This window comes from Sander lucioperca, chromosome 16 (assembly GCF_008315115.2).
Source record: "Sander lucioperca isolate FBNREF2018 chromosome 16, SLUC_FBN_1.2, whole genome shotgun sequence".
Lineage (NCBI taxonomy): Eukaryota > Metazoa > Chordata > Actinopteri > Perciformes > Percidae > Sander > Sander lucioperca.
Genome location: NC_050188.1, coordinates 20,771,907 through 20,843,995, shown reverse-complemented (window position 1 = coordinate 20,843,995; position 72,089 = coordinate 20,771,907). Strand labels below are relative to the sequence as shown.

The 72,089-nt window shown below is 42.1% G+C and overlaps 2 protein-coding genes, 1 long non-coding RNA gene and 1 pseudogene across 3 annotated transcripts; 1 reads left to right on the top strand and 3 right to left on the bottom strand.

Moving 5' to 3' along the window:
• Window positions 1-49: 49 nt before the first annotated feature.
• Window positions 50-1,747, bottom strand: LOC116067050 (annotated as a pseudogene).
• A 29,260-nt stretch (window positions 1,748-31,007) lies between these two features.
• On the bottom strand, window positions 31,008-42,102 carry LOC118493486. The gene is made up of 3 exons (XR_004895446.1): window positions 42,091-42,102; window positions 35,094-35,102; window positions 31,008-31,196 (listed from the first exon to the last, which is right to left on the bottom strand). It is a non-coding gene; the product is annotated as an uncharacterized LOC118493486 (long non-coding RNA).
• Window positions 42,103-43,448: 1,346 nt separating this feature from the next.
• Window positions 43,449-59,998, top strand: itgb8 (integrin, beta 8). The gene is made up of 16 exons (XM_031323225.2): window positions 43,449-44,075; window positions 45,156-45,241; window positions 47,269-47,440; window positions 47,581-47,687; window positions 48,165-48,304; window positions 48,662-48,827; window positions 49,653-49,811; window positions 50,302-50,397; window positions 50,512-50,604; window positions 51,553-51,693; window positions 54,054-54,474; window positions 55,501-55,723; window positions 55,823-55,926; window positions 56,703-56,819; window positions 57,544-57,707; window positions 58,166-59,998. The coding sequence occupies exons 1-16, from the start codon at window positions 43,991-43,993 to the stop codon at window positions 58,292-58,294; spliced, it is 2,403 nt and encodes an 800-aa protein (XP_031179085.1). The 5' UTR covers window positions 43,449-43,990; the 3' UTR covers window positions 58,295-59,998.
• A 237-nt stretch (window positions 59,999-60,235) lies between these two features.
• Window positions 60,236-63,490, bottom strand: sp8a (sp8 transcription factor a). Its single transcript, XM_031323330.2, has 2 exons — window positions 63,174-63,490; window positions 60,236-62,415 (listed from the first exon to the last, which is right to left on the bottom strand). The coding sequence occupies exons 1-2, from the start codon at window positions 63,192-63,194 to the stop codon at window positions 61,183-61,185; spliced, it is 1,254 nt and encodes a 417-aa protein (XP_031179190.1). The 5' UTR covers window positions 63,195-63,490; the 3' UTR covers window positions 60,236-61,182.
• Window positions 63,491-72,089: the final 8,599 nt, after the last annotated feature.

The following is a 72,089-nucleotide window of genomic DNA, read 5'->3' as shown; positions in this document are numbered from 1 at the left end:
TACAACTCTGTACTTGTTGTTCATGCCTACGTAATAACAGGCCTGGCAGATAGCGTATGCAAACTCATGATTCTCCTCAGTAAGATGACGTCTGGCAGTATAGAATGGCCGCCAATTAAAGTATCTCATATAAGCCGTATTGTTTTGATCCAGCTTCAAGAGGAATTCAGCGAGTGTTGCGGCATCAGGAAAGTCATTTACATGTATAAAGGAAGTACCTGGGGCGAAATCCTCATAGTTAATTCTTGGTGGGCCCAAAACTATTGGCACAGTGCCTGCCGCTAGAGGTCCATTGAACGTTTCTGTGATGTAATCTCTGTGAATTGAATTCTCAAAGGAAAGGTAGAATTTGCAGCCGCTGATAGTCAGGAAATAGTTCTCACCCTTCGAGAACTCGGCAGAGGAGCTGTCATAAACATCCACCTTAATGTGTCTTACAAGCTTTCTGTAGTAGTTGTATCCCTCACCTGATTTTGTGCGGAGGTCATTGCTATCCACAATCCAACAAAGCAATCGTTCCTTCTTAGGTAGCACAAAATCTTCATCTGTGTTCTTCCTGAGAGTCAGTCCCCAGCGAACATGGATATCTGCATCCTTCCTGTAGCTCAAGGTTAAATTAAAAAGGCCTTGAATGCCTGCTATCCTGCGTGTGTTGGTAGGTGAGTCTGTGTTAAACCAGATCCACCTCTGAAATCTCACCCTAGGTGAAGTGGGAAGGTTGGAGAGGTCATCCTGGATAGCTCTGTGAAATACCAAAACTCCACGAGCTCTGGAGTATAAAGATCTATCATCTGTGAGGTGGCAGCTGTCAATTTTGAAAAGCGTCTTACAGTCTTGAAAATCAAACCTTTTGTTTTCAGGCCAGAACCACAGCAGCACTACAGGCTTGTCTGTGTGTTGTTTCAGTGAATGAGCCGGGGGAGGATGACATTTTGGAGATGGAAAAGAATTATAGTACATTAAAAACAGAACTATGATTCCAGCCGGCACTATAATCACTGTCAGGGTGGCTCGTAAAACAGAAGAGATTGAAGCCATGATAAACCTGCAAGGAAAGAAGACTCCTCATGAACATTGGCAACACATTCCCTCAGCAAAGTATTGCCTGCACATTGATGTAATGTCATTTTTTGTTGATACGAACAGAGCCAAAAGTTTAAGTCCGGTGAACTCCATGGTTACATGTCACAAATTTTCCTACATTTTGACCAACCATGATGAGGAGTGAAAACTTTTCAAAATCAACGTTACAAAGTGCTTCCCAAAAAAAATAAAAGAGACCAGTCATTTAAACATCAGGTTTTTAAAACAAAGCAAATAAAAACTATTTGGTGTATAAAAACCTGTACAGTGTAGGTAAGAATAGGAAAAAGTAGGTGTCAATCATTTAAGAATGTATTAACTACATGTATAGCAGGAAAAGCCAATTGGGTAGTCATACAATTTAAAAGTTAGTTTGGAACCAAATAAGCATAATTTCTGCACTGCAAAGTGTCCCTCCACTAAAAAGTGTAAAGCAGGTGGAAAATGTGTTCAAAATACCTGCTTGTCCCTTGGAGCTGAAGGTGAGTGTATAGATAATCTCCAAGATCCAGACTAAAGATGCACCAGTCTGACAAGTTAAACTAAGCTCAAGAACTTGTTTGCTTTTCTCTCATTGTTCAAAGGGTCCTCCCTTCAGATGTGACATCTGACTGACGCTCCTAACTCACCTACAGCCTAAATACTGTGTCAGACTGGGCAGTCAAGCATTTGAAACTTTAAGATTAGACTTGAAAATTCATGTTGAAAAATGTAAAGTCCCTCTATGTGAAAGCAGCTATGTTGATCAGTACAAATATTCAAAGATGTTCTTGAGTGTAAAACAACTAAGATTAGTGGAATACCCATAGTTGAGTGTAATGGGGACTCTTACTGGTTATGGAATTAGTCACCGATATGGGGTGTCTAGTCAGGACACGGAAGGCTGGGATATTCTTTGAAGGTTTTAATATATACTTTCTAATACAGATGCACAGGCACTATATCTTGTGCACTTTACAGTGTAGGTGTGATTCTATAGGAAACAGAAATAAACATCAATGTTAACTAACATAAACACAATTGAGGCTAATGACTCCCTAGTTACTTAAATATACAGTGCTCAACATGTCCTGAAAACAGAAACTACAATAAGAATGCCATAAAGCTATACAATGGAGATAAAGGCTGTCACTTACTGTTAACTCAATAATAAATTGCTAATATTAACTTATCAATATAATATAATTGTAACTTCCTTGTGGTCACTGACGCACACGAACACCAACTGAAACTTAACTGATAAACTGAAATTCAACTGACAGCCCTCTGCAAGCCAGGGCATGTCGCAACATGTTAGGAAAAGGGGGCGTGGCCTGAACGAACTCGCTGTCCATGCTCACAGCACTTGAGCCTTTTGCACATTGAGCATTAAATAACTAAAGCAAAGTATTACATCTACAGAGTCAAACAAATGTAAAATGCACAAAAGGCAACAGTGACAGGAAGATGGATAACCTGTGTGAGATCGACTTTTGGCTCATTCAGCAAATAGGTCTGAAATTTAAAGAGTTCAAAAGAAGACTAAAAAGAACACTTAAAAAAGGATTAGTTATCAGAATTGTTACATATGCACAGGTATCGGTCCTGGTGACCTCAACACCACAAGAATTAGAAGAGAGCGACTACTCAAGGTGTGATTTTTGTTTTCTTATATTTTGGTTTGTTTTGTTTTCCTCGAGACCGCAGAGGGTGGGGAGTGGGTGAGGGTTTTGGTTCCTGTTCGATTGTATTTGTTTGTTCTGTATGTTGTGTGTTCAAAAATATAAAAATAATAAAAAATTGATCATAAAAAAACAATTGTTACATATGAATGTACTGTCGATCGACAAATCATGTCATCCTTTATCCACATCCCAAAAGTTTACATTTTTTTGTACTAGATTACACCTAAAACATAAGTCTTTGTATAATATGACTTTGAGAAAATTATAAACACAACAATTTAAACACTGTTTTCTGTTTTGTTGTTTGTTACCAGAATAACCTGTTCATAAAACTCAAACAGTAGGATAAAGAAATACCTGTCTCTTGACGTGGTTGTAGGCGAGGCAGATGGGCTGAATGAATTCATTGTTGATTGACAGGACATGAGAGGTGGCTGTGTAGAACTTCCTGCACTCAAAATAACGCGTGTACACCTTCTCCTTCATGTCCAGCATGTTAAGGAAAAGGCCAGGAGTTATCAACAAGAAGAGTTTGCAGCGAAACAGCAAAAGGACTATAGAATACAAATTAAAAAAGAAGTTGTATGACCGGGAAAGGAGTAGGAGCCTTGTTAACATTGGTGAGGCTTTTCAATGCTGCAAAACCCTCCGTGATTTCAAAGGAATGAAAACTGATGAGGGCTCTCTTGTCGTTATGAACAAGAGAGCAATGGTTGAGTAATAGTATCTCATAACTCAAATGGTGCCCTGCATGGGCTGCACCAAAGATGTGGATTCTACAGTATGTGTTTGGACAGTTCATTATAATATCTTTCTCTAACAGCTGTTCCAGTGACTCTGTTTTTGGTACTGACAATCCAGCACACTAGTTTGTCTTTCTTGGGCAGAACAAAGTCATCTTTCATTTCTGTCTTCCTGATAGTGAAGTCGTTCCTCACCGTAATGTCAGCATCTCTTTTGTAGCTAAGTGTTAAGTTGAACCCCGTGTTAGCGCCAGACGGAGCCACTGCAAAATAGTCGTGCGAGAGAATGTGTGTGTGTGTGTGTGTGTGTGTGTGTGTGTGTGTGTGAGCTTGCATGCGTGTGTGTGTATGTAAAGGTTTTTAACTGATCAATGACAAATCGACTCACTACAGAGTAAAAGCAGCTACTGCAGGACCCTATTGGTGTGTGTCCATTGTCAGCGTCATTTGTGTATTTGTGTGTGTGTGTGTGTGTGTGTGTGTGTGTGTGTGTGTGTGTGTGTGTGTTCGCTCGCAGCGGTGCTTAAGTACCATGGACAGCGCCAGGCAGCACAAACGCACTTGAGCAAGTGTAGGTACCTTAGCGGAGCGCTCTCTCTTTTACAAACAATATCCATCCGCAGAGCAAGCTTCCTTCCTTTTGTTTTCCTTAACCTTTCTACTCTACTTGGACCTCCTTGTTCGGATAACCTCTCTTTTCAGCAGGGTATGAAGCAGTAGAGCCGCGCCGCGCTCGGAGCACCGAGAAGCGGACTCCTCTCTCGCCCTCCCACTGCCGCTTCCTCCTGCTGGATCTGGAGAGATGCCCGGGGCAGGATGTGCTCCAGCCGCAAGATCCTGTGGAGCCTGCTCCTGCTGTCCGTGGTGGAGGTGGGCCTGGGTGTGGCGAGCATCGTCCTGGGAGCCGTGGGCATTAGCTGGGTCCGGGGACAGCACAAGCCGCAGCAGGGCGACGCGTCCCCGGTGTGGAGCGGACTCTGTGTACGTCCTGAGAACAACTTTTGTCCTTACTTTTCCTTATTTACCCCCAGAGAGGACCTATCTCCAGGGGTGTTGTGGAGGGCCACAGCTAAAACTCAAGGGAACTACCAGCCTTCTTACTCATATACCGTTGAATTTAGCTCAAAAAGTTGTGTAGCTAAATTTCTGTTAAATGATTTTCATAAATGCTTCATTACATAGGTTATACAACTGTAACGACTAAGTATAACCTTTTGATTCGACAATTAAAAAACACACTACAAATCAGCATTTTTCTTAAAAAGCCTTTCATTTTCTTAAGCTATTTACATCACACACGTTTGTACTATTTGAGGGCACAGTAGAAAGCTTTTATTGAAGGTATTAAATTGATTTTTGTTTATACTGGTGGTTGTTTATAATATTAACCACTAACTGGAAGTTGTGGCTCCTCCTCCAGTATATAGACCCAGGGTGTGGTGAAGACTAATCATTTTGGTTATGTTTGTCTTTTATGTGGCATTATGTGTGTGTGTGTGTGTGTGTGTGTGTGTGTGTGTTCAGCTTGTTTTTCTGGATCCAAACTTCTTCCTTAAACTCCTGCCAGCATCACTGTCATTCTTTTGCAGGAATGGTTTCCAGAGAACTGATAAAAACACTTCGTTAGAAACCGTGTGTGTGTGTGTGTGGTGTTGTGTTGTGTTGTGTTGTGTTGTGTTGTGTGTGTGTGTTGTGTTGTGTGTGTGTGTGTGTGTGTGTGTGCTTCAGAAATTACAGTCTTTAGTTTTTTTCTTTCACAAAAAGGTCAACCACTGTAGGGATCCTTTCCATAATGTTGTCAGACATTAAGAATAATAATCTGAGCATGTTCAGTGGCAAAACAAGCATTTTTATTGGACGTAAATTGAAGGTATACAATTGCGTGTGTGTGTGTGTGTGTGTGTGCACGCTTGTTTTAGTCTTCCTTGCTGAACACGAGTATAAATTGAAGAACAGTTTGATATATTTTTGTAATAACACTTATTTGCTTTTTTACAGAGAGTTGAGATGAGAAGATTGATAGTTCTTCTAGTTGGCAAGAAAGTGAATAAGCGTATTTCCTCAAGTATTCCTGTAATTAGTGAGCTGCGTTTCCAAAAATATCAAACTTTCTTTCTTTCTTTCTGTACATTAAGTCATTATGAACATTTTCTTTTACCCCATATCCTCTACCTGTACACAGTTTCAGTTTATGTCTTGCCTCTACACAAGACACCATGACAAAGCAATGTGCATTTTTCATGACGACAATAGCTCTTGTAAAAAGAAGTACATTCCCTTCCCTTAAACTACTACAGGTACATTCTTTCTTTATCAGCAACATTCTTTAAACAGTCCCTCAACCCCTGAGGGTAATGTTGGCTTTTCCATACTGTAAACATTCCTCATGCTCAAGACTGGTTCAATAGAACACAATAGACACATCCCAGACCCATTCAGCCGCAACATATCATGTCAGGTGTAGCCTAAACAGTACAGCTCTACAAATCAGCAGTCCAGAGACTAATACCTCTTTCACACCGCTGACCAGGGTTTTATTTCATCTTTATTTTTACAGGCAAGTCATTAAGAACAGGTTCTTATTTACAATGACGGCCTGACAAGTGGCATAGCCACTTAGGGAAAGGGAAGGAGGGCTAGATAATAAATACATTAGAAATACATACAGTTTAGAAATGACATAAAAAACAATTTGAAATACTACACAGAAAACAATAAACATAACAAGATAAGTGCACAGGTACGCTGCAGAGGAGGGTCTGGCTAGTCCACACAGCATTCTGGGATGGGATAAAAACGTGCTCTGGTTTATTGGCATTTCTTTAAACCAATCACAATCATCTTGGGTGGTGCTAAGCACCGGGAAAAGCTGTGGTGCCGCTGCAAAATAGCCTTGGGAAGGAACTTGTTTTGGTGGAACGTGTACGTTCAAAAGTTGTTTTAGTCGTGCAACAGAAAACTCAGATTGGACAGATAGTCTAGCTAGCTGTCTGGATTTACCCTGCAGAGATCTGAGGAGCAGTTAACCATTGTCCTCAGAAATCGACCAGAGTTTAAAATGCCAACACAAGGAAGCCCAAGGCAACGGATGTCCGACCTAAATGAGTAAAATCCGGCGGAATTTTCGTCGGCAACGGCGCAATCCCGGAAATGGAACATCGAGGATATAGACTAGCAGACGGGTGTCTCGCGCAAAAGAGAGGGAGTAAGAGCAGCGGTGCCGAGAGAAATAAACAAAACTGTTGTTGCAACTGCTGTTGTTGAAGCTGCCTGTGAAAATCCCAGTTTTATACAGTCTATGGTGAAAACCCAACGTAAAGCAAAGTGTGCGGCGACCTGTGACAACCAATCACATAATTCGTCCCGCCCGGTAGCGACCCAGGTTGTGCGCAATTCACATTGAAATCAACCCTAGTCTACCCTTATCTAACCCACCTAGCGACCTGGGTCAAAAAAGCCGAGTAGATCGAGGAGGGTTAACCCATTCAAACACACAGTCAACCTGGGTTATACCCTGATTGACCCATTGGTAAAGGGGTATTGGTCATGGGAAAAAAAGGTTGTTGACGAACATATTTCTTCATTGTTTTCGTTAATGAAATGAACACTGCATGCCGATTTGAGACCGTAGTAAGGGCAAGTTCTTTGGTAGGTCTACAGAGTTTGGCATATCCTCTGTGAAACAGAACTTCCTCCTGAGATGGGCGTTCACATTACAGTAAGAATAATCTCCGCTTTACTTTTCTTCATGAAATGCCTAGTAAATCATTTTACTGACAAAAACATATAATCATTTGATGTTGAGTGTGACCTCACACTATTTTCAATAGATCATATGGGCCAATAAAATCAAATATCAAAGCTAACAAGGGTTTGGTGAGTATTACTGTATTTGGAATGCATTCATCATTAAAGCCTAATTCTGATTCATAACAGGTGATGGTCCTTAATCCAGCTTTCATGAGGTATGTTCATGACATGTGGCTGGACAAGAAGGGCAGGTATAAACGTCAGTAGAAAAATATGAAGAGATGGATAGACAGACAGACAGATAGATAGATAGATAGAGAGATAGATAGATAGATAGATAGATAGATAGATAGATTGGGCTGCAGTATGTGTGTGCATGTTTCTTTGCCTTACTGAATCACAGGAGCAGGCATCTTGCTCTTTACCAAGAATCAAACTATTTTTAGAGCGATAATGTTTTCAGCTTGGCTGTTCTCATTCCTGTCGCACTCTGATGCTCAATGAGGTCGAAAGGAATGATTCAAATCTGACACTCATTACAGTCACATACATTTTAAATGTGGATAATCATTCCTACAGCACTGTATTCTTACAACGAAGAAAGCTGGAACTCCTGGGAAAGAATGATACATACCAGTGCTGCTGCTCTCCCACACATATCTTTTGTATTGGCCCAAAGCAGCAGAGTGAAGATAAATACTATATATAAACGTATCTCCAGCTAAGTGGATAAAGAGAGGAGTTAGCAGGAGGTGCCTGGACCTACGGTGTCCCCAGAGGCCCATTATAAGCTTCTCAGTGGTGCCATCCACTCTCAGTGTGGCTCTGAATCATTAGGAGATATATGTCTGCCGGCCCATAATGAGTGTAGCACCGGGCAAACGGCAATCTGTCATCGCTCCCGGGAGGCGGGAGGAGTGAGGGAGATCGAAGGTGCCACGGTCCACTTTGAGACTGCCTTTGTATATCAGATGCTTCGGTGTAGGTGTGACAGCATCAGGTTAGATAGGCGACTCTGCTGTTAAATTGTCCCCTAAAGATTTTTTTTAAGTGCTTTGAGACCATGTTTTCTGACGCTTGATCGTTACATCTTTCAGTCTGTTAGTAAATTGCACCAATTTCCATTGTTGTTCACAAGACGGACAGAGACTAAACATCCACTGTACTCCCAGCAGAATCGTGTTTCAATCACAGCGGTGTGTATGATCAGGGAAGAAAAACCCCACAGCATGTGCAGGAGCCGAGAAAATTGTTTGGAAGACTTTTTGGATACTTTGTCAAATGAAATCCACCATTAATTTATCTCAACACACTCTACAGCTCATTCAAGTCTGCTATCGGTCCGTTTTTGAATTTTCACACTTTAACAAAAGAAAATGTAATCAAGAGCCACATGCATTTCTATAAAAAACTGCTCAAAAAGACAAAGCATACACACAGATTATCTTGTTTCTATTTCTTCTTTTATTCTACATGGCACAGATTCAACCATGTCATTATTCCTGTATAATCATATAAAATAAATGTTGGTTCATGTTTCTGCAGAACACAGATCTCAGATTTACATTTGTTTCCTTGCTCGTGTTGTCACCATCATGACCTGCAGACTGGAAGCTTTCCCACCATGACAGCTGCATGTGTAACCATGTGGTCAAGTAATGTCATGTATAAGTAACTAAAGTAACTATGTGCATTTAGCCAAGTACTGTAATTGCTGTAGGTACAATTTTGAGGCACTTTTCCTTAAATTGAGTATTTTAATTTTATGCTACAAATCTCCTAAATGTGTTATAGACTAAAGAATAGTACATAACATAATTCAAACTAGCTCCACCTTGACCAACTCCAAAAGTTAGATATTGTCTGCACATTAATGCATCAAAAATAACACCCTGAGCGGGGCCATTCTACATTATGTGTACTTTTACTTTGATACATTAGGTACATTTTGCACTCACACTGTGTTTTGGGATTCAAAATCGAGCATAGACAGCAGTCTGCCACATCAGTCAGTCATGTGAGAGGACCCTGTTACACACACATAATTAACTCACAGTATCAAACACACACACACACACACACACACACACACTCACAGGCACAGTGAGCAATTTTCAGGCATTATTAACTGTGTATTTAAGGGGCATTATCAGTGTAGTACAAGAACACACACACACACACACACACACACACACACACACACACACACAGGTTTGTGGCACTATCTTTGTGGGGACCCGTCATTGAGATAATGCATTCCCTAGCCCCTTACCCTAACCTTAACCATCACAACTAAATGCCTAACCTTAANAATAGAACACAATAGACACATCCCAGACCCATTCAGCCGCAACATATCATGTCAGGTGTAGCCTAAACAGTACAGCTCTACAAATCAGCAGTCCAGAGACTAATACCTCTTTCACACCGCTGACCAGGGTTTTATTTCATCTTTATTTTTACAGGCAAGTCATTAAGAACAGGTTCTTATTTACAATGACGGCCTGACAAGTGGCATAGCCACTTAGGGAAAGGGAAGGAGGGCTAGATAATAAATACATTAGAAATACATACAGTTTAGAAATGACATAAAAAACAATTTGAAATACTACACAGAAAACAATAAACATAACAAGATAAGTGCACAGGTACGCTGCAGAGGAGGGTCTGGCTAGTCCACACAGCATTCTGGGATGGGATAAAAACGTGCTCTGGTTTATTGGCATTTCTTTAAACCAATCACAATCATCTTGGGTGGTGCTAAGCACCGGGAAAAGCTGTGGTGCCGCTGCAAAATAGCCTTGGGAAGGAACTTGTTTTGGTGGAACGTGTACGTTCAAAAGTTGTTTTAGTCGTGCAACAGAAAACTCAGATTGGACAGATAGTCTAGCTAGCTGTCTGGATTTACCCTGCAGAGATCTGAGGAGCAGTTAACCATTGTCCTCAGAAATCGACCAGAGTTTAAAATGCCAACACAAGGAAGCCCAAGGCAACGGATGTCCGACCTAAATGAGTAAAATCCGGCGGAATTTTCGTCGGCAACGGCGCAATCCCGGAAATGGAACATCGAGGATATAGACTAGCAGACGGGTGTCTCGCGCAAAAGAGAGGGAGTAAGAGCAGCGGTGCCGAGAGAAATAAACAAAACTGTTGTTGCAACTGCTGTTGTTGAAGCTGCCTGTGAAAATCCCAGTTTTATACAGTCTATGGTGAAAACCCAACGTAAAGCAAAGTGTGCGGCGACCTGTGACAACCAATCACATAATTCGTCCCGCCCGGTAGCGACCCAGGTTGTGCGCAATTCACATTGAAATCAACCCTAGTCTACCCTTATCTAACCCACCTAGCGACCTGGGTCAAAAAAGCCGAGTAGATCGAGGAGGGTTAACCCATTCAAACACACAGTCAACCTGGGTTATACCCTGATTGACCCATTGGTAAAGGGGTATTGGTCATGGGAAAAAAAGGTTGTTGACGAACATATTTCTTCATTGTTTTCGTTAATGAAATGAACACTGCATGCCGATTTGAGACCGTAGTAAGGGCAAGTTCTTTGGTAGGTCTACAGAGTTTGGCATATCCTCTGTGAAACAGAACTTCCTCCTGAGATGGGCGTTCACATTACAGTAAGAATAATCTCCGCTTTACTTTTCTTCATGAAATGCCTAGTAAATCATTTTACTGACAAAAACATATAATCATTTGATGTTGAGTGTGACCTCACACTATTTTCAATAGATCATATGGGCCAATAAAATCAAATATCAAAGCTAACAAGGGTTTGGTGAGTATTACTGTATTTGGAATGCATTCATCATTAAAGCCTAATTCTGATTCATAACAGGTGATGGTCCTTAATCCAGCTTTCATGAGGTATGTTCATGACATGTGGCTGGACAAGAAGGGCAGGTATAAACGTCAGTAGAAAAATATGAAGAGATGGATAGACAGACAGACAGATAGATAGATAGATAGATAGATAGATAGATAGATAGATAGATAGATAGATAGATAGATAGATAGATAGATAGATAGATTGGGCTGCAGTATGTGTGTGCATGTTTCTTTGCCTTACTGAATCACAGGAGCAGGCATCTTGCTCTTTACCAAGAATCAAACTATTTTTAGAGCGATAATGTTTTCAGCTTGGCTGTTCTCATTCCTGTCGCACTCTGATGCTCAATGAGGTCGAAAGGAATGATTCAAATCTGACACTCATTACAGTCACATACATTTTAAATGTGGATAATCATTCCTACAGCACTGTATTCTTACAACGAAGAAAGCTGGAACTCCTGGGAAAGAATGATACATACCAGTGCTGCTGCTCTCCCACACATATCTTTTGTATTGGCCCAAAGCAGCAGAGTGAAGATAAATACTATATATAAACGTATCTCCAGCTAAGTGGATAAAGAGAGGAGTTAGCAGGAGGTGCCTGGACCTACGGTGTCCCCAGAGGCCCATTATAAGCTTCTCAGTGGTGCCATCCACTCTCAGTGTGGCTCTGAATCATTAGGAGATATATGTCTGCCGGCCCATAATGAGTGTAGCACCGGGCAAACGGCAATCTGTCATCGCTCCCGGGAGGCGGGAGGAGTGAGGGAGATCGAAGGTGCCACGGTCCACTTTGAGACTGCCTTTGTATATCAGATGCTTCGGTGTAGGTGTGACAGCATCAGGTTAGATAGGCGACTCTGCTGTTAAATTGTCCCCTAAAGATTTTTTTTAAGTGCTTTGAGACCATGTTTTCTGACGCTTGATCGTTACATCTTTCAGTCTGTTAGTAAATTGCACCAATTTCCATTGTTGTTCACAAGACGGACAGAGACTAAACATCCACTGTACTCCCAGCAGAATCGTGTTTCAATCACAGCGGTGTGTATGATCAGGGAAGAAAAACCCCACAGCATGTGCAGGAGCCGAGAAAATTGTTTGGAAGACTTTTTGGATACTTTGTCAAATGAAATCCACCATTAATTTATCTCAACACACTCTACAGCTCATTCAAGTCTGCTATCGGTCCGTTTTTGAATTTTCACACTTTAACAAAAGAAAATGTAATCAAGAGCCACATGCATTTCTATAAAAAACTGCTCAAAAAGACAAAGCATACACACAGATTATCTTGTTTCTATTTCTTCTTTTATTCTACATGGCACAGATTCAACCATGTCATTATTCCTGTATAATCATATAAAATAAATGTTGGTTCATGTTTCTGCAGAACACAGATCTCAGATTTACATTTGTTTCCTTGCTCGTGTTGTCACCATCATGACCTGCAGACTGGAAGCTTTCCCACCATGACAGCTGCATGTGTAACCATGTGGTCAAGTAATGTCATGTATAAGTAACTAAAGTAACTATGTGCATTTAGCCAAGTACTGTAATTGCTGTAGGTACAATTTTGAGGCACTTTTCCTTAAATTGAGTATTTTAATTTTATGCTACAAATCTCCTAAATGTGTTATAGACTAAAGAATAGTACATAACATAATTCAAACTAGCTCCACCTTGACCAACTCCAAAAGTTAGATATTGTCTGCACATTAATGCATCAAAAATAACACCCTGAGCGGGGCCATTCTACATTATGTGTACTTTTACTTTGATACATTAGGTACATTTTGCACTCACACTGTGTTTTGGGATTCAAAATCGAGCATAGACAGCAGTCTGCCACATCAGTCAGTCATGTGAGAGGACCCTGTTACACACACATAATTAACTCACAGTATCAAACACACACACACACACACACACACACACACACACACACACACACACACACACACTCACACACACTCACAGGCACAGTGAGCAATTTTCAGGCATTATTAACTGTGTATTTAAGGGGCATTATCAGTGTAGTACAAGAACACGAACACACACACACACACACACACACACACACACACACACACACACACACAGGTTTGTGGCACTATCTTTGTGGGGACCCGTCATTGAGATAATGCATTCCCTAGCCCCTTACCCTAACCTTAACCATCACAACTAAATGCCTAACCTTAACCCTTACCCTCACCCTCACCATAACCATAACCTAATTATATCACTAATCCTACAACCAAGTCTTAACCCTCAAACAGCCCTTTAAACTTGTAAATATAGTGGACTCCCGGTTTTTGGACCCCACAAATAAAGTTAAACAAGCCCACACACACACACACACACACACACACACACACACACACACACACACACACACACACACACACACACACACACACACACACACACACACACACACACACACACACACTTCCCAATGAACAACACATGTATCAGGTGTGTTATCCACACACCTACAATAGCAGGCTGCACGTGTGTGACAACCCCTCCCAATCTGCCTGCCTGTCATGTTCTGCTTCTTTGTCTGCAGGTACTGGGAGTGGGCGGGTAGGTGGAGCTGGTAGGGTTATCTGTACAGCCAAGGAATGAAGAAGAGAAAGGCTAAAGGATGAAAGAGGAGGGAGAGTATAGAGGAGACGAAGACAGATTATGCAATCAATTAATCAATAGATTCCTACCGTGTGAGCTCTGATAAAGATAACCAATTCTAAAATCAATTCTCCCTCTGGGGCTCACAGCAGCATGCTCTTTCTCCTTCCTTCCTTCTTTTCTTTTCGGTCTTCTGCTTTAAACTATATGTAGCACACCCTGCTCTGCTTTCATCTCCTGGTTCAAAGCTGTAGCCAGCCACTCCCTCTGTTAGCTCTTGACAGGAAGGCAAACTTGTAAAGCAATGAGACAGTATTTGTCATGAAAGGTCACAGATGGCTCACTTAATTAGTGCCTTTGCAGTGAGAAAGGTTAACAAAAAGGACCTTGTTTTTTGTACAAAAACAAAAAAGGGGGGTGCTGTATGACTAATTAGCGTTTGTGTGTGTCTATTAGCAAGTGAGTGGAGAAGACAATGGTTTCATCTCTCCATCTTGAATGCAATGTGACTGAGCTTTTAATCAGCTGACAAGAAGCATGAAGTAGAGAGAGTGTGTGTGTGTGTGTGTGTGTGTGTGTGTGTGTGTGTGTGTGTGTGTGTGTGTGTGTGTGTGTGTGTGTGTGTGTGTAGCTCAAGCATTGAGCATGCAGGGTGATAAATGTGAATTTCTTCCAACTGCTGGGCACATTGCTCTGGTCAGTGCTAGGAGACTGTTGGAGGTCAAAGAAAGAGAAAGAAGAAAGCCTCTTAATGCCACTCTTTTTTTGTTTTTGACAAAAGAGCTTTCGCTCCTTGTTTCCTGTTAGTGACCAAAGCACTGAGAGGGTGATACAGAAAGAAAGTGAGGCATTACCAATCTACACTTGTGTTTAGCAAAGACTAAAAACACACACACACACACACACACACACACACACACACACACACACACACACACATAGTGCGTGTCACTAGCTTTGTGGGGACCCGTCATTGACATAATGCATTCCCTAGCCCCTTACCCTAACCTAACCTTAACCATCACAACTAAATGCCTAACCTTAACCCTTACTCTCACCCTAACCATAACCTCATTCTAACCCTAAAACCAAGTCTTAACCCTCAAACGGACCTTTAACCTTGTGGGGTCCAGCATTTTGGCCCCACAAAGCTGTTCGGACCCCACAAGTATACTGTATTCTCAGTTTTTGGACCCCACGAATATAGCTAAACACACACACACACACACACACACACACACACACACAATGGGGTTAAGGTTGTTGTATGGTGCTAAAACAGTCTCATAAGTATTTGCAACTTGTAAAACACAATTCACAAATGAATACCCGGAGGAACGTCAACTAGTTTCTGTCAACTGTCTCTAAAACATTTGACAAGGCTTCTTCGGGTCTTCATGTAATTTAACAGCGGTTGGCATCTATAAGTGTTGCATTACCGCCATCTACTGGAGAGCACTGAGATCGTCACTTAACTCCGCCATCTATTGGAGAGTGCTGGGATCGTCACTTGACACACATATTGTTTCGTGACAAAGGCACGGAAAAACAGTCTCAAAAGTACCCACACATATAGAAGGAGATTTACAAATAAATTCACATTGAAAAATACTAGGTTCATTTACAAATGATGAAATACGAGTTACAAATTAGACCCACGGATACAGATACGCATTTGCGGATACAAATCACTCTGCATTCATTTGTGACTTGTGTTTCACAAGTCACAAATTAGAGGCACAGATACAACACAGATTTACGAATACAAATCACTCTGCATTCATTTGTGAATTGTGTTTTACAAGTTGCAAATACTTATGAGACTGTTTTAGCACCATATTGTTGTTTTCTATTGCTGGATAACTAGAGAAATGATAGGGGCCCAAACATCCACAAATGAAATCTTGGATAATAGCATCTTTCCTTCCTGCGGACACACACTTAGCAATGCGTTGTCTTTCATCACTGTATTTTCCCAGTTATTAAGGTCGTGAGTCAGAGAGAAAAGGTGCTTGTTAGCAGCAGTCAAATGTGTGTTAAAAAAGTCTGTGTTGGTGTCTAATGATGCTGCAACACTGTGAGGGTGTTCTGCTGTGGTCAACGTTTCAGTACGGACAGTGCAAATTTAAGTAGGCTATAGGGGGTTATTGACAAAAAGGAAGTGGATAGAGAGAGATATGTTTGTAAAAGATATACCAAAACAAGTATTTTGACAACATACTTTGAATGCTTTAGAAATTAGTAGTAAGTAGCGCAACTCTGAAATCCGACAAGCTACGACTGTCTGGAAGGGGAACACCACCTATTTCACACATCAAAGTCTGTTTACAGGTTTTGGGTACTGTATGCGTTTGAATAAAATACAAAACCTTTTATGGCTCCAGAGGGAGCAGTGCAAAATCTGAAAAATTGCCTCAAGTCATGCCGCTTGAAGATCACAAGTTTGAAAATAAAAGAAATCTGTTGTTGTGGAGTTAGAAGTGAGCTTACCGGACCTGTGTAGCCCGCTTATCTTCTCTGCTTGAGGCTAGGCACTATTAGTTGCTACTAATATAACACTACAGAATTTTAGGCGGCCGTGATGCATTGTGGGGAATGTAAGTCGTAGGTTTTGACAAGGTTGTAGGTTTTGACAAGGAAGAAGAATGTGTGGAATATAAAAAGACAGTATGTCTGGTTCTGCTGCATTAATTTAGTTCCTTTTTTTTTTTTTTATAATTTCCCTAGGGCGCTTGGTTAGCTCATCTGGTAAAGCGGGTGCCCATATATAGAGGTTTACTCCTCGACGCAGCAGCCACGGGTTCAACTCCGACCTGCAGCCCTTTGCTGCATGTTATTCCCCCCTCTCTCCCCTTTCAAGTCTAAGCTGTCCTGTAGAAATAAAGGCCTAAAAAATATAATTAAAAAAAAAGTCTCCATAGGTGTGCATTGCTAAATTGGTGGAGTACTCTTATAATAATCATATTAAAGCCATATCATAGCTTAACCCTACAGGTAGGATGTAAGATCATCTAACAATTACTGTGTGAAACATCCTGATAAATTCATATTATAAGATTACACAGTTTACTTTTACCTCATCAATCTAAACTTAGCACAACAAGTAAGGAAATTTGTGTTTGGTAGATTATTTCTCTGTGGCAACAATGCTTTTTGGCAATAAATCTTTGCCAAAAAAATCCGTTGGAAAGCCTGTTTAGTTCCCTTTCAAATGGTGCCCCATTTGTAAGGAACATGCATTTGTGGGATGAGCAGCAGAGCTGAGTATGTGGGTTGCACCCATGAAAAATTTGCCAAATCTTCTCTGACAATGCCAAACAGCTTATTCTGCCATTGACTCGTTTGGTGTTTGGTGGATTGGATGATTCTGCCTACGGCAGTTGGATCGTAGGGTCAAAGTGTGGAGAAGACGCAGAGAATGCTATACTGATTGCTGCACCGATAAAGTAACACCTGTTGGTGTAGGCAGTGTGATGGTGTGGGGCAGCATCTCCCTCACTGGAAAAACGAGGCTTGTCATCATTGGAGGCAATCTCAATGCAGAGAGATATAGAGATGGGATTCTGCAACCAGTGGCAATCCCATATCTCCACAGTCTGGGACCGAACTCTATCCTCCAAGATGACAATGCTCGCCCACCATAGGGCGGGGTTTATCATCATCTACTTCCAGAATGTGGGAGTGGAGAGGATGGAATGGCCTGCCAGCAGTTCTGACCTCAACCCCACTGAACACTTGTGGGATCAGCTTGGGCGTGCTGTTCGTGCCAGAGAGACCAACACAACCACGTTGGCTGACTTGCGACAAATGCTGGTTGAAGAATGGGATGCCATCCCACAGCAGTGTGTGACCAGGCTGGTGACCAGCATGAGGAGGAGGTGCCAGGCTGTTGTGGCTGTGTATGGCTCTTCCACATGCTACTGAGGCTTCTGTTTGTGAAATGAATAAATTGTTAAATTGTCAATATGTCTTGTTTCTTCAAACTTCAATCATCCAATCCACCAAACACCAAACGAGTCAATGGCAGAATAAGCTGTTTGGCATTGGCAGAGAAGATTTGGCAAATTTTTCATGGGCGCAACCCACATACTCAGCACTGCTGCTCATCCCACAAATGCATGTTCCTTTCAAATGGGGCACCATTTGAAAGGGAACTAAACAGGCTTTGTGAAAATGAATTTGCTACCACCATGGATAATGTTTTCGCAAGAAATGTAAACAGCAGCGACATTATTTATTATGAAAACTTCAGTGTTTCAATCCAAATATCAACAGCAGCAAACCTTTTTTCCCCCTGCAGCTGTGTCAGATATGCACATCAACAAGGACCCAATACAAAACTTCTCACAAAATTAGCACATATAGATACTTACAAAAACATTAGATCAATTATCATTTCTAATAAACATATATTGTAATTGCAGGATACTACAGCAGTTATGTGGTCACACAAAATGAGAACTGTATAGTGTTTATCTACACTGAATTACAACTGAAACTCGCCTGCGTGTTTATTAGCACATCATGCTGCCTGCCTGTCTGTCTCTTTGCATGTCTGTCAGTGTGCTTTTGTTCTTCACGTTATTTGTTTGGCTTTCTCTCTTCCATCCTCTCCCCTGATGTCAGCTGGCTCAACTGTCAGTAGGAGATTGTCACCCATGTTTTGAATAGCAAAACAGCATGAGTTTGCATGTGTGTGCGTGATGAGCAATGGAAGTGAAAGTGTAAGCTATCTGACTAGGAGATCCCTGGGAGACATTCTGATAAAAAGGCCAGTTAATTAGGAGGATTCATTTTCTTTTTGACAATTTTGTGTGTTTGTAGAAAAATGAGACAAGCCTGGTGAAAACCTGTACAGTAAATGTGTTGCTTTCAGTGGGTTTAACTTAAACTCAAATTATGAGGTTGTGTTGGGAAAAGCCATCTTTCATTCTATTAAAATGTTAACACTCAGGATGGAAACAATCTCTTTAGTCATTTTTGTTTATACTGGTGGTTGTTTATAATATTAACCACTAACTGGAAGTTGTGGCTACTCCTCCAGTATATAGACCCAGGGTGTAGTGAAGACTAATCATTTTGGTTATGTTTGTCTTTTATGTGGCATTATGTGTGTGTGTGTGTGTGTGTGTGTGTGTTCAGCTTGTTTTTCTGGATCCAAACTTCTTCCTTAAACTCCTGCCAGCATCACTGTCATTCTTTTGCAGGAATGGTTTCCAGAGAACTGATAAAAACACTTCGTTAGAAACCGTGTGTGTGTGTGTGTGTGTTCAGCTTGTTTTTCTGGATCCAAACTTGTGTAACCATGTGGTCAAGTAATGTCATGTATAAGTAACTAAAGTAACTATGTGCATTTAGCCAAGTACTGTAATTGCTGTAGGTACAATTTTGAGGCACTTTTCCTTAAATTGAGTATTTTAATTTTATGCTACAAATCTCCTAAATGTGTTATAGACTAAAGAATAGTACATAACATAATTCAAACTAGCTCCACCTTGACCATCTCCAAAAGTTAGATATTGTCTGTACATTAATGCATCAAAAATAACACCCTGAGCGGGGCCATTCTACATTATGTGTACTTTTACTTTGATACATTAGGTACATTTTGCACTCACACTGTGTTTTGGGATTCAAAATCGAGCATAGACAGCAGTCTGCCACATCAGTCAGTCATGTGAGAGGACCCTGTTACACACACATAATTAACTCACAGTATCAAACACACACACACACACACACACACTCACAGGCACACTGAGCAATTTTCAGGCATTATTAACTGTGTATTTAAGGGGCATTATCAGTGTAGTACAAGAACACACACACACACACACACACACACACACACACACAGGTTTGTGGCACTATCTTTGTGGGGACCCGTCATTGAGATAATGCATTCCCTAGCCCCTTACCCTAACCTTAACCATCACAACTAAATGCCTAACCTTAACCCTTACCCTCACCCTCACCCTAACCATAACCTAATTATATCACTAATCCTACAACCAAGTCTTAACCCTCAAACAGCCCTTTAAACTTGTAAATATAGTGGACTCCCGGTTTTTGGACCCCACAAATAAAGTTAAACAAGCCCCCCACCCCACACACACACACACACACACACACACACACACACACACACACACACTTCCCAATGAACAACACATGTATCAGGTGTGTTATCCACACACCTACAATAGCAGGCTGCACGTGTGTGACAACCCCTCCCAATCTGCCTGCCTGTCATGTTCTGCTTCTTTGTCTGCAGGTACTGGGAGTGGGCGGGTAGGTGGAGCTGGTAGGGTTATCTGTACAGCCAAGGAATGAAGAAGAGAAAGGCTAAAGGATGAAAGAGGAGGGAGAGTATAGAGGAGACGAAGACAGATTATGCAATCAATTAATCAATAGATTCCTACCGTGTGAGCTCTGATAAAGATAACCAATTCTAAAATCAATTCTCCCTCTGGGGCTCACAGCAGCATGCTCTTTCTCCTTCCTTCCTTCTTTTCTTTTCGGTCTTCTGCTTTAAACTATATGTAGCACACCCTGCTCTGCTTTCATCTCCTGGTTCAAAGCTGTAGCCAGCCACTCCCTCTGTTAGCTCTTGACAGGAAGGCAAACTTGTAAAGCAATGAGACAGTATTTGTCATGAAAGGTCACAGATGGCTCACTTAATTAGTGCCTTTGCAGTGAGAAAGGTTAACAAAAAGGACCTTGTTTTTTGTACAAAAACAAAAAAGGGGGGTGCTGTATGACTAATTAGCGTTTGTGTGTGTCTATTAGCAAGTGAGTGGAGAAGACAATGGTTTCATCTCTCCATCTTGAATGCAATGTGACTGAGCTTTTAATCAGCTGACAAGAAGCATGAAGTAGAGAGAGTGTGTGTGTGTGTGTGTGTGTGTGTGTGTGTGTGTGTGTGTGTGTGTGTGTGTGTGTGTGTGTGTGTAGCTCAAGCATTGAGCATGCAGGGTGATAAATGTGAATTTCTTCCAACTGCTGGGCACATTGCTCTGGTCAGTGCTAGGAGACTGTTGGAGGTCAAAGAAAGAGAAAGAAGAAAGCCTCTTAATGCCACTCTTTTTTGTTTTTGACAAAAGAGCTTTCGCTCCTTGTTTCCTGTTAGTGACCAAAGCACTGAGAGGGTGATACAGAAAGAAAGTGAGGCATTACCAATCTACACTTGTGTTTAGCAAAGACTAAACACACACACACACACACACACACACACACACACACACACACACACACATAGTGCGTGTCACTAGCTTTGTGGGGACCCGTCATTGACATAATGCATTCCCTAGCCCCTTACCCTAACCTTAACCATCACAACTAAATGCCTAACCTTAACCCTTACTCTCACCCTAACCATAACCTCATTCTAACCCTAAAACCAAGTCTTAACCCTCAAACGGACCTTTAACCTTGTGGGGTCCAGCATTTTGGCCCCACAAAGCTGTTCGGACCCCACAAGTATACTGTATTCTCAGTTTTTGGACCCCACGAATATAGCTAAACACACACACACACACACACACACACACACACACACACACACACACACACACACACACACACACACACACACACACACACACACACACACACACACACACAATGGGGTTAAGGTTGTTGTATGGTGCTAAAACAGTCTCATAAGTATTTGCAACTTGTAAAACACAATTCACAAATGAATACCCGGAGGAACGTCAACTAGTTTCTGTCAACTGTCTCTAAAACATTTGACAAGGCTTCTTCGGGTCTTCATGTAATTTAACAGCGGTTGGCATCTATAAGTGTTGCATTACCGCCATCTACTGGAGAGCACTGAGATCGTCACTTAACTCCGCCATCTATTGGAGAGTGCTGGGATCGTCACTTGACACACAAATTGTTTCGTGACAAAGGCACGGAAAAACAGTCTCAAAAGTACCCACACATATAGAAGGAGATTTACAAATAAATTCACATTGAAAAATACTAGGTTCATTTACAAATGATGAAATACGAGTTACAAATTAGACCCACGGATACAGATACGCATTTGCGGATACAAATCACTCTGCATTCATTTGTGACTTGTGTTTCACAAGTCACAAATTAGAGGCACAGATACAACACAGATTTACGAATACAAATCACTCTGCATTCATTTGTGAATTGTGTTTTACAAGTTGCAAATACTTATGAGACTGTTTTAGCACCATATTGTTGTTTTCTATTGCTGGATAACTAGAGAAATGATAGGGGCCCAAACATCCACAAATGAAATCTTGGATAATAGCATCTTTCCTTCCTGCGGACACACACTTAGCAATGCGTTGTCTTTCATCACTGTATTTTCCCAGTTATTAAGGTCGTGAGTCAGAGAGAAAAGGTGCTTGTTAGCAGCAGTCAAATGTGTGTTAAAAAAGTCTGTGTTGGTGTCTAATGATGCTGCAACACTGTGAGGGTGTTCTGCTGTGGTCAACGTTTCAGTACGGACAGTGCAAATTTAAGTAGGCTATAGGGGGTTATTGACAAAAAGGAAGTGGATAGAGAGAGATATGTTTGTAAAAGATATACCAAAACAAGTATTTTGACAACATACTTTGAATGCTTTAGAAATTAGTAGTAAGTAGCGCAACTCTGAAATCCGACAAGCTACGACTGTCTGGAAGGGGAACACCACCTATTTCACACATCAAAGTCTGTTTACAGGTTTTGGGTACTGTATGCGTTTGAATAAAATACAAAACCTTTTATGGCTCCAGAGGGAGCAGTGCAAAATCTGAAAAATTGCCTCAAGTCATGCCGCTTGAAGATCACAAGTTTGAAAATAAAAGAAATCTGTTGTTGTGGAGTTAGAAGTGAGCTTACCGGACCTGTGTAGCCCGCTTATCTTCTCTGCTTGAGGCTAGGCACTATTAGTTGCTACTAGCATAACACTACAGAATTTTAGGCGGCCGTGATGCATTGTGGGGAATGTAAGTCGTAGGTTTTGACAAGGTTGTAGGTTTTGACAAGGAAGAAGAATGTGTGGAATATAAAAAGACAGTATGTCTGGTTCTGCTGCATTAATTTAGTTCCTATAATTTCCCTAGGGCGCTTGGTTAGCTCATCTGGTAAAGCGGGTGCCCATATATAGAGGTTTACTCCTCGACGCAGCAGCCACGGGTTCAACTCCGACCTGCAGCCCTTTGCTGCATGTTATTCCCCCCTCTCTCCCCTTTCAAGTCTAAGCTGTCCTGTAGAAATAAAGGCCTAAAAAATATAATTAAAAAAAAAGTCTCCATAGGTGTGCATTGCTAAATTGGTGGAGTACTCTTATAATAATCATATTAAAGCCATATCATAGCTTAACCCTACAGGTAGGATGTAAGATCATCTAACAATTACTGTGTGAAACATCCTGATAAATTCATATTATAAGATTACACAGTTTACTTTTACCTCATCAATCTAAACTTAGCACAAAAAGTAAGGAAATTTGTGTTTGGTAGATTATTTCTCTGTGGCAACAATGCTTTTTGGCAATAAATCTTTGCCAAAAAAATCCGTTGGAAAGCCTGTTTAGTTCCCTTTCAAATGGTGCCCCATTTGTAAGGAACATGCATTTGTGGGATGAGCAGCAGAGCTGAGTATGTGGGTTGCACCCATGAAAAATTTGCCAAATCTTCTCTGACAATGCCAAACAGCTTATTCTGCCATTGACTCGTTTGGTGTTTGGTGGATTGGATGATTCTGCCTACGGCAGTTGGATCATAGGGTCAAAGTGTGGAGAAGACGCAGAGAATGCTATACTGATTGCTGCACCGATAAAGTAACACCTGTTGGTGTAGGCAGTGTGATGGTGTGGGGCAGCATCTCCCTCACTGGAAAAACGAGGCTTGTCATCATTGGAGGCAATCTCAATGCAGAGAGATATAGAGATGGGATTCTGCAACCAGTGGCAATCCCATATCTCCACAGTCTGGGACCGAACTCTATCCTCCAAGATGACAATGCTCGCCCACCATAGGGCGGGGTTTATCATCATCTACTTCCAGAATGTGGGAGTGGAGAGGATGGAATGGCCTGCCAGCAGTTCTGACCTCAACCCCACTGAACACTTGTGGGATCAGCTTGGGCGTGCTGTTCGTGCCAGAGAGACCAACACAACCACGTTGGCTGACTTGCGACAAATGCTGGTTGAAGAATGGGATGCCATCCCACAGCAGTGTGTGACCAGGCTGGTGACCAGCATGAGGAGGAGGTGCCAGGCTGTTGTGGCTGTGTATGGCTCTTCCACATGCTACTGAGGCTTCTGTTTGTGAAATGAATAAATTGTTAAATTGTCAATATGTCTTGTTTCTTCAAACTTCAATCATCCAATCCACCAAACGAGTCAATGGCAGAATAAGCTGTTTGGCATTGGCAGAGAAGATTTGGCAAATTTTTCATGGGCGCAACCCACATACTCAGCACTGCTGCTCATCCCACAAATGCATGTTCCTTTCAAATGGGGCACCATTTGAAAGGGAACTAAACAGGCTTTGTGAAAATGAATTTGCTACCACCATGGATAATGTTTTCGCAAGAAATGTAAACAGCAGCGACATTATTTATTATGAAAACTTCAGTGTTTCAATCCAAATATCAACAGCAGCAAACCTTTTTTCCCCCTGCAGCTGTGTCAGATATGCACATCAACAAGGACCCAATACAAAACTTCTCACAAAATTAGCACATATAGATACTTACAAAAACATTAGATCAATTATCATTTCTAATAAACATATATTGTAATTGCAGGATACTACAGCAGTTATGTGGTCACACAAAATGAGAACTGTATAGTGTTTATCTACACTGAATTACAACTGAAACTCGCCTGCGTGTTTATTAGCACATCATGCTGCCTGCCTGTCTGTCTCTTTGCATGTCTGTCAGTGTGCTTTTGTTCTTCACGTTATTTGTTTGGCTTTCTCTCTTCCATCCTCTCCCCTGATGTCAGCTGGCTCAACTGTCAGTAGGAGATTGTCACCCATTTTTTGAATAGCAAAACAGCATGAGTTTGCATGTGTGTGCGTGATGAGCAATGGAAGTGAAAGTGTAAGCTATCTGACTAGGAGATCCCTGGGAGACATTCTGATAAAAAGGCCAGTTAATTAGGAGGATTCATTTTCTTTTTGACAATTTTGTGTGTTTGTAGAAAAATGAGACAAGCCTGGTGAAAACCTGTACAGTAAATGTGTTGCTTTCAGTGGGTTTAACTTAAACTCAAATTATGAGGTTGTGTTGGGAAAAGCCATCTTTCATTCTATTAAAATGTTAACACTCAGGATGGAAACAATCTCTTTAGTCATCTTTCTAACATTTCCCCCCAGCTAGTTTAAAAAATAACAAGGATATTCTCAAAATTGTTCTCAAACATGTGTGGTAGGCTTTGTGTTGACACTGTTAAAATATTTTCTATTTCCTGTTTTTCGTAAGTTGTATCTCTCAGCACTTGAGCAGCATCTGCTGTGTTGGCAGCAGCCCTGCCAAGTAAACAGACACAGACACACACACGGACACACACACACACACACACACACACACACACACACACACACACACACACACACACACACACACACACACACACGAAGAGTGGGTGAGAGTCCCAGTGCAGAGTCAGTGGCCTCTTTTTTCTCTAGTCACAGTGAAATTGGATCGCTCTCTCCCTCCAGAGTGCGATCCGACCTGATTCAGCTCCACTACAGACATCTGAGACCTTGAAAGATGCTCATGTACAATCATGTGAATGGTTACAGAAACCACCTTTTAGCTGAATTAAGGATGATTGTTTACTGAATCTCTACAAGTTACAAAAGTCCAGGGGACTCATGTATAAACGTTGCGTACGCACAAAAAGCTTGTGTACACTGGTTTTCACGCACACGGTATGATGTATAAAAATCAAATTGATGTGAGAATGTGCGGGCCGTCACGCAAACTCTTGAGCAGACGTGAGAATGTGCGGGCCTTCGCAAAGTCTTGTCTGGCTCTGTAACGTGGCGAATTCTAACTGAAAAGTGCCGAAACTCTAGCCTAGAAATCTAGACGCACCCTAGCGGCAGCAAATGTAATTTGTAATAAATGTAATAAAAAAACAAATTCTGGTCAGGCCAATCACATCGTGTATAGAGTCGGTGGGCGGGCTTAATATAAGGACGGCAGAGTTGCGATGGTTCCCATGGATATATTAACAGTTCCGCGTGAATTCACTGCTACTTGAAAACAAAGAAGATGGCTGCTGCTGCTGGCGAACAGCGGTCTTTCGAATTGGCTTTAGCCGCAACTCTGGAGGACTTAAGGAGTTGAGCACTGAAGTCATTCTTAAAAAATCTTAACATTTTTAAAGCAGAGGGAATTTGAAAGACAACTGTTTAACCCGCCCCTCGGATTGAGCCCTGCCAATGGTGAGTTCCCAGACCCAACATCTTGACGTGGGTCTGGCTTGTCAGGCTACCGAAACTCACCAAACATTACAAAATAAAGTTTCCTCTTCAGTTACTGGCATACGTCTGTGACGTTGTCTATGAAAACACATAATTATATCCGCTGATACTCCATAAAAGTGTGATAATTTATGTGGATAATGTTTCACATCTTTCACACTATTAACTGTTTAATTTGCAGGCTACTTAACCTCTGTTAAACATGAGGGAGTGAAATGAATGTCCACTTAGGAAATACTTTTAGTCATCATCTGTATTTCCCACAGATGAAATCTCTCACTGTGCAACAAAAAACATCGGCACGGAAAAATGCAATTGTGTCTGTAAGTCTGTAGTTGCTGAGGCTCAGACATCCATGGCGCACAGGAGGCGAGACGCACGGATCCATCTCCCCAGGAACAAACGCAGTGTCGGGTGGGCAAACTCATGTGATGCATAATTGATCCTGTGGATGACGTGTAGGCTATGTAAGTGAACAAGGTGTAGGAAATGACCCCGAACCGGTCCACCAAACAATGGACCGAATGCAGCAGCTTCACAGCGCTGTTTGGGTGTCATAAACAGAATGTGACAAAGTGGCAGGAGACTTGGCATAAAGCCTATGTTTTAATCACTTATCACACTTATTCCGTATCGAACATCGTCTATTTGTCTTAATTCTGCACATATTTCTGTTACTCTATTTACTATTTCATTCATGCATGGCGCAGTGGATCCGTGCGTACGGTCACCTGCCGTGGAGACTCTGGCCTCCCTTCCCTCTCCTCCTCCGGAATCGGGTCTCCCTCGCACTCAGTTTCACTTACTTAGAAAATAAATGGCATGACATCAGTGGGTTCAAACTGCTTATTGTGCGTAATTTGGACTGACACGGACATGCATGCTGTTTGGTAACCAGGCCCCTGGATCCTGACCTTTGACCTGCATCTGAAAAGTCACAATAATTATCAAAAAAAAATTAAAAATTAACATCAAAGGCACAAATGCCCCTCCATCTCTTCCTGTTTGCGTTTTCCTCTGAAACCTCATTTTATGTTTCAGCATGAAAGTTTAGAAAACATACAGTAGAAAGGAGAAAAGGAAGCGAGAGCCAGGATATTTTTGTCCCTTTTCCTCTCATGTCATGACATCTGTTTGCAAAGTGGCACCACAAGAGGGCCCTGTCACACAGTCAGAGCCTGTCAATGCCCACAATAAGAATATTACTATATTAAACAGCTCCAGAGCAAATAAGTACAATGCAGTGGAACAATGACTTATCTTAAATCAATTACTGTAGCCTTAATTTAAAGGAATCCTCAATCATTTTAGTCAATTCATTAGTTGTATACATCTTAGAAAGTGTTATCAAGCTGAATTGGATGCGACTGGATTTTGCTTTAAGGCTGCAACTAGCAATTATCTCCATTCAGTTATTTGAATGGAGATTTATTTGTTGATTATTTTATTGATTAATCATTTATAAATGTTTTAAAAAGTTCTGTGAGACCAAGATGACTTCTTAAAATGTCTTGTCTGTCCATCAGTCTGAAACTCAAATATATTCAATTTACAATTATATAAAATGTAGAAAAGCAGCAAATCTTTGAGAAATGGTGGCATTTTTTTCTTGATTAATTCACTATTATTAATAGGTTGTCAAAATTGCTAATCTACTAAGTGACTGACCAGCTAATTGTTTCAGCACTATTATTTATTGTCAGATTTTTCTGACACAAATTTGCCTGCACAATAAAAACTAACAAAATAGTGCTGCAGTCATATAATTTAATTGCTTGCTTTCCCAATCAGTGTCTCACACACTCAGCATACAATGCAGTAAGATTACATAAGTAACTGTGTGTCAGAGGTAAAGTAACTTTCACTTCACCTGCTGTCCATGAGTAAAATTTGGAGGTACTTTACTTGAATATGTCGACTACTTTATACTTGCAAAATCTTGCAATTTTTTCTCCACTGCTTTTATTTTGACAGCTGCAGTTGTTTTTTCTTTCGCGCAACATTAATCTTCTAATGACCCATCAGATTTTCCTTGTGACCTTTTGGAGAACTGTATATACAGTAGTTAAAAGTGTCCTACCTAGAACAGCTACAACAGTAAAATGTCATTATCGTCTTAATGATAGTTAATAATAGTCTTATCAATCTAATAATGTCATATATAATAATATATCAATCACAGGGGTCAGCTTTCTGTAGAACAAGTACTTTTACCTTGATACTTTAAGCACATTTTGCTTATAACACTTCGGTACTTTTACTTAAATTAGCCTTTAAATGCTGGACTTCTACTTGTAATAGAGTGGGTTTACATGGTTGTATTAACACTTCTTAAATAAAAGATCTAGGTACTCCTTACACCAATGAGTACAGTTCACCTTTAGTGATTGATTAATCATTCCGACTGGAGGAACAGTGTGTCATCTTAATCTGGTGTTTTTCCTTTTCACACTCACTGTCACGTCTTATAGTGGTTTTTATGGTTAGATAGTGCAAAATATACATAAGGAAAATTACTAGGATTACATTTGTACAGTATATAGCAGAGGGGAGGCAGATTTTGGGAAAATCATGAGTGTGTGCGTTCAATCTGGATGTGAAAATGTTGCCTTGATGTTTTCATTCTTCACCTCTCTCCTGACCAGAAGAGCAACCCACTGAATGACACAGAAACTAGTTCACCCAGGAAGGAAACTCCCTACTTTCCCAAAGGACGTCAGTCCAAAGTCCACTACAGCAGCTGTGTGTTTATATGCATGCGTTTCTGAGAGAGACAGAGGAAAGTGGGGGGCTGAGTCAATAGACACACATTAGCTGACTCTCTCAAGTGTACCGCAAAGCATCAAAGGCTGAGTTTCATAGTGATACTGGCAGCAGTTTGTTTTAATAAAAACAAGCGTCCCTCTCTTCCTTTCCCACAGCAGATTCTTTAGTATTTGCAGGTCTGCTGCCAGTATGAAGGAGATCAGAGAACTGCTGAAATGCTAATTTTCGTTGAGTAGTAAGGATGACATACCTATGAATGATGCATAGGAAGCGAGGGGGAGGGACACACACACACACAAAACCTCACACCATAAACCCTACTTGGACAAATAAACGGATCGACACACCCACCCACACAGTTGTAGAGGTGATGTAATAGCTTCCTGGAGCTGTTGTTTTCCAGAGTGACTATCTAATGGCGTTTTTCCATTACATGGTACCTGCTCGACTCGCCTTTTTTGGTTTTCCATTACGAAAAAAAGTCCCTGGTACCTGCTAACAGGTACTTTTTTTAGCACCACCTCCGTCGAGGTTCCAAGCAAGCTGAGCCGATACCAAAAGGTGACGTGAAAGCGACAGAGGGGAGTGTCCTGATCAAACCCGCCATTTTTAAATAGTTTAGCCAGCTGTGTTTGTTTTGCTGCCTCCAGCTTCATTTGAAACAAAATGTGTCTTCTGGCTGTGGCAACAACAACACACCTTCGACGTTCTGTGTGTGTGTGTCGCGTTAGGTCACGGCAGTTTACTGCGGTGCCGCTATGATGATCAGCCAAGCTCGCCTCACGCATGAGGCGGTACTAAATCTGCAAAAGATAGAGGAGGACGGGGCACCGCGGCCGAGTCGAGTCGAGCCGAGCCGAGCTGGTACTAGCAGTGGAAAAACACCATAAGTGTTGGCCTTGGCCAACTGTAGGACAGTACATACAGTGGATACAGAGCAACAAAAGAAACAAATTTACACTACTCCCACAATACTCATACTCAGATCCACCTCTCAGATCTGCTTGTTTGAATACCAACGTGGTTTATGACGCACATAAACTTCTGTCTCTCACTGTAATAGTGCACACTTTAACAAAAATGTTAAATAAATACAAACATTTAACAGGTATCCCTATATATTTTAATCTCACATCATTGCTTAATGCTATTTTACTCAAAATCCACATTTCACATAAATGCTGTTGCCTCCTGTTACACTTCTAAGATCAAATTTTTCTTTCTCTTTACTGAAGAATGCTGGAAGAAATTTCTTCTTTTACTCCTTCACTCTTTCAGTTTTTTTCTTCTTAATATGCTTTGATTGGCGGCTGTATAACAGAAATATTGAGACTTTACATTGACATGATGTCATAAACACAAAAATAGCTAAACGCAAGGATATTAAACTTTTATGGTTCAACAATCTATAACACGAAGAGCAGGACTTAACCTTTTACTCTCCATATAGTGTGAGGACAAGGCAAGGCAGGTTCATTTGGGTAGCACCTTTTAACATCATCATCATCGGTACACTCACTCAAAACAAGTATCACTGTATGTACTGAGTTGTAGAGACAAGTCAATTATTTGACAAGCAGGAAGCCAGTGTAACACTTTCCTGATATTAGTGAGGACTCTGCATGGTTTTTTGATTTAATCCTGCTGAGACAAGTCCTTAAATCATTGATATATTCTTAAAGTGCTCATATTATGCTCATTTTCAGGTTCTTAAATTGTATTTAGAGCTTATATCAGAATAGGTTTACACAGTTTAATTTTCAAAAAACACCATATTTTTGTTGTACTGCACATTGCTGCAGCTCCTCTTTTCACCCTGTGTGTTGAGCTCTCTGTTTTAGCTACAGAGTGAGGAATCACACTTCTGTTCCATCTTTGTTGGGAGTCGCACATGTGCAGTACCTAGGTAAGGACAACCAGACAGTCAGTTGCAGAGTATGAGGGCGTGCCATGCTAGCATTATAATGTGTGTTACAAAGTGACGCACGTTCGTCGCACTAGGATTAGGCAACGGTTATGGTTAGGGTTAGGATTATGGTTCAGGTTAGGGTTAGGGTTCAGGTTAGGGTTAGGTGCCATGAAGTCAACGGTCGCAGCGCTGCCTTGAAGTCGATTAGGCAATGGTTATGGTTAGGTTTGGGTTAAAACGCAACGCCCAGGATGGCCGCTGCGAGGGGCACGGGCACAAGGGGACCACTGGTGTGATTAAAACACTTAAAAACCTCCTTAAAAAACCAGGTTCGGTTATATAAAAGCTGTTTAAAAGAAGGCCAGATATTAAAAGCAGGTTAAAAGAACCACTAATAAAAGGTCACCTCCACACCTGCCCTGGTCTCTCTTCTGGAGACATTACAAAATAAATAATTGAAATAAATAAAATATATAGAGAGAGTTATGTAAAGAAATAGCCCAGTGTCGCAATACAAAAGAAATTCTATCCCAATATTAAAGACATATTATTTAACCTCAAAAAATTTAATAAAAACATTTAAAAGGTCTAAAATACTGTCTGAATTACTTGCCCTTGAGGTAAAAAAAATACACATACCATTAAAAATTAGTAATAAGTGCTGTGTTTAAAAGTGCTTTAAAAAGTAAAAAGTGCCACACAATAAATAACTTAAATAATTTAAAATACATCATAGAATAAAACCACACTGTTAGTAAAATGCATAAAACTAATGGCATGTGTATTATCATGTTAAAATCTTGAGGCAAGTAATTCAATGTGTAATAATAATAATAAATCTTAGCAATAAAGAAAGAAGCACAATCAAATTATTAAAATATAGAAAAGGCAGAATAAAAGTTATAAAGGACAACCAAGGCATCTTTAAAATATTTATTAGAAAAGTTAAGGTTAGGGTTAGGTGCCTTGAAGTCAACGGTCGCAGCGCTGCCTTGAAGGAGACGTTGGGGGCTTAAAACACCATTGAGTGTAAAAGGTGTGACTGTATTTCACTGTAGAGGATTCTAACACTGGGACGTACAGCAGTCTGCCGCTAAAGCTATGAGCTAAAAGACCCAAACCAGCACCGGTCACTGCTGTTGTCGGAAAAACAGACATCCATCCATCCATCCATCCATCTCCGTCCGCTTATCCGGTATCGGGTCGCGGGGGTAGCAGCTCCAGCAGGGGACCCCAAACTTCCCTTTCCCGAGCCACATTAACCAGCTCCGACTGGGGGATCCCGAGGCGTTCCCATGCCAGGTTGGAGATATAATCCCTCCACCTAGTCCTGGGTCTTCCCCGAGGCCTCCTCCCAGCTGGACGTGCCTGTAACACCTCCCTAGGGAGGCGCCCAGGGGGCATCCTTACCAGATGCCCGAACCACCTCAACTGGCTCCTTTCGACGCGAAGGAGCAGCGGCTCTACTCCGAGCTCCTCACGGATGACTGAGCTTCTCACCCTATCTCTAAGGGAGACGCCAGCCACCCTCCTGAGGAAACCCATTTCGGCCGCTTGTACCCTGGATCTTGTTCTATCGGTCATGACCCAGCCTTCATGACCATAGGTGAGGGTAGGAACGAAAACTGACTGGTAGATCGAGAGCTTTGCCTTCTGGCTCAGCTCTCTTTTCGTCACAACGGTGCGATAAATTGAATGTAATAGTGCACCCGCTGCGCCGATTCTCCGACCAATCTCCCGCTCCATTGTCCCCTCACTCGCGAACAAGACCCCAAGGTACTTGAACTCCTTCACTTGGGGTAAGGACTCATTCCCTACCTGGAGAAGGCACTCCATCGGTTTCCTGCTGAGAACCATGGCCTCCGATTTAGAGGTGCTGATCCTCACCCCAGCCGCTTCACACTCGGCTGCGAACCGATCCAGTGAGTGCTGAAGGTCACAGGCCGATGATGCCATCAGGACCACATCATCCGCAAAAAGCAGCGATGAGATCCCCAGCTCACCAAACTGCAACCCCTCTCCACCCCGACTACGCCTCGATATCCTGTCCATAAATACTACAAACAGGATTGGTGACAAAGCGCAGCCCTGGGGGAGGCCAACCCTCACCTGAAACAAATCCGACTTACTGCCGAGAACCCGGACACAGCTTTCGCTTTGGTCGTACAGAGATTGGATGGCCCTGAGAAGGGACCCCCTCACCACATACTCCCGGAGCACCTCCCACAGTATCTCCCGGGGGACCCGGTCATACGCCTTCTCCAGATCCACAAAGCACATGTAGACCGGTTGGGCATACTCCCAGGCTCCCTCCAGGATCCTTGTGAGAGTAAAGATCTGGTCCGTTGTTCCACGACCAGGACGGAATCCGCATTGTTCCTCTTCAACCTGAGGTTCGACTATCGACCGAACCCTCCTTTCCAGCACCTTGGAGTAGACTTTACCGGGGAGGCTGAGAAGTGTGATACCCCTGTAATTGGCACATACCCTCTGGTCCCCCTTTTTGAAAAGGGGAACCACCACCCCAGTCTGCCACTCCTTAGGCACCGTCCCCAACTTCCACGCAATGTTGAAGAGGCGTGTCAACCAAGACAACCCCTCCACACCCAGAGCTTTAAGCATTTCTGGACGGATCTCATCATCCCTGGGGCTTTGCCACTGTGGAGTTGTTTAACTACCTCAGAAGCATCAGAGCTCTGCCTCTACCATAGAGGGCGTATTAGTCGGATTTAGGAGTTCCTCAAAGTGCTCCTTCCACCGCCCTATTACCTCCTCAGTTGAGGTCAACAGCGTCCCATCCTTACTGTACACAGCTTGGATGGTTCCCCGCTTCCCCCTCCTGAGGTGGCGAACGGTTTTCCAGAAGCACCTTGGTGCCGACCGAAAGTCCTTCTCCATGTCTTCTCCGAACCTCTCCCACACCCGCTGCTTTGCCTCTTTCACGGCAGAGGCTGCAGCCCTTCGGGCCCTTCGGTACCTTGCAACTGCCTCCGGAGTCCCCTGGGATAACATATCCCGGAAAGACTCCTTCTTAAGTCGGACGGCTTCCCTGACCACCAGTGTCCACCACGGTGTTCGTGGGTTACCGCCCCTTGAGGCACCTAAGACCCTAAGACCACAGCTCCCCGCCGCAGCTTCAGCAATGGAAACTTTGAACATTGTCCACTCGGGTTCAATGCCCCCAGCCTCCACAGGGATGCACGAAAAGCTCCGCCGGAGGTGCGAGTTGAAAGTCTGTCGGACAGGGGCCTCCTCCAGACGTTCCCAATTTACCCGCACTACCCGTTTGGGCTTACCAGGTCTGTCCAGAGTCTTCCCACACCCTCTAACCCAACTCACCACCAGATGGTGATCGGTTGACAGCTCTGCACCTCTCTTCACCCGAGTGTCCAAAACATACGGCCTCAGATCAGATGAAACGATTATAAAATCGATCATTGACCTTTGGCCTAGGGTGCTCTGGTACCAAGTACACTTATGAGCATCCCTATGTTCGAACATGGTGTTCGTTATAGACAATCCATGACTAGCACAGAAGTCCAACAACAAACAACCACTCTGGTTTAGATCAGGGAGGCCGTTCCTCCCAATCACGCCTCTCCATGTGTCTCCATCATTGCCCACGTGCGCGTTGAAGTCCCCCAGCAGAACTATGGAGTCCCCCACTGGAGCCCCATACAGGACTCCATTCAAGGTTTCCAAGAAGGCTGAATACTCCGAGCTCTTGTTTGGTGCATACGCACAAACAACAGTCAGAGTTTTCCCCCCCACAACCCGCAGGCGTAGGGAGGCGACTCTCTCGTCCACCGGGGTAAACTCCAACGTAGCGGCGCTCAGCCAGGGGCTTGTGAGTATCCCCACACCCGCCCGGCGCCTCACACCCTGGGCAACTCCGGAGAAGAAAAGAGTCCAACCCCTATCCAGGAGTATGGTTCCAGAACCGAGACTGTGCGTAGAGGTAAGCCCCACCAGATCCAACTGGTAGCGCTCCACCTCCCGCACAAGTTCCGGCTCCTTCCCCCACAGAGAGGTGACGTTCCACGTCCCCAGAGCCAGCGTCTGCTGCCCGGGTCTGGTCCATCGAGGCCCCTGCCCTTCACTGCCACCCATGTGGCAGCGCACCCGACCCCAGCGGTTCCTCCCACAGGTGGTGGGCCCATGGGTTGGAGAGAGAGGTGCCACGTAGCTTTTTCGGACTGTGCCCGGCCGGGCTCCGTGGCAAACCCGGCCACCAGGCGCTCACTGACGGGCCCTCCATCTGGGCCTGGCTCCAGACGGGGACCCCGGGCTTCCTCCGGGCAGGGTCACTCCATCTCTACCTCGTTTTTTCATAGGGTTTTTGAACCATTCTTTGTCTGGCCCCTCACCTGAGACCACTTTGCCTTGGGAGATCCTACCAGGAGCACAAAGCTCCAGACAACACAGCCCTCAGGTTCATAGGGACACACAAACCTCTCCACCACGATAAGGTGATGGTTCCCGGAGAGGGGAAAAACAGACAGCCAGGACTAAATGTTGCGTTTACTTAAAACTGGTAAGCCTCATGGTGCATTCAATGTTATTGTAAAATACCCTTTTCTTGTTCTTGTCTTTTAACAGCAATTTACTGGTGAAAGAAGTAATTATTGTTTCAAAGTTATTATTAAATTTTTAACAATCATTTAAATTCCCCCCTTTTTTGTGCTGATCCAAAAATTGATCCGATCCGTGACTCAAATCCGTAATCCGAACCGGGAGTTTTGTGACCCGTTGCACCCCTATTTGAGAGGGATGGGAAATTATATTGAAAGCCATTATCTCATTGTTCAATAAAATGTGTGGTATAGTTACATAAGAAATTAATTGCTCCAAATATAGGCAGTTTAAACATGGCAACCGTATTGTCAATTTCGGCAACCAAAAGCTTATGCCTGGTTGCCAAGCCGGCAACCACTTTGAAAAGTTAGCGGTGAGCCCTGTTTAGTTCAGTAAATTTTTCTTTTGTCCTTGTTTATTCCCTCCTGAGGATCAAGTTGTATTTCTTCCTTGAAGAAGTTCAAGTCAGTCAAGTCAATAGTTTTTTTTTTGTCAACTACGTAGTTTCAGTTCCATTAGGGGCCCCTTTATATATATATATATATATATATATATATATATATATATATATATATATATATATATATATATATATTTTATATATATTTTATATATATTTTTTTTTAATCTTAAACTTATCCGTAATCCAAGTGAAGAATCAGGTGCGTCCAAATCCATGCAGCAGCTTCTCGATTCGTCCAGACGCAGCAGCAGTGGTCCTTATTGAGCCTCCCGCTCACTGAAAATCCTCAGTCGTGCTCAGTTAGAGCCTTCCTCTCTCACGGTCGTCCTCTCGCAGAAAATCTACCATACAAAAAAAAAAAAAAACATGCATATCGTATAGTTTAAATTAAAATGAATGTCAATTTTCCTTTCACAATATGCAGATAGTTTGCAGTAATCTCAGTATTTTTATCACTCACATTACCAAAACTAAAATGCTACAAGACAAACGTCTCTGAAGAACTAAAACTTCACATACAAATCCACACAGTAATTCATACAGTGCTATGTTTCTAGAAGGCCTACATGCTAGCTACATGTTTCTTGAATAGTTTCTTTTCTATTCACAGTCATGTAGATAAACACAAGGTAACGTTACATGCAGTTTAAGCTAGCACAGAAAAATAAAATACACTCACCGGAAAATAATCATCAAAACATCCTAATCTTCCGTACTCTTCGTGTGAACCACAAAATACTGAAGCACAGTACCTATGTCCTAATTAACTTTAACATCAATCTTTAGCTAAGTAATAAAACAATTTTTATTTCTCACTGTAGCTGGCGTGCATACCTGACCGCTCGTTCTTTTTTTCCTGTCTTGCTTAATTTTCCCCTTTGACCCCTGGCTGGATATCGACCCTTTCTACAGGCCTCTAGCGCCCTCTACTAAATACCTTGAAAACTGCAATATTAACTACAATCCAAATTTGTCTGTTTTCTTTCTGATACATTTATGTTGGTTACATGCAATCTGACCTGACATTTCATAATCAGCCAGTAGGCTAACAAATGCTTTTGAACTCGCTACCTGCATCATTGAAAACTAGCTTTGCAGCTAATTAATGTGAAACTCTTTCTGTATGAAATCACTATCTTTGTTATTGTTTACAGGGCTGACTGTCCTTGGTATCAGCTGGTACCATGTGAATTAACTGGAATGTTTGCTGGGAAGGAAGGTGGAACACTGCTGGGAAATGAACCAGAAAAGTGATGCAGATGATATCTCAATTAATTTTTCCCAAAACATTTCCCCTGACAGTGGCACCGCTTTCGAAAAATTGACACCTCCTGGGGTGAGGAACAGATGTGATTAGTTTGTTATAGATTACGTGAGCCTTTGTCCACTATCCACCATCTTTAACAAGGCCACACAGATGTGTATCCTCCTCTTCTACCATCACTGCTTAAGTGTTTGTTTTTGTCTCTTATTTTGTAACAGGAAATGTGGGGACATCAATGCAGAGTAGAAGCTTTAGCCAATGAGCTAAAAAGTTTCTCTTCTGGTCATTTGACTCAAATCACCCATTTGAACTGGACAGGATTCCTTTCTTTTCTTTTATACATTATTTACAGAATTTAGCTTGTATCCAAATTACCATAATACACACTGAAACCAATTGTTTCTGTAGGTCTAATATGTAATTGTGTTGCCTTCTGGGAATACAACCTGTTACTCCCCGGCCCTGCGTTAGAAGTGAACACAGTGGCTACATTGAGTCCAAATGAGTCATCTGCAGCAGAACATTTGCTGCATTGATAGGTTTTACCTGGAAATCAGAGCCGGTTTCCACATGAGTGCTGCTGGGCCACTACACATCCCACACAGTTGTGTCAGTGAACTAAGCTGGGTGCAGATTCAGAGGAGACGGTGGTGAGTGTGGGTGTGTATGTGTGGACTGCACTGCAAACTGAACCACAGGATGGTATATCATTGTTACTCCTCCCTGCTGCAGCCCTGCAGTCCAAACTGTGTTATTTCCCTGAACATAGATACTGTGGTGGAAAGTCCTTGAGACCAGTGACTTTTCTTCCTCCCTCCCTCCCTTTCTCACTCTCTCTTTCTTTCTCATGGCAAGGCTGGCACTGAGCCAGAGAGCAGCTCTGTTGGCCTTGATAGAATTACAGTTGCAAAGTGCACCGCTGCTGGCACCCAGGATGTGGGTGAGAAAATCAGGGACTCTCCAAGACTCCCTGGTGAGTAGTAAAGGGCAGATGAGGAGAATAGATAACCAGTCTCTATTCTTGCATTTCACTTTCACATTTCAAGGACAAGTGAGTGAGTGTTCCTGAAATGTGCCACTGAGATTCGAAAATCAATTGGAATGAGCTTTCAATCTCGATCGAAATCAAAAGCAGGATCGACATTTCTCCCAGGACTTTTTTTTCTCTCCACCGGGCTTTCTTGCGCACATCCGAAGAAAAAGGCAACAACACACGTGCAGTGTAGCTAACAAGCATGCAGCTGAAGACACAGCGTAACGTTAGCCCACCAGTTGCCTGCAGCTGCACTTTTCCAAACACCATGGCCACTGCCAGAAGTTACCAGTGTGGCAACATTTAGTCTTCCCCAGGAGTTATGTACACAAACAACGAACGGTAAAGTGAGTGGACTTAATGGTGCATTCAGATGCACATCGTAAACTCATAGTGCATTCAGGTGCACCTTGTAAACTCTGAGAAACTCAAACTTGTTGTAAAATACCCTTCTGCCATTTAGTGGTTCCCAATGTGGCATAGCTGTCAATGCTGAAAAAAAAGTTAAAATTCAATCTTGGGTTTGGAGATTCACGACCCCTCTAGTATAATGCCTTCTGTGGCTTTGTCAGGTCTGAGAAAAACAGGAGTGCCCTTTATTGAGGGTCCACTTATAGGCTTTTTCCAGAACTTATAACAACATCTCGTCGTCTTCATTAGTTTGCTCAGTTGTCATCACATTACGTATGGAACTGCGTTCACATTCTAACAGGTAACTTCCTAGAGTCTCTGCTAATGAGGTGGCAACTGGTCCGGACCAAGAAAAAATCTGGACCATGACTGCATGTAAAAGCCTGCCTTGACATTTTACACTCCGGTTTTTGTATGGATTAAAGAAGTGAGATATAATTAATGTTAATTATTAAGATGCTGATGGGTGGATTTTGTTACTTTTGTACAGAGCCAGGCTACCTATTTCCCTGTTTCCAGTATTTGTGCTAAGCTAAGTTAGCATTTACACAAGAGAGTGGTATCAATCTTCTCATCTAACTCTCGTCAAGAAATCAAATAGTATTTTTCCAAAAATTTGAACTTTTCCTTTAATAATGAACTTTCAGGCTCAAATTTTGTTGATTTATTTATATTTTGCATTTCCCATGAATTGTTGTATTCAAAGTGACATTTTCACATTGAACTGTATACCTGATGTCTCAGTAGTTTTATCAGATCCTAAAAAGAACTGAGTCATTTGAGAGACTACTTAAAGTAAAAACAAAACAAAAAACATGGGTCACTGTGGTCTTGGGGTGTCTGTAATGTGCTTACAGTCATGCTGTTGGTTGAGTGAAGCGTAGGTGTCTGCATGTATCTGTGCGTGCATGCATGACCACAAGGCCACTGATGGTCATCATAAATGTCAGAGCTGACATGATAACAACCACGGGGTTTCCTTGGTTGTGTCCAGGATGTTTTCTGAAATTCAAGTGCATGCCGTTGTTCCAACCATGAAACCACAAAAGGAAATATTTGATTATTTTTGTTCCCACTCCCAGATATACATCTCAATTCAAACATCTTAAAGTTATATTTCCATACACAAAATAATGTTCCTCATAATGGCAGGCAGTGAAGCAAATGAAACATCTATGTAAACCATAAACTCTGACACATTTGTAGTCTTGAAAAGGAAAGTGAAAGATGGAGGAGGAAGTTAATCAAGTTGCATGGACGTATTATGAGCTACAGGGTTTATGGGTATTGTGGTCTCAATATGGAAAAACACTTGTGCAAACACTACCACTGGCATGAGAGGGTGGGGGATTTTCTTATAATGATTGTATCAAAATATCTCTGACATTTTGTGTTTGCTTTTGTATTTGTATTAAGAGATGCTACTTAAAAAAAGGTTGCACTTTATTGTCATTGTTTCTCTCACTGCCATTGCTATAATGTTTTTCAGTAAGCACAAACATGTCTAGATTCAACACTGAGAGAGGACAGGGGTCAGTGCCCAGAGGTCTTAACACTTTTGGTATAAATTTTAAGTTAAGGGATTTTGATCCAATTTATCATTTTTAGCAGTATTGTCTTTTTTAGAATGATTGAAAGTTAAGATTGAGTTGTTGAGTTATATGGTATACATCGACAAGGACACCCCATAGATTGTTATTAAAGAATATGTCACCTTGTCCAAAGCATTTCAGAAAACCAACAGAGAGAACCAACAATATTTAGTCTCTCAATGCTTTCCGATTTCAGTGGCACTCATTTGTTACTGAAGATGTAAATCTTTTAAAAAAATGGGTCACAAAATATATACTTTAATTAACATCTGGGCATTGTAGATTTTAGCTAATTCTACTCAAACAGGAGTGAATATTTATCAGAGTTTGTCACCTGCAGATTTGATGGGCAAGTTGGTATTTATGGTACCAGAATGCTGTATATCGTCGGGTCGACTCCAACTACAGTGCTAATGTTCATCATAATGAAAGAACATGTCAGAACTCTTAATATAACAAATAAATAATAAGCTATGGGTTTTTTGTTTCGGTGTAGAAATCTGCAATTATAATAACAGTGGGTAACTGATAATAATAGAGTGAGATTTGTCCTCCTTATTTAAAATACATGTTGTGTAGCTGTGCTGTTTGTTTGTCTTTGGGGAAATAAATGCGCATCTGTTTTTCATGAATAATGTATTTGTTGATCTTCAGTGCAGAGTAGTGAGTCTAGAAAAACATAAATGACGATAACATATGTACTGAATTCTGCAAGGTAGCTAAGACATCTTTAAGACAAATAGATTTATTTTATAAATGAAATGAAAGTGTTAATTAATACAATCCGTTGACCTAGAGCTTATTTATGCACAAGTTTTAATTCACCTTAAAATGTGATAGTTAAACAGTAATGTTTGATGATTAATCAAACCTTAAAATGGTTGTTGGCCTTCGAAATGTCCAGAACACTAAGCACATTATATCAGCTTGGATCTCAACGTCACACACAAATTCGACCACCACGTGTAAAAAAAGAGCATCAAGTTCATTCATCCATTACGTTATTTGGAGAATAAGGATCAAAAACTGGGAATTCCTGTCATAAAGCAATTGGGATATAGTTTACACAACAACGTGTACATTGTTCCCATTGTGACATTCAAAATAGTGAAGTGGTTACAACAAAAACACGAGGACGTAGACCAAATAATGTGACTGTCTGTACAAACAATTGTGTCTTACTATCACCTCAGAAATTTCAGTTCTACATTGAGGTTTCATGGACGCCACTTTTTGACTAAATCAGTAGAAATAAATACACAAGCACAAAAACAGGAACGAAAGGTTCCTCTGTGCTATTTTTGGACTTTCATCTCACAAAGTGAAATGCATCTGTCTGTGGGTTGAGTCTGATTAATAGCAGTAGCCATCTCTCTTACCTCTTTCTTTGATTTTAGTGTCTAGTTTTGACAGAAGCTCCACTTAAACACAACCCACACAAAAAAACTTAATGTGTGTGTGTGTGTGTGTGTGTGTGTGTGTGTGTGTGTGTGTGTGTGTATGTAAATGTACTGTATGTGTGGGATGGAAATACTCTGCCAAGGGGAAATTCTGGTCACTAAATGCCAGATCTTGACATATAGGATGGAAGGGGAACTCAGATTGATGTGTTTATAACTAAATCATGATGAAATTCTTAATAATTTGTGTGATTGTTAGGCTCCATTAAATGACATTAAGATACACAAAGAAAAGTTTTACCCCAATGTCTTTTTTTCCGAGTAATTCACTTTGTGCACTTGCGGTGGTGGGTTTGGGTCTGTGCAAGTGGGAATCCCCATGTGGCTCCCACATCACCTTTGACCCCTACTTTGTCTTTACATCAACTTAGCCAAAGAATGTGTGGCAGAAAGGAGAGTGTGGAAAATACTTCAATGAGTAAAATCAGTGAGAGGAGTCGACTGTTAAAGGGGCGACTTGAAAACATAGTCGGGCAGGTTTTAGATGGGGACATGAACTACGATTGTGTGTGGTTGGAGGGTGATGAGACCAGACCAGCGTGATGGAAAGCCCAGCCGACTGCTAACACAAACACACCACGGGTAGAGAAGAGGGGGGAGGGCAGGGAGGTTGAAAAGGTGGGGGAGGAACGATAGAGAAGAAGAGTGTTTTGTGTCAGCTTTACAACAATGACAGTTGTCATTAAGATGCTGATGTTGACCAGTATTGACAGGGTCAATGGAGTGTTTACACTAGAGTCCATTATCAAGTTTGTTCAGCGGAGAATTGATCCATATTTTGTCCTCCAGATCCCCCAACCCTCCCTGCTACCCAAGCCCAGAGAGGAGAGACTTGGCCCTGGGAGGGGTCTATAAGTGGAGTGGCTTGGAATCTTGATTTCAGAGATGTTTCACACACTTAGAAAACAGTGTGGTGTGTGTTTGCATCATTACCATAATTGAGAGTGACTGCTAAGAGGGCACGGGCGGGGAGGTGTTGGCACTACCCCTCCAAAATTCCCATTTGACAAATTATGTGAATGAATGAGAGACGCGTAGCTGGCTCGGCCCCAGGCTCATGAGCGACAGATGGGGTCAAACAGAGTAGCCTAGATATGGGACTTGTGTGAGTGTGTGTGCTGGTGAGCATACTGCTGTGCATTGGTTGGGACTGTTGGCACACTCACAATTACTGTTTAGGCTGCGTGCCAAGCAAAACATGCCTACCCAATTTGGTAGACCTCTACTGGAGACAAGCATATAGGATCATGCCAAAGATGGTAGACTATTGTCTTTTGTCCTTGCGCGGCTCTGTTTTCCTCCAGCTTAAAATGTTGAGTTGTTTAGTAAGTCTTTGGCTCCTGCTCAGCGGAGCAGCCGGTGAGGCGAGGTTACTCCATGTCATTGGAATCTGTGCACAATGGACTCAAACCCCCCTCCTCCTCCTTAGCACCATGCTTGCGAACCCCTCTGCAAGAGCTCTGGTTTTATTGAACCCCTCCCTCCATACTCCTTTACCCCAACATCCATACACACAGTTTGGTCCAACCACACACACAGGAGCCCTCAGTATTAAATTGCTCCCTGAAGAAGTAATACAAACATCAGTGTTCAATTCAAGGCCATGGTTCATTGGAATGCACCCCACCAAAACTCCTTGTAGTAAGCACGTCTCTCTCTCTCTCTCTCTCTCTCTCTCTCTCTCTCTCTCTCTCTCTCTCTCTCTCTCTCTCTCTCTCTCTCTCTCTCTCTCTCTCTCTCTCTCTCCTTATTTGTCTCTCTTCCCTCCCTCTTTAACTCTCTCTCTGGTACAGCGAGGACAGAGCGTCGTTGCCATGGCACCGCTTGTCTGAGTCAGTACCGCGGTTAAAACACGGTCACTCTCCTGGCTTTCGTGTGGGATGGTCAGTCAGCATGTTGGTGCGCGCCGGCTGAACTCGTGTGTGTAGAAAACGCATCAGCGCCGCTCTGTCCCAGGATGAGACTTCACCACCAGCTGTGAGACGAGGTCCATAGTGGAAGCACGCGGGGACACGTCGCACACCTGCGGCTGGATGGAAATAAATGGAGGAACTTGCGCCGCTGTCGCCGCACTCGAACCGATTACTTCACCTCCTCTCGTGGTCCACGGGGGAGCGCGCTTGTAAACTGATTTAACCCAGGGGATGTGAATACCTCCCCGGGATTAGAAGGCTATTGGCTGAACGACAATGCCCCACGGCTCGGTCCGGCACTCCCGGCTATTGTTCGTGCGGCGGCGGACGCAGGGTGCCCGGTCTCCCCCGGTTCATCTCCAGTAGCCTCTGCTCCTGTGTCCCCTCGCTGCTTCGCTCAGGTCGCCCTCCCGGTGTGAATAGGATAATATGACTTCCTGGCTCCGCACATTTGGCAGCGTCACTCTGTGTCTCTTGCTCTGCTGCTTGGTGGTCGCAGAAGCCTCCAGTGCCGGTGAGTGGAGGCTCATTAGGGCCAATTACATCATATCCCAGCAATTAGCCTGCATCATGTAGGCTATTACGTGAAGACATCACTGCGCAACATCAGCTCCAGTGCTGTGCTCTCTTCAAGGGGTCGATGGTTTTCCCAAATGTTTCACGCAAAGAAGCCACTTTATGAGCATTTAAGAATTATATTTCCACACAACTTTCATTATCGCATGTTTTAGGCAGACTAATGGACCTTTGAACCAAACATACATTAAAGCAGGGAACTATTCATTCATTCATTCATTCATCAACCTGTTGTTTCAGCATGTATTGATCAGTTATAATTAGACGTTAAATGCTTCACCTATTCTGAGGTTTGCCAGAGGCCCCGAGTGCTAATTGGGTCAGAGCTGCTTGTTAGTGAGCTGTTAGTGATGCTAGGCAGTATTTCTCTGTCCTACATTTCAACCCTGTAGCTCACTGAAATGGCTCTGGAAAATTGGATTTTAGCAGATAAATCATTTCAATAAATTATTAATCCCACTACAGTGAGCTCAAGGTTCATTTTGTGCCTTTTGTCACCCTGTGAAATCTTCAGTCCCTGGCCTGCAGTATTTTAACGTTGCATTAAAGGATCTTGCATGAGTAATTTGTCACAGTGTCACTCCATTAATATATTTCTGGACATGAAGGATTCTTGAATCACAATTAGATAGTCCTCTCTGTGCATCTGTCTGTCTGTGTGTGTGTGTGTGTGTGTGTGTGTGTGTGTGTATGTGTGTGTTTGTGTGGGTGACGATCCATTGCACCACTCCAACAACTCAAGCACCTGTTCCCACACTCACAGCCGTTTTCCCATTAAACGGCTGGCTGATACGTACTGAATAGCCTCATATGAGATGCTAAGTGGTGCTTCCATCATCAAAAGTGTGCATGAGATCTGTAATATCCACAGGGGCTCGACTGCATGGCTAATGAGTGTTGACACACACATTCTTTCATATGCTAATCACAGACTGTTCTCTTCATCTCATTTATCTTCCATCTGTCTCCTTTTCCCTTCAATTTTTACCACTTTCCCCATTTCTCTCTCTCTCTGCAGGTGACAGTGTGTGCTGGTCTCCTAGTATCAGTTCTTGTACAGAGTGTCTCAGACGGGGACCACAGTGTGCCTGGTGCTTCAAGGAGGTAGGAACGTGTATAAAAAAGTGTTTGTTTGTGTGTGTGACAGAGAGGAGGGGGAAAAAAAGAGAACGTGGCAGAAATTCAGCAGCATTCCTCAGATGACACACACCATGGCTTTGATGCCATCCGCAGATGCGAATATAATGTGTATGTTCGGGGTTAGTGGCTTGTGAGTAGGTCTGCATGTGTGTGTGAATGTTTCCATGCGTGCTTTCCCATGCAGCAGCAGCATAGACAGAGCCACTTTCTATCCATGTGTTTAGTCTAGGTGCTCACACATATCACTGCATTTGTGCACTGCACGCCCTTGTGTTTGTCTGTATCTGTTTTCTGGGTGTCAGTCTGTCTCGTAAAGAGCCCACCCCGAATCAGCCCTGAAAAGCTGTAAAGCATCCCAGCGCCACACCAGTCACAACACACACACACACACACACACACACACACACACACACACACACACACAAAAACACCGTCTAGACCAGACTTACAACATGTGTGTGTTTACAGACTTCAGGTGCTTTCCCATCCTGTGAACCCTAACCTTAACCGATCATTAAGTGGGGCCGGGACTCACTGGTCTCACACACACACACACACACAATGTCACAAGCACTGAAAAGTAAGCAGGTACAGTGCTTGTAAACCTGAATGCTTCCATTTTGTCATTTGACATACAGTGTGAGGCGAAGGGGCAAACTCTGTTAAGGAAAGTCCCAGGAAGTCACTGTGCAACTTTCTAGTAGTCAGAGTTGTTACAGGACAAATATCAGCCACAGAGACAGCTATATATATAAACCAAATTCAGTCTAGCTTTCAAATTGATGGCATGGTCACATATTCAGCTGCAGTTTCAGCTTTTATTGTAGACTGATTGCTGCTTTGCTTGTGTGCTAATTCTGTTTTAAAAGTAATCTCAATGAATTGCGCTATTTCCTTCCCTATCTGCAAAATCTTGTTGGTTATGTCACACTCATACCAATCAGGCCCATGACCTGCTGTAAATACACACATTTAATGGTCTGTTTTCAGTGCTAGTCACTGTGTTTGTGTGCGTGTTTTTCACAGATGGAAGTACCAAAGGTCACTAATTCACTCTAAAGCTGCAAAGCGTGACGCTGTTGTGCTGTATTGTTGGAGCAAGTAGCTTTGAGGCAGTGGAGAGCTTATAGTTAGGGCAAGATTAATTTAATGAAGCGATGATTAAATCATATCCTAAATAAGTAAAAGCCAATTGGATCGATCTAATCTCTTTTATATCCATCAGAATGGCCATTCTGAACTCTCCTTTCTTCTGTATCAGATACAGAAAGATTGGATCTGGACACAGATGAGAAACACAAACAGGACACTTCTCCCTAATACACTAAACTGATGAGTTACTTCAGAATCACATAATATTATGGTAATTTGTTGTTTGTTGTCATGTCAGTGTAACTACATCACAGATCAATACAAACATCATACAAATGACAGAAACGAAAAACAAAACCAAGGCGGGTAACTGTGAAACCGGTTCAATTTGCCTTGTTTTCTTTCTTTGTGTGAAATGAACCATCAGGGAATAAAGTGGGCGAAATAACACATGTATCACACACCCTGTACTCTGGAGTGTTTGTGTTTGTGCTCCTACATTTGTGAATGGATGTAGTAACATTAGAAAAGGAGTGGAGAGTAAATAAAGAGTACGGGGATGCAGGGAATTGATTCTTCTGCTAAACTTGAAATCTCCTGCCTCATCTACTTCACAGTGACTCAAGGAGATTTGTAAGTTTTACAGCTGCATAAACCCAACACACAGAACAGATTTGACTGAGTATATGATGGTCACATATTTGGCAGGATTAGTGTGTCTTGCCTATGGGGTCACAGAGGATAATGTGGCATTCAACTTATTGTTTATCGTCATAACATCTTAAAAGACAACTTAGTTGTAATATCTTTGAGACGGTCTGGCAGCTTTTCTCCTGTGTCTTGTTTCATGCAAAAAAACTGAAAATAAAGTACATTAACTGGCCTTGTGTGACCTGTAGGACTTTCTGGATGGGGCGGGGCCAAGCCAGCGCTGCGACCTGCCAGTAAAGCTGCTGAGGAGAGGCTGTGGACCGGAGTTCATGGAGCAGTCGGAGATCAAGGTGGAAGTCAACGCCACCGTCAGCAGTACACAAGTGTCCCCACGAGACATCAGCATCACCCTCAGACCAGGTAGACGACAGGCACCTCTGGATTTGTGCCTCGAATGCAACACAGATATGCACTGTTTTGTTGTTTTTTTTTCTTAGTGTGTGATGAAGCAGCTGAGGTGAAGTTTCAAATAAATGATTTCATTATATGTGTATGCCTAGGTTCAGAGGCCAGTGTCATAGTGGCTGTGAAGCAGCTGGAGCGTTATCCTGTGGATCTGTACTACCTGGTTGATGTGTCGGCATCTATGCAGGAGAACCTTGACCATGTAGGTGTTTGTCAGTGCTGAAGCATTTCACTTATTCTACTTAAGGAAAGAGTCTATTTCCAAAGGTTTAAACTAAATTCTAAATCATTACAACTTTTGCACACAAACTCCTACGTCATTTTTATGATGGTTGGAGAGAAGAAACAAGACATATTATACATTATAAACACAGATAACAGTTTGGTATTACATCATTTGGGGCTTCTGAGATGGCTACCGTCTTTACATTTGGCATGGAATAAACTGTAAACATTTTAGAGCTCAAACAAATGTGCTTAAATGAGGACTCTCTCTGAAAGGAATTTAAAAAAAAATGTATTCCTCTCTTGGGCCTAATCCATTCTATCTCCCCCTCTTCTTCTTCTCTGCTTCTTAATCCTTTTCTTCTTCTTCTACTTCTCCCTCTTACCTTCCTTTACCAACCATTGGATTCCCCATTCTGTGTCCACCTGCCTCTGCATGTTCTCTGTGGTCCAGTTGAAGACAGTGGGTGTGGCGCTGTCTCTTCGTATGACGGAGCACTCCTCGGACCTTTGGCTGGGTTTCGGCTCGTTTGTGGACAAACCTGTCTCCCCTTACATCAATGTCCATCCCTCCAAGATCAACAACCCCTGCAGGTAAGACACAAAATTAGGGTTAGTCCTCTACATAGCTTTTTTGAGATTTTTCTTGCATTGAAAAGAATATACAGTATGTATATAAATATATATTGCTTTGTGAGGCAAAAAGAGTGGTGTCGTGATTTGAGTGATTATTTAAAAATACATCCTAGCAAGCTGCTCCCATTAGTTGCACCCAATTTTGTGTGACTCAGGGACAGATTTGTCAGTTGTTGAGGGGCAACATTGTTTTGATGATGAGCCGTGCTGGCAGACAGAAACAACAGGCAGGCTTTTGACATTCATTTGTACTGAGATCTACATCCTTAAATGTTGCAATTAAAAACAAAATGGACCATCTCTGTCTCTCACCAGTGATTATGAGATCCGCTGTCGTCCAGCCCACGGCTTCCACCATGTCTTGAGTATGACTGGAAATATGAGCGAGTTCACACGTGTGATCAAACGCCAGCGCATCTCCGGAAACATGGACACCCCTGAGGGAGGACTGGATGCTATGCTGCAAGCAGCTGTCTGCCAGGTCTGTATAGCTGGGAAATCAGGCTCACAAGAGCTACCTGTGTGCAACAAAGGGGAAAGGGAGTTAACAACAGATTTTTTATGGCCAGCCATTAAGGAAAATGTGTGTCTTGAATGAGTTCAGAAAAGTGAGGCATAACCCCAAATTTGGTAGTAAGCCTGCATGCCGGTGAAAGAGGCATTTATTCTGGGAGAATGGTGGCACTCTGACTCAGCATAGGATATTACCACTGGAATCCCACTAAGTAATGACACCATTGCTGGGGTATGGCAGACACACACACACACACACACACACACACACACAGACACACACACACACACACAGTTGCTTATGCTATGGCTGCAGGAGGGCTGTGAGTAACATCACACAGGGGGGCCCTGAATAACCAACTTGCTGGGGAACACCATGTCATCATTCCAGAAATAGACTCTCCATTATGTCAGGCCTACTTATAAACTCACTGGGTTTCCTTAAACACACACACACACACACACACACACACACACTCGTAAACAAACTTTTGGGTGTGTGACTGGTGGAGGAATCTCTTCTGCGTTATCTTTAATTGGGCATCACAGAAAGAGCTGTTCACCATGTGAACTAATGTAGCTCAGATGAGTAAAATGTTGCAGTTTCTTACCACATGTGTAAAAATATAAGCCATGAACATATTTTCCACATCAGTCCGTTTAGATGTGGTTGACTAGTGATATAAGGGGATAAAAATGAGAGAATCTATAAAACTACTCTCCAGTAACGTTGATGAATGAATGATTTACACACATTACACAGTATCCTGATTCCTCTGCTTCTCTCTTTTAGAGATCGGTGGGTTGGCGACCAGAGGCCAAGCGTCTGCTGCTCCTGATGACCGACCAGCCGTCTCACCTCGCCCTGGACAGCCGGCTGGCAGGGATTGTTACACCACACGATGGCCTGTGTCACCTGGAAAACAACGTATACACGGGGAGCACTAGGATGGTAAGAGGAGGAGGAAACTTGTAGATGCTGGGAAGTCGAGCTTACATAAAAGAGCTGAAAACTGTAACTGTAAAAGAGCTGAACCTTTTAACTAGGCGTTAAATGCATCTTAAGGTTTACATGGTCTCACATTAATATGGACTGTACATTACTACATGGACTGCAGGAGAAATGAGATTTTCAATTGCAGATAGATACATTAAAGAATTCATACTTAAAGGAATATTATGCTGAGTTTTTGGGGAATATGCTTATTTGCTTTCTGTTTCTACTGTTCCTTTAAAGCCAACATGATCACGTGCTAATATGAACTGTGTGCGCTCTACTACATGGGTTGCAGTTGAAATGTGGACCATGTAGACTCTAAAGTTTAGAGACAAATTACTGTATTTTTAAGAATGGGAGACTTAAACTTGATATGGGGGGACATAAAAATGCGTTCCTGAAAAAGTTTTATTTGTATTTAGTCTGTTGTTTGTCTCCTTTTCAGGATCATCCCAGTGTGGGTCAGTTGTCTGATAAGCTGCTTGAAAACCATATGTACTCCATCTTTGCTGTGGAGAAGCAGCAGTACCAGTGGTACGAGGTAATCTCTCCCACACAAGTGCAAACAACAAAATGTATACATGAGAAAACAAATGTTTTTAAGGTGTGGCGACTTCCATAAAAGCACAATTTCTTTCTCCCTTTTCTTCTTTAGGAGTTGGTACGTTTGCTACCTGGCTCCTACCTGGGGAAGTTAGGCCTCTTCCAGGCTCCGAACCTTATAGAGCTGGTGGTGGACGCATACAAGGTACAGAGCACTCACCTACTGTACTTCCTCTGCAACTTCTTTCTCATTTTTGTGATGATTCAAAAGGCCTCAGAATCAGTCATACTACAGTAAAGGCTAGATTTAGGTAGAAGAGGCAAAAAAGGACAGACACTTGTAATACAAAATTCTGAAGTTGGAGATGATTAGAGATGTTTTTAGTTGCTAAAAGGCCTAATGAAACTGAAAAACATATGAGAACGGGAGGTTACGGAGGGGTAAGGCGTGTGTGTGTGTGTGTGTGTGTGTGTGTGTGTGTGTGTGTGTGTGTGTGTGTGTGTGTGTGTGTGTGTGTGTGTGTGTGTGTGTGTGTGTGTGTGTGTGTGTGTGTGTATGAGAGAGAGAGACTAGGGGTTTGTTCAGTTGGCAGCAGTAGGCTATAATTTGCCTCAGGCACAGCGCTCCCATTGTTTGCTTCGAGAATCTGCCGAATCCACAGATCCGGGTGCACAGCCATGCATACATGCAGACACACACACAAGCACACACACACACACACACACACACACACACACACATGCATACACAAGCAGCAGGGCCCGAACAGAAGCTGGCATTATAATAGCTATCAGATCCCCACGGAAACCATGTGTCCTAATCATGGACGAATACAAAGATGCTATTTTCGGCCCCACCTCCTTGTTCCCATAAACCCCCCTGTATTTCAGACTGAAAGAAACGGCTTTCTTGGAACATGTGACTACTTTAATTAATCACACTTCTTTGTTACTCGTGCCTCATTACTTTGCACTCACAAAGATTATATTCAATGCATTTGACACTTTGTCACAAGAACTGTCACTGTTCTTGTCACTCTCTTTTATCGTAAGCCACTTTCCCTTGTAACCAGCATAAAACATTGCATTTCTTGATATCAAGCAGTAAAGTTAAGGTTGCTTTTTAATCTCTCTCTACCATTGCTCCATCCAGAGGTTGTTGTCAGAGGTGGCTGTATCAGTGTCAGTGGAGGACAAGGCAGTCAGCAGGTACTGGGTGTCTGTATCTCCTCTCTGCCCCAATGGATCCACAGCTAAGGACCAGAGCTGCTCGGGGGTGCAGCCCGACCAGACGGTAAACACACAAGCAGTATCAAAGCACACACAGGATTAAAACAATGCAAGAATTTAGCGAAGTGTTACTCATACAGAAGTCTTCGCTTTAAGCTCCCGGAGATGTCACAGGACATTTATTGGTTGTATTGGATTACTATGACACATACAAACACACTCCCACACACACACATCACTGAGAGCTAAAGATTTGGCTAATAATCCCAGTTGAGCGGATTACAGGCTGTGTTTAACAGGAAAACATTTCCATGTGATTCCATGACCTATTTGTCCTAAAATCCTAACATTGCCCAACATCAGAGCCTTAGAAGAAAAAATTAGGACATTTATATTTATAAATGGGCAGTGAATGGAACTTAAGTTCATTTTTAAGTAGAATCAATAGTGCATACTTTTGACTTTTACTTCGTTACATTTTCCAGCAATTATCTATACTTTCTACTCCACTACATTTATACAACGTCACAAAATCACGGGTCGCTAGACACAGTGCCCTCACTGACCAAGGTTTGCATATTACCATTTTAAATGATAATATGCAAATAAGATTAAGAGAATAAATCATTATGCAAGTACTTTTAATACTTAAAGTACATTTAAAATCAGGTACTTTTTACTTTTACTTAAGTAGGGTTGTCATTGTGGTACTTCTACTTTTACTAAAGTAAATATGTCTCTAGTTAGTTGTACTTTTACTTAAGTACTGAGATTCAGTACTTCCTCCACCACTGGAAATGGGCCATTGGACATCCACTGCTCTCATACCTGTTCCATTTATTCACAGAAAGAAAAAAAGCCTGCACAACTGCAGAGGAGCTTTTCTGCTGCGGTTAAAAAGTAAACTCCTGTTTATTTCTGAGGACTATGGTTAACTGCTCCTCAGATCTCTGCAGGGTAAATCCAGACATCTAGCTGGACTATCTGTCCAATCTGAGTTTTCTGTTGCACAACTAAAACAAAAATACTTTGAATGTACACATGTACCACCAAAACAAGTTCCTTCCTGAGGCTATTTTGCAGAGGCACCGTCATTGTGTCCGGGGGCTTAGCGCCGCCCATAAAGATTGTGATTGCTTTAAAGAAATGCCAATAAACCACAGCATGTTTTTCTCCCATCCCAGAATGCTGTGTGGGTTAGCCAGACCCTCATCCGCAGCGCTGTGGAGGAAGGTCTGGCAATGCAAGACTATACAAAAAGCTACTATCAACAAAGGTTCAACTATAATAACCAAAAGAACCCCCTTTTGATACTAATAACAACACTTTCAGCACATTTGAAAAAGTTCTTCCTGTTCACTCCCTAAACTGCCGATGAGACTCCTCTCCTCCATAACCTTTTGGGGCTCTTAACTTTGTCGAACACCAACATACTTAATGGCCGCTCTATAGTTGCTCCATTGTGCAGCTAGACTTCAGCCCTTTAATCCATGGGTGGATTAAAGTGAATTATGGAAAGTACCCACATTTACCAGAATGGTGATAAAAATCAAGTGAAAAGTCTTCCTGTAGATTCAAAGCTTAGGCATGCACAGTTTCCCAACCACATGAACAGAATAATTATTCACATTAAGTTATATCTCACTTAGAATCCAGTTCCACGTTACTTATGTTGGATAATAACCAGGAAGTATTTAAGTCTTGACAAAGATTGTCATAATTATGCAATGACAGGAGGTAGATCATTTTATGTTATTCCGTTTTAGATGTACAGCATGAGTGTCATAGGGGAAAATACATTTTTACGCTGCTGCATTTCTCTGGAATTGTGTAGTATTTCTAAAGGAACAGCAGACTCTTGAGAAAGAAAGGGTGGTTAGTCAATCATTAATCTGTTTTGTTGGTGTGTTTTTTAACCTGTCTTGTATATTTGTCAAATTTCCCTCTTTCTAACAGGGACGACAACAGAAATAAGCTTTACTATGTATTTTATCCACAACCATTTTAATTGTACTGCATGTCAGGACTTTACTTTTAATACTGTCAAATAAATCTACCTACAGACATGCAAGCAGCTCTCTGAAGCTGTACTTAGACACAGTGGTGCTTTGAGCTAAATGCTAACTACATCATGCTAACATCCTCACAGTGACGATGCTAACATGCTGATGTTGAGCAGGTATAATCTTTACCATGTCCACCATCTTAGTTTAGCATGTTAGCATGTTAACAGTTTTGTAAGTTCTTGGTCATAAACATAAAGTATTGGACAAATTAAAATTTTGATCCAATAAAGGAAAAAAAAAGTCAAGGATCACAAAAAGTTATTAGGATTCATCCTCTGGGGACCATGGATGTCTGTACCAAATTTCATGGCAACCCATCTAATAGATATTTTGATCCACTTTTTGTCTTCACATGCAGGTCTACTTCAATATCACCATTGGAATGCGCTCTTGTCCTGACGACGGTGAAGATGAAGATGTAACAGTGCTGGTTCGACCTGTGGGTTACAACGAATCCACCATCGTTAGGATCCACTCTAAATGCCGCTGCAGTTGTGGACCAATGAGGCACTGCAATGACGACAGCCAATCACCATGCAAAGGAACACAAGACAGCTCCAATCAGGAGCAGAGGCCGGATCACGGACTAATTAAGGACTCAGACAGAGATTCAAACCGGAATTGCAGAGGGGATGGGTCTGATGTGGACTGCAGTGGTCGGGGAGTGTGTGAGTGTGGGAGGTGTGTGTGTGAGCAGACCAGGCTTGGGACAGTATATGGAAAATACTGCGAGATAGATGACTTTTCCTGCCCGTACGAAGGAGGGCTGCTGTGTGGAGGTAAGTGGGGAACACTTAAAAAATGATGTATTATGTACACTTAGTCACAGTTTTTTTTCAATTGCTAAACAACAGTGGTCACAACTGAAGCCACATGTTCAAAACTCTAACTACAGTCTGCATTACTAACAGTCACCTGAGCTAAACAGTTAACATCTTCTGCAAAACTCATTCCAAACAACACAACTCTTCACACGTCTCATAACAGGCTCAGTGCAGCGAAATACTTTGAACAATCCTGCCTCTCTGCAGCATCATGTGACAAGTTTTCATCATTACATTGCATCATCTATAAATACAAATGAATGTGGTATTTGCATTGCTTCCACCTCCATTACTTTCTGAAAAGCAGTAAGTGTGCAGCTATAGTAGTAAATTAAGTGTTTTTCACAATTTTTTTATAGCTGTGTATGTAACCTTAGACATCTTACCTGGACATATTGGTATTTTTGCTCTTTTACCCGTTCACTGTTTCTTTCGTACAGTACTATGTATAACTGTTTCATTCTTACTTGGTTTTTCTTTTTATCTCCAAAAAAAGTCTTCCTGAGCTTTCCCTATATATATACTGTAATAAGTCTAAAACAAGAGACCTGCTTAGGCTTTCAGCTGAAATTGCAATCAGCAGTGTTTGAAATGCACCAGACTGAAATCCATTCTGTTTTGAATGTGTGGTTAACAGTTTTGACAGCAGTGTTAGCATTTGAACATCTCTGCTGTAAATCCACAGTGTTGTGCAGGTTGTAGTTAAAGTCATGGGATAAGTGTGTAGAGTTTTGAAAACTGTGTTCAAGCAATGAAAAATGAACTAGAGTTTGGTCCACATGAACTGCTGCTGTGCAGACTGTGGTTAGAGTTTTGCACATGTGGCTCCAGTTGTGCCCACTGTCGTTTAGCAATTTAAAAAAAACTGTAATAGCGATATCACAAGAAATCAAAAAGCATTTTTGATACAAAGGAATACATGGTCTACATCTTTGTTTGCTTCTGTAACACTTTCCTTCCGTCTCTGTCTGTCCTTCTCAGGGCGTGGTGTGTGTGTGTCAGGAGAGTGTGTGTGTGAGGATGACTGGACAGGTGATAGCTGTGGTTGCTCCGTCTCCACAGCAACCTGCCAATCAGCAAACGGCTTGCTTTGCAGCGGGCAGGGGAGATGTGTGTGTGGCAAGTGTGTGTGTGAAGACCCACGTCACTCTGGAGACTTCTGTGAGAGATGCCCTTCTTGCCAAAGCACCTGCCAATCATACTGGTACTTGTCGTTTTCTGTTTGCTACCACAAAGCATGATGGGAGCCCTTACAGAACTATTTGTAGCTGAAGCTGACACTGTGGTCCTCTCTCTCTCTCAGGAAGTGTGTGGACTGTCACCTGTCTCACGGTCTTTCACAGAAAGAGGCAGGACACTGCAACAACACCTGTGCACCATTGGTGGGCTACATGGATGATGTATCAGGTACAGCCACTTTAGCTAATAGAATATGCTCTGAGCACAATTGTACACTTGGGCTTTGCACGTTTGTAGTTTTGTGGATCTAAGGAAAGTTGATTTTACATAGGACTATAGATTTGTTGTCCAAAAGATGCAGCCTCTCGTTCTCTATTTACAGATACAGCAGACACAGAACAACATAAGCATTGATTTGGAGTCATGTTTCTGACTTGAGTGATATACTGTAACTCCAATATGCACTCTCCTTTTAGATCAGTTTTGGTCTCTACCAACTGTTGGGAAGCATATCTGGCTCCTAGCAAATAAATGCTCGATGTTCACCCGGTAGTCACTAACTTTTTCTGTCTGCTGTTTGGAACTGGCACAAAGTGTAGGCCTACCGCAGGTTTATCACTGCTGCTGCTGCTGAAAATGGGTTGATAGGAAAACCAACACAAAGGGTGATACAAGTTATGTATGAGTTGGGTTATAATTTTGGGGATTTGTCACTACCAGAAGCACCTTTTACATTACACATAGTAATGTGATCCATTGTTAGTAGTATAAACATGTTGATTGCTTTAGGTTTAAGGTGAAAACTGAAGAGCTGTAAAACACAGCAGCTCTCTTGTAATGCTAGCCTCATTGATTCTTTTGTTTTTAGTAATCCTAGAGGATTTTCAGTAGGGATTTGAGTTGAACATGTCTGGACTGAATAACAACTCTCTCTCTCTCTCTCTCTCTCTCTCTCTCTCTCTCTCTCTCTCTCTCTCTCTCTCTCTTACACACACAATTTTCAGGCCAAGCAGGGGAGATGTGGATTCAGTGTATGTACATCAGTAATGACAGCTGTCGCTATCGCTTTCAAACAAGCTCACAGTCTGGTCAGACCCAGCTTCACATAAGCACAAGACCAGGTACAGTATATGTCAACACACACACACGCACAGGCCTTCATTCGAGGTCACTTCCGTTGCTACCATTGCTGCACCACTGCACCCTGGTGTATTTGAGTCAGCAAGCCTGCTGTCAGTGTTACAGCTGTATTTTACATTTCCCCTCAGTTCCCAGCTTACCTTTTTCCCAGACACACACACACACCCACCCACCCACACACACACACACATTATTGACACATCCAAGTGTTACAGTTCATCCCCGCCTTTCCAATTTTTGGAACAGCACCGTTCATTGTGCGTTCCCCCCATCTCCCCATACCCCCACCCCTCCACCCAACGGGACACTCTCTTCCGGCTCACGCCCACTCCTCCCGGGTGCAGCAGGAGCCAGGTCTCCATGGTAACCCTGTTACAAAATGTCAGAGCACTCTTTGGGCTCTTTGTGTTGAGCGATGAGCCCGTCATCCACACATGCTCCCCAGCAGAACACAGCCAGCTGACTATTCAGTGCAGCATCACTGGCACAGCTGCCACTGACTAGGCTGTGTAAGTGTGTGTGTTTGTATTTAAAGTAATTAAGTATATTTACTTAAGTACAACTTTGAGGTATTTGACATTAGTATTTCCATTTAATGCTACTTTACACTTCTACTCTACTACATTTCCGAGATAACAAAAAAATGTGTGAGTGTAAACTTTAAAGACCTTGTTTTTTACAGTGAAACCTTATGTGTGTCCACAGAGTGCGCCAGCAGCAGCCGGCTGGTAGGTACATTCCTGAGTGTGTGTGCTCTGACACTGCTGTGCGGGTTGGTGGTGGTGGCAGTGTCCCGGCTGCTGCTACAGAAGAGATACTTGTCACCAGAGAGCGCTGCTGAGGACGGAGGCTATCACTGCACTGGAAAGGTTAGCTATCAAAAGTAGAGTATGTTTGAGCTGGTCATCCGCACAGCAAGGTTTTAATTTAGATGTCTCTGGAGCCCTCAGAAGTATTAGGGACCCCTTAATTATTCAGGATATTTTTGTTCATGTGTACTGTCCGCTGAAACCAAGTGTGAGGAATTTGAGTGTGCTGTTGGAGGTACAGCTGTATTTTACATTTCCTTTTAACTCCCAGCTCACCTAGCCTGGCTACAGCTTACCATCTACAGTGTCAGATTTGTGACTTTACAATAATGTACAGCACCTTTGAGAAGAGGGAAACGATGGAAATTTCTCGGGAGGGGGGGGGGGGGGGGGGCAATTTAATGTAGCAATGCAACACTAAATCTGGTGTCGTGTGTGTGTGTGTGTGTGTGTGTGTGTGTGTGTGTGTGTGTGTGTGTGTCTATTACTGACTGACTGCATATTACGTTACCCTTCAGGACCTGTCATACATCCCAACAACCAATGAGAAAACAGTTACCTACAGGAGGGACTGTCCACCTGACCGTCCTTTGGAGATGCACATCCAGGTTCCCAAGATGCCCCTCGGTGACCCCTGGCAGTACTAGGCAAAGGTCAAAGGTCAAAAGGAAGTCAGTGGAGACATATAGAAGGAGAGTCAACAAAAGGCTTCCTTTCTTACACTTCATAAAACTTCAACCAGCTGCATATGGAGACTAGTGATAGTGATAAACTAAACTATGAAACCTCCATGGGATCACATTTGTAAAATGTACTGACCAAACTCCCATAGACTGTGTGACTAATGTGGCCAGTATCCTCGAAATCGAGATGAAACAAAGAGCACATATCCCCCATCTCTTCTTCTTCCTCTGTAGCAGCAGGAAGGCTGCTTCTTCCATGGGGTAAAGGGTGATAATTTCTTGCTTTTTAGCCATGCAGCAGTTACTGCTCTAACTTATGTGTGTGTGTGAGAGTGAGTGTGTGTGTGTGTGAGAGAGAGAGAGAGAGAGAGAGAGTGGTCCAGGTAGATGCATGTATGCTCTATCTCGGCTTTCTATTTATGATTTTATTGAAACAACACTACATGTTTTAGGTTTATGTGATTGTGTGACACTCCAGTGCTCTCCTTGTCTTAGTCTGCCCCCCTGTGGCCAGCTTGAGGTACAGTATTTTTCTCTCCAATAATACTGTCAACACATTACTGACCTCAGCTGTAATGCGTTGGGATTTAATTCATATGACTGATTCTATGACTCTGTATGCCTTTTTATTTCTTAATTTGATAAGATTAGATTGTGGCATACCTTGTCTTGTAGTGTCTTTATTGCATTTTGTTTTTGCCAACCGATCAACTGCATTGCAAATTAGTCTTACTTTATGGCATTTTTCTATCATGATAAGTAAGAATTTAGTTTCATATGATTGTCAGTTTTTTAAAATCTGGTTAGACTTGCACTAGAGCAATTGTTTTGCATTATACTACTGAAAACTGTGGGATATCTGGGGCAGGAGAGCTGTGTGGTGGGTGTGAAATGATTGGTTCGCTATATGTTGGGCATTAGGAGGCATCTATCTACACATTAAGTGCATTTGAAGCTAATGTAACAAATCCACAAAAACACTGGAATAACTATGGACTTTGAAATCATTGTTTTAATGACATACTGACATGGCAACTGCATTATCAAATGCCTGCACATGTGGCCTCTATAACAGAGACAGCAACAGAACTGTGTCTAGATGCATCTGCTGATCATCCCAGAGCCATTACTGACAAATTACGACTTTGAGACCAACTCCTGTGCGGCGGTCCAAATTGGCTCTGAAGGTACTGAGGTCAGCGATGAATTAACACCCCTCATGCACTAGATCCTCTGAGAGTGTTAGTTGCATGGCATCTTGTGAGACTTTTGCTTTCCCAATTATGTTTCTCTTTTTGGATTTTATTTAACATAATGTTGTTTACAGCAATAGCAGCTCTCTTTTACTGTAAGTCAGGAACGCTAATTATTATTTATTGTGATTTTATTATTATTATTATTATTCTTTCTTTTTATTTATGTTAATTGTGCTATTTTATGATAAGGGTAATTGGGTTACAGGTAGTAAGTACTGTTTGTGTTTATAAAGAACACATACTATCTCTAACTATGAGAATATTTCAGCAATAAGGTTATAACCATCTCATCTAACCGGGCACTCAGTTCGGAGTAACAACAGCACTTTTCTGTGTAGTTTTGCTGATAATTAATGTGACTAGTTGTGTAGCATGAATGTTTTCATTACAATAAAATGTGCAAGATTTTTTTTTTTTTTTATCATTTCTTGAGTTCCTTAGCTTTTCTGTACCAACAGGTTGTATTTTAATTATTTTTTAATGAACGTGGGAAAATTTGTGAGGCCTAATTCACGTTAGTGTGGTGAAATATGGAAATATTTATTACATATAAGGCAGTCCCAAATTAAGCAAGCCTAGTGTCTCATTTGCAAGCTAACCTGGATTTCTTAATGAATATGAAGTCAGTGTTTTCAGTTCTGTTTAGTCCGAGGTTTTGTGCAGCTCTGGCAATACTTTTATAATATATTTTTTGATGCAACAACATGTACAAAACATCAAATTGTGACCATCCAATGTGGTCCAAAAACCTGTGACTGTATAAACTGAACACTAGGTGGAGATGCACACTAAGGCAACTGAGATGTGTGTTCATGACCACTGTAAATATTCACCCAATATGCAGTTACAGAAAGTGTGCAAAATACATTTGGTAATTGATCCGATATCATTATTTCTTCAACAGTGCAGTGCAGAAATGAAATCATTTCAATACCTTGATCAGGCTAATTTGATTTTCACAAGCCTGCTATAGGCCTCAGTTAAACCCTGAATGAATAAACTGATAAATTAGTATATACAGTGATTTATTCTAGTAACCTAGTTAATTATTATGTAGGTTGTAGTCAAGATAATAGTTATATACTGTTTTAAATTTGTAATTTTAAAAAAATAGTAGGCTACTCTTTAGTCAAATTATAACACAGCCTTCAAAGAAATGCTTGGATTAAATCATAAGCATAGCAGGTTTAACGAAAAACGAAATATTTCCAAAAATGTTCCGGTTTTATTGAGTTATAATCATGATTTTTTTCAACCAAACATATTTTAAAATAACCTATAACAATAATAATCCAGATAATTATATAACAGGCCACTTGATTAATTCTAAACAAAAATAATGTAAAAAATGTGTAGAATAAATTAGGCGCATATAATGTCTTCAAATAACACAAGTCTTATAAACTGTAGAGTACAAATTTATTTTCAAAGAAGGCTACAAATAGATGAGGTAAGGACACAGTGTTTATCCACAGCTGAAGTTCATCATAAAGTGCCATATCAGTTTTTAGGTGTCCAAGAAAACACACTCCATACAGGCTGGTGTAATGTTATCAAATGTCCACGTGTTGCTTTGTTCTTGGTTAGCTCTGTAAATTATTCCACCGCACTCTGTCCCTCGGTCGTTTGGACAGTCCCACGCACGAGTACCCCGGGAGACTGGCTCGGGCTACCGGAGAGACTATTGTCCGTGTCGCTGCTCCCTTTACCGACTCCCGGTTCCGCGCCATCCTCTGAGCCCTCAGCGCTGTGCGTCCTCGCGTGTTTGCTGAGATGGTCGGAGCGCATGAACCGTTTGTGGCAAATTGAGCACTCGAATCGCTTCTCTCCGGTGTGCGTGCGCAAATGCCGCTGGAGCTCGTCCGAGCGCGTGAAGCGTTTCCCGCAGAAGAGCCAGTTGCAGACAAATGGCCTCTCCCCGGTGTGCCAGCGCAGGTGAGCCTTCAGGTGAGAGGTCTTCCCGTAAACTTTACCACAACCCGGAATGTGGCAGCTGTGCAAGCCCCTCCGCCGCGGGCTCATGCCCCCCTGACCAAGGCTCTCCGCCTCCTGGCAGTTCGGGCAGTCGCACGTGGCTCTGCCGGAGTACCGTCGTGAGGAGGAGCGGGAAGATGCGGGCAGAGAAACGACGGGGGTCCCTGTCAGAGCAGGTGCCCCTGTCGTCGTAGGCTCTGTGTAGTGAGTCGGTACAGGTGGCCTGAAGCCGTCAAACAGGTGCTGTGTGGTGGGGAGTAGGTGCTGAGAGGCACCGGGACCGAAGGCGGAGCTGTAGTCAGTGCTGTAGCCGTTCAGATGAGAGGGTAACCCGGCCGGGCTCTGTGTGTCCACCCAGCTGGTTCCCATGTCCCACCAAGCAGTAGACCCGTTATTGACATCCCCCACTGGCTTGAACCATGACTCATAGGGATGCGCGTGCATCCTCGGATATATCCCTGTTATGCCCTCCACCGAGGAGGGAAATTTGGTCAGAAACACAGACCGCTGTGCGTGCGCAGTATCGGGAACACTGTTGTCTGATGGCACAGAAGTCTGGTAGATCGAAAACTCATTTCCAAAAGGAGAGTTGGCAGTGGTCACTGAGAAAGCGCTGGAGGTCTCCGTCAGACCGGCCCCGTTACTTCTGGAAGTTCCAGAGGGAAGCCCGGAAGAGGTGAAGCAGGCACCAATGCTACTGGTACCCGGTGCGCCTCTTTTCCATGGGTGAAAGCCCTTCGCGTGACACTGGGCTCCATCGGAAAAAGCAGGGGAGCACGAGGGGCTGGGCTCACCGATTCTGCTGCAGGTGGCGGCCAGCATTGCCAGCGGTGCGCTGCCTAGCCGGGGCTCCTCCTGTGGGGAACACACAGACATTTAGGCCTGTCACTCCAGATTAATGGCTAAACATGGTGTGCGTAAAGACGCGCAAAAAATTAGGCTAGATAAAGCCTATAAATCTATAGTGTTAGTCACGCGATCTGTGCAAAAAAATTGGGCCTCGCAGACTAAATTCAAGTCATGTAAATTAATAATGTAACATGATTTAAGTTTAACAAACAGTGTGCCTCTGACTTGGATCAATCAGCAATGGAGGACGGTCCCCAAGTGTTTTTTTTTGTCAGCCAACAGCACAGACACTAAAGCAGGTAGCCTAAAAAAAATGTTGCGAACAACAAATAAAGCTGATGTCTAGGCCTATGTTGTGACACCAGACTTTTAGGTCATTAGATTATTCAGATTATAGTGCCTCTTCCTTTCACTTTAACAAGCATTTACAGCTTTCACGAACTGCCATGATCAGTAAAACCAACAGGTAGACTAAGAAAACTGACGAGTAAAAACAACTGCTATCGGATTAATAAAGAGTGGACCTACATAGGACTGTGTAGACTACCTATAGTAGGCTATTATCATTGTATATCAGCCTATTGGTTATTGCCGCGACACTACAGGAGTTAAATGTATTAAAGTACGAAGTTAACTGTGTTCCCTGAATACCACAGACACATTGAGTCCTTTAGGGATAGCCTACTATAGCAAAATAAACCAAATATTTTAGCGAAATCTAGGGGAAAATATGTTTCAGCAAATACATAGAAAAGTAAACTTACCCCTAGCAGTGTAGCAGCCATTATCTGTGTTTTGATATCTTCGTCTGAGTGTGTGCTCGCGGTGACTGAACGTGATGAGTCTGTTTCCTCTCTGACTGCTTTAGTAGTTGTAGCTTCTACTTGGCTTTGAAGTGCCGCTGAGAGCCCGACGACCAATCAGAGACCAGCTCAGACTGTCACTTAATATTTGCGCTCGAGGTCGTCGTAAATTTTAAGAGCGAGGTCTCTCGAGTGGCGCGCTCCAAATTGCAACAAGTAGGAGAAAATATGAAGTTAAAGACAATAAATTCAGCGGAGGTATTTGACCAGAACGCACGCGCACGCGCACGCGCGCACACACACACACACACACACACACACACACACACACACACACACACACACACACACACACACACACACTCCATTATGAACCCGGTAAAGTGGGAAAAATGCAAGGGCCTTAGTGGACATCAAGGATCTAGGTCACTGTGGTAATCAATTCGACCTGTTTAAAATTTGTGTGAAAATATGCACAATTTAACCAACAAAAGACAACATGACCTTATGAAAAGTTTAGACAAATGAGTTGTAGTGTGTTTGTAGGTAAAATGTTAACACTCTTGAATGTTATAAACAGAAAAGATTTGTTTTCGACTTATACAGCCTGATGTTGTTTTTTTACTGATGTTGTGAAGCCATGCAGAGGGAGAGGCTGATGAATGAGAGGCAGGCCCGTTCCGTCCCATCCTGTCCCTGGGGGCGTATCTAGTCAGCCCTGGGGCAGGGAGGGGAGGACACCACCACTGCCTCCGCCATTTCATCTCGTTCAACACAAAACAAATGTTGTCTTTAAAAAAAACACCTCTTTTCCCAATTTTTATAGATCATTTAAATTCTCGTCCAAGCTCAGACACAAGCTGTATACACTGTGAGGGGAAACTTGAATCCCTTGAATGTAAACAGGTAAATAGGTCCTATTCTTAAATCATGGATGGTTAACCAATATGATGAAGCACACCCTGGAAATAACCCAGAATGATCTTGGGCCTCTAAATATATGAGCTAAACCACAGAGGGAGCATTTCATTTGAATTTCCAATTTAATAAAAGCATCAGGATTTAATCCATTTTCTTCATTTGTTTGGTATTAACTGCTTCCATGCCCTTTCTTCATCTCTTTTGTTCTATGACCAGCCTGAATGAAATCAGCTGAACACACAGACGGAAAAGTTAATCATATTCTCACACACACACACACACCACACCACACCACACACACACACACACATACACACACACACACACACACACACACACACACACACACACACACAAATAATAAAAATTGTAGAGGGACAGACAGTAAAAAAAGACAAAGTATAAGATATGGACTATACATAATCAAAACAAAGTTTATTTTCTGAAACAAGCTAAAATAACCTTTTGTTTATATTTTTGGGTAAAAGAATCAGCGTAAAATGGTATAAAATGAAAGCATTAGAACTTTTTTTTATCCGTCACACAGTTTGCAAGACAGCTGGAAAACTTGAAACCTCTTTCACTCAATTTTACTGCTACTGTGGTCGCTGCTCTCTGCCCTTGTAAATCAGTGCTGTCCATTTGAACTATAATGTATCTGTTCATTTATTTTTTTAAAGGTTTTTATGAGGATTCCTTATTATTAAATCACATTGAAATGTAGTCGATTATGAATCTATGTGGGTGTCATTTTGGGAAGCCGTGCACACTAATACATACCTCCCAGTGGACTGGACTAAATCACAGGCTCCCATGCTGGCCCCCGCTGTCCCCCACAGCCTGAGGCAAGGCCGTATGCACAGGTGGAGTTTACAGTAGGCCATCTTGCCATCCTCACGAGCCACCCAAACAGCTGTCCCTCTTTTAAATGCATTCTTTTCCCACACTGAAAGTGTGTGTGTGTGTGTGTGTGTGTGTGTGTGTGTGTGCTTTAAAGGCCCCTAATGAAACCCTGTCTGAGCCCCAACCTGTTCCTTTAGCAATGATAATGACCACATTATCTCGCGCCATCGAACGTCAACAAAAAAAGATTGTCGTGTGCTTTCCAATCACTTTGTGGGCACTGAGACAGAAAAAGCAGAGAGAAAAGAGTGAAATAAAGATCTGGCACCTCTTGGGGAGAGGGACGGGTGAAGTATTTTATTTCTCCTTGGTGTTTTCCTCAACTCCTCTTTTGTTGGCGGAGTATAGTCACAGTGATCCAGAGGGCAGGGCAGCCATCTTGGTCAGCTGCCCTGCTGAGACAATTAGCAGATGAATCAGAGTCAAAAAACAAGCTGCTAAACATGACACAAAAAATATTCATTACAACCAGGGGGTTAGCCAATCAATTTGTGTAAAAGAAAGATAAAAACCCAATAAATTCCAGATCCTGAGCAGTCCTGTGGTGCATTTCTGACAATGATGTAGCTGCTTGGTGTGAAGACTCATGCTTCCTCCTTAGTTTTACACTGCCCAAGTGATTTGAAAAAAAAGAAGAAGACTAAAACATCCCTCTGTCTCTCTCCTTAACTTCATTGACTTCTCATTTATCTTATCTTTATTCTATTGTTAAATTAATATGCTGAGGCCTCTAAAGCTATGATCTTTTCTTTTTTTTATTTGTGGTTGCCTGAAATGTTGGTGATCTAAGAATGCAAAAGGGTGACTCCACCAACAATGTTTTTTAGTTTGCACAATAAGGTTGTGGTCAGCTTAAATTCAGTTGGTTATAATGGATTTAGACAGAAGTATCCAAACATTGATAGCAGCTTGTCATATCTGTCCTGCATAATAATTTCCTTCAGAAACATTTTACAATCACAATTTGGCCTTCAGGTGAATCCTACAATATTATCATGTGAATTTTATTCAATAAAAAAAATTTATCAAAATGTCCATAGAAAGTGAAACTTCTTCTCTGCTGTCTATCTTTATCTTTTGTGCATCTGTATCTTTACAGCTGGACAGATATATGTGTATTTCAAAATATGGTATGTTGCCTTATTGTCTACATTTTTATTTCACATTTGTATGTGTTATTAAGCTGTGTTATAATATACTGTATGTTCCTGGTATGTCTGATTTGTTTTAAGGAATGGCAGGGAGAAGTCCAGGACAGATTTTCCAAAGAGACAATACTGTGAATGATAAACTGAACTTACATTAACTGAAAGTAGTTTAATAGCATGAAGTTATCAAACTAAATACAGTTTATGTATTATCATGTCTAATAACAGTGCTGTAGGCTGACACAAAACTTTAGAAATCATAAAATATTATACAAAGAGTATAAAGAGTACCAGAGAAAAACAACGCACAAGTATCTCAGACAGACTTACCTTAATATGTCTTTTGATGCCCTTTAAACTCAATCCCTAAAACAAATTGAGAGAGGAAAAAGTCATCCAGGTGAGCCGTGTGCCAGGATGTGCCTGGAGCAGCTCCTCCTTGGCTTCCTGTAATTACTGAATGGAGAGGGCACGGCCGCCGTCTGTCAGCGCAGGGCTGATGGACGACTGTGGCAGCAGAGCAGGGAAAACGTGTCTGGGTTGCTGTGATGAAAACTTTCACATAAGCGAATTATAAGATCCTATTTCATCTGCACTTGCAATAGAGAATCAATAAACTCTTTTTCTCGTGCAAATGCACATAAACTCACTTTCTTTGTCTTAACTCTCCATCTCTTTTGCTATATGCATCTTGCAAGTTCTCACTTTAAATATGCTTTACTGCACACACATGCATGCAGGGGTCAGAAAGGGTATGTCTCATCAGTGTATCTATGCAGCAAACAGAGGGAATCATGGCCAATGTAATTACACTGTTGAAGTGCTTCATTCACATTCATGTATACAGCACATCTACATACTCCAGTAGACATGCTCGTTCATGAAATGGTGGGGGGGGGGTGGATGGATTCATGGGTGGGGAGAGTCCTCTACTCTGTGTTTGGCACAAGTGTGCTGAAGGTGAATTGAAATTGTACTTGAGTACAATTGTACTATGAGTAGCATCTCTCTCTTTTTGTTCCACACACACATACACACTTAGGCTAGGGTTGATGGATGCCTGGGGTTTGTTAAGTCATACATCACAGAGGTCATTTAAGCTGCCAACACATCTGCTGTCTCTGCCCTCAGAAAGAGAGGAAGAGGTGGAGAGTGGAAAGATTTATAAAGGCAAGGGGGAGAATTAAGCAGGGTGAGAGAGAATGAGACTGTGATTAGTAACTGGAGTGGATGAAAAGCTCTTTTCACACACACACACACACACACACACACACACACACACACACACACACACACACACACACTGTAAAGTGGTACCTTTGTGGAAGCTGCTTGCGTTATGAGTTTCTCTGGTCCTCCATCAACTTTCGTTTCCAACATATTAATGAGATGCGTCTGAAGTAGGAGCCTCTATTGATTTCTTCAAATGCCACTGGCTTTAGGCTTCCAAAGTTCAGAATAAAGTTCTGTTTTTGATCATATCTAAGGGCAGGAGGCAAACGTGACATCTTCTTATTTAACAGCAGCCTGTGGCATTACATCGATCTCTTAAGCTTCGTTTGACATTAAAATATGGGAACCCCACTGCTAAAGTCTGTCTCAGTGCTGTATTTCTCACCTCCTGTCCTTGTGACATCCGTTCTGTCACATGCTATAATTTCATTTTTCACATGGCGACTGGTGACCGGTTAGTTTGCAGAACATCACAAGCTTCTGATCACACATTAATCTCCCTCATCCTCCTTCCACTCACCTTGCACTCCTTGTTTCCTCTTTTAACTGCTTTCTTGGTGTTAGCCGTCAGTTAGCCATCATAAATATCTGCTCTGATCGACAGCCAACGTTTTCATGGCAACAGACCTGCATGAAAACAAAAACCCATTTAAACCCCATCAGGGTTTTAATACTTTTTTGTTCATTTACTACAAATCCCATATAGGTTTCATCATAGCTAACCATTTTATGGCTTTGTTTTAGAAATCTAAATGTATTTTTCTACCATTCCACACAGACACTGTTTCCATTAATTCTGTATAGTTTGAAATTGAATTATTTCGAAACTAAACTTTTTGTCAAATTGTATTATTGTATTTGAGGTAATGCAGAGCAGACTTTTCAAATCAATCTGCACTTCAAAACTGCACTACAATAAAAAAGTTGAAAATGAATGCAGACTTGATAAGAAGTGTAACAGTATATGAGTTCTCATATATAACATAGATAAACAAAGGAACCAGTAGCACTTTTTTATGTAGCGTGTGGTGACTGTTGTAGGCGTTAACATGATAAGTAGGAGCGGATGTGGCATTTAAAGTCTGTTATTATGGTCTATTTGCCACAGCTGGCTCTGACACACAAATTGAGAAAAACACACACACACACACACACACACACACACACACACACACACACACACACGCACCATTTCTAAATTACACACTACGATAGCGCCGTGTTTCACACACCAGGGAAGAAGGGTGATGAGAGGGAGAGAAGAAGAAAATGAGGAGCAGGGATGAAGACATAAGAACAGAAATGCTGGTTCACGTCACATGTTTTGATTTCTCTAATCTCTTTTAAAGCTTGTGTAAGATTTTTTTTCCCTTGACTGAAGCTGGTGATGTTCTTCAGCATCAACCAGTAAAGAGCTCTCAGATAAACCTCAGTCAACAGACTCACTCACATACACAAACTTGTTCACACTCTCTCCTTGATTAAATCCTGCTCTGACCGTGATATCTTCACCAATAACGCTGTTCATCCCTCTTTCGGCTTTTCACCAACACACACACACACACACACACACACACACACACACACACACACACACACACACACACACACACACACACACACACACACAGACAAGGAGATTAATTTACTCTTGTTCATTTTTCAAGTTCTGCGTCTTCTCTGTGTTTAATGTGTGATCGAATGTGTGTCTGTGTTCGTTGATTGATGCATAGAAGCCCAGGAGCATAATCATACACTTCCAGACGTCATTTTTCACTTTCAGTGTTGATGGATGGACTGGGGAGCATCTGATCACTGCTACCTCAGCGTGGGGGGTCTAGGTCATTTTCTAGGTAGGTGTGTTTGTGTGTGTGTGTGTGTGTGTGTGTGTGTGTGTGTGTGTGTGTGTGTGTCTCATTGGCCGGCAGTCCATTTGTCTGTATGAGGCAAGTAGTGATTAAGTAGGCTCCCCCATCCCCACCAGAAGGCCTGTTTGTGGGGTCTCTTCTCCCTTTGCTACCCTGAGGACAACCAGCCATGACAGCCAACTCTGTTTGGATTTATGTGTGCATTTGTGTGGCTAATTGTGATTTTTAAAGGGAAATTCCACTATTTGACTATTTATCCCCTCTGTTGTCGAGATTTGGAAAATGTGGCTTCTGGCAAGAACGTTCCATAAAACTAAAAAAGTAAGCTGAGACCCCTGGAAATCCCTGTAGCTGTTGTTTCAGCTGACAGTTCAACTACTTTTAAGCTCTTACACATCTACTAACATATCAACCACTTTCAATTCATGTAAACTGACACTTCAGCTGCTTCAAGTGCACACACAATTACCCTCAGCACTTTCACTTCAACTACAATTTCAACTACTTTTACCGCTTAAACTTGAACCAATAATTCAACTGTTTTCAGTATTTACTTTAATTTAAGTCAACTGGCATTTCAAACAAAGTTCAAGTTTTCTTAGCACTTTCACTTTCAACAGAAATGTCATGCAATGATTAACCCACATATTAACAGTTTCATCGTTTACACTCCAACTCTTTTTAGTGCTTACACTGTCATTGATACTTAAACTCTTAAGTGCCTAAGTGCGCTGAATGCTTCCATTGACATGATGGGTATTGAATGAAATAAAAAAAATTAAAAGGTATTAAATGAAGCATTCTATTGGTATCAGTATCACTTTAAGGGTACTGGTATCGTCATTTTTTTAAACTATACCCAGCTCTTTTTTTTAAAGCTACATATGCATCTGTTCTTGTACTTCTGCTGTGACACTTCAGTTTCCTGTGTGGGATCAATAAAGTTTGTTTTATCTTATATAACAGGTCACAAGCAAATCATTACAATTATAAAGAATTTAACCTTTTTAAACTATTTCAATAGTTCGAAAGAATCATATTTTTCAGATATTTGAGAGTTTAAATGTTTCCAGTACATGTGGGCTCTTTTACACAAGAGTCCACATCTTTCTGCCTTTTCTACTTAGCTATGTGTACTTACTTTTTAATGTGTGGTGTGTGAAAAGGGTTACCATGACTTATTCTATGTAGACAAAAGCACTTTTCAGCACAAATGCATGCGCTATTGCACACACACATTGCACACACACATTGCACACACACACACACACACACACACACACACACACACACACACACAGGTTTGTGGCACTATCTTTGTGGGGACCCGTCATTGACATAATGCATTCCCTAGCCCGTTACCCTAACCTTAACCATCACAACTAAATGCCTAACCTTAACCGTTACCCTCACCCTAACCATAACCTAATTATATCCCTAATCCTACAACCAAGTCTTAACCCTCAAACAGCCCTTTAAACTTGTACCAGCATTTTGGCCCCACAAAGCTGTCGGGACCCCACAAGTATACTGGACTCCCGGTTTTTGGACCCCACGAATATAGTTAAACAAGCCCACACAAACACACACACACACACACACACACACACACACACACACACACACACACACACACACACACACACAATTCATGCTATGTTCCTGGTTAACTAGTGCTCCTCCCACTCATTGCGCTTCACCTCGCCACAATGCCTGCCATAAAATTCAGGGGCTGAGGGAGCAGAAGAAGAGAGGGGGTTAAGAAAAGCACTGAGAGATGGCTTGATGTTAAATTGACTGGAAAAAAGCTGCTTGCTTTTTCATGCTAATTGCCGTGCAACAAATTGTTAATTTATTCCACAAAGAAATGCAAAACACCCCAGATTTAGCTGAAAACGTGTGCACTATAAGGCAAGCTTAAATTGAACACTTTGTTATACTGTCACAATCTCTGCACAAACAGACATACATTTTACTTACATGGTCATCAATAGGGGTAAGGTGGATGGAGGTGTGAAACAGATTAGAGAAAAGAGTGCAGGTCAATACACATGTCCTTCAGTCTCTCCTTTGCTCTTTCACATACACACTCTTACACATATTCCTGCACACTCTCTCGGGCCAGGTTCAGGTGGTTTTGAGGTGATTTCATGGTTGCTGTTTTATTGATGGTTCCCGTCAAACATGAAACGTTTCTTTTCCCACCTAACCGCATACACATGCACTGCCTCTGGGCTGTCATTCAGGACATACACAGACAGCCAGAAACAAGGGGTTGGCGTCAGCTCTACCAGGCCCGCAAGTCATGTCAAGTCCTGCACTGAACTACACACACACATACACATATATACACACACACACATTTACACACTTATCTTGGATCTTTATGGTGTGCTGCACCCTCCACTTAGCACTGCTGTAAAGGTCTTCCTGAACCCGTACAAGAGTAGCATCTTCAAAGAGGTCCATGCACGCACACACAGGCACACACCGAAGAGCCACACAGACTTCTAAGCGGACTTAATCATTTCACATTTGGCTTCAAAGAGACTGTTTAAACACATGCTTGCTCACTGTCTGAAAGCACAGCATGCGTCCCGTCCTCTTAAATAGTCTTTCAATTCAGCTTAATTCTCTGTCTTTGAGTTCAGCTGCATTTGGGAAGTGAAGTTACAGTATAACAGCAAAACAACTGAGATAATGGAGAGCACATTTCCTTTTCAATAACACTTATTAGCAAAGACAGAAGGTTTCCGTATTTTGAACTATAAAATACATCACTAGGAATCTTGTTATTCTTACGA

Bases quoted from the DNA above. Each gene is read 5' to 3' on its own strand.
- itgb8 (XM_031323225.2), top strand. From the start codon at position 43,991: ATGACTTCCTGGCTCCGCACATTTGGCAGCGTCACTCTGTGTCTCTTG. The intron at 48,305-48,661 runs GTAAGACACAAA...GTCTCTCACCAG, and splicing joins AAGATCAACAACCCCTGCAG to TGATTATGAGATCCGCTGTC. The intron at 50,605-51,552 runs GTACAGAGCACT...TGCTCCATCCAG, and splicing joins TGGTGGTGGACGCATACAAG to AGGTTGTTGTCAGAGGTGGC.
- sp8a (XM_031323330.2), bottom strand. From the start codon at position 63,194: ATGGCTGCTACACTGCTAGGG. The intron at 62,416-63,173 runs GTAAGTTTACTT...TGTTCCCCACAG, and splicing joins TGGCTGCTACACTGCTAGGG to GAGGAGCCCCGGCTAGGCAG.